At 45.2% G+C, this 69,406-nt stretch overlaps 5 protein-coding genes and 1 long non-coding RNA gene across 9 annotated transcripts; 5 read left to right on the plus strand and 1 right to left on the minus strand.

The window, feature by feature from the left end:
• The first annotated feature begins 4,154 nt into the window (after nt 1-4,154).
• On the plus strand, nt 4,155-6,925 carry LOC123728158 (ictacalcin). Its single transcript, XM_045698905.2, has 3 exons — nt 4,155-4,326; nt 6,084-6,226; nt 6,483-6,925. Exons 2-3 carry the CDS (start codon nt 6,089-6,091, stop codon nt 6,621-6,623), a joined length of 279 nt encoding a protein of 92 aa, XP_045554861.2. The 5' UTR covers nt 4,155-4,326; nt 6,084-6,088; the 3' UTR covers nt 6,624-6,925.
• A 29,014-nt stretch (nt 6,926-35,939) lies between these two features.
• LOC106594007 (ictacalcin) lies at nt 35,940-38,736 on the plus strand. The gene is made up of 3 exons (XM_045698901.2): nt 35,940-36,109; nt 37,895-38,037; nt 38,294-38,736. The coding sequence occupies exons 2-3, from the start codon at nt 37,900-37,902 to the stop codon at nt 38,432-38,434; spliced, it is 279 nt and encodes a 92-aa protein (XP_045554857.2). The 5' UTR covers nt 35,940-36,109; nt 37,895-37,899; the 3' UTR covers nt 38,435-38,736.
• Nucleotides 38,737-42,856: 4,120 nt separating this feature from the next.
• LOC123728159 (uncharacterized) lies at nt 42,857-44,764 on the plus strand. Its single transcript, XM_082968605.1, has 4 exons — nt 42,857-42,863; nt 42,986-43,879; nt 43,995-44,046; nt 44,183-44,764. Exons 1-2 carry the CDS (start codon nt 42,857-42,859, stop codon nt 43,813-43,815), a joined length of 837 nt encoding a protein of 278 aa, XP_082824731.1. The 3' UTR covers nt 43,816-43,879; nt 43,995-44,046; nt 44,183-44,764.
• Nucleotides 44,765-44,840: 76 nt separating this feature from the next.
• On the plus strand, nt 44,841-47,393 carry cg047 (CG047 protein). Of its 4 annotated transcripts, none has more exons than XM_014185518.3 (6): nt 44,841-44,929; nt 45,509-45,759; nt 45,910-46,030; nt 46,264-46,488; nt 46,766-46,899; nt 47,067-47,393. In XM_014185518.3, the coding sequence occupies exons 2-6, from the start codon at nt 45,556-45,558 to the stop codon at nt 47,235-47,237; spliced, it is 855 nt and encodes a 284-aa protein (XP_014040993.1). In that variant the 5' UTR covers nt 44,841-44,929; nt 45,509-45,555; the 3' UTR covers nt 47,238-47,393. The 4 variants fall into 4 exon arrangements, with proteins under 4 accessions (XP_014040993.1, XP_014040994.1, XP_014040992.1 ...); XM_014185519.3 differs by having other exon boundaries at nt 44,869-44,999; XM_014185517.3 differs by having other exon boundaries at nt 44,870-45,350.
• Nucleotides 47,394-47,512: 119 nt separating this feature from the next.
• On the plus strand, nt 47,513-50,161 carry LOC106594151 (growth hormone secretagogue receptor type 1-like). Its single transcript, XM_014185521.3, has 3 exons — nt 47,513-48,984; nt 49,173-49,638; nt 49,812-50,161. Exons 1-3 carry the CDS (start codon nt 48,670-48,672, stop codon nt 50,159-50,161), a joined length of 1,131 nt encoding a protein of 376 aa, XP_014040996.3. The 5' UTR covers nt 47,513-48,669.
• Nucleotides 50,162-61,475: 11,314 nt separating this feature from the next.
• LOC106594010 (uncharacterized) lies at nt 61,476-64,308 on the minus strand. Its single transcript, XR_001326015.3, has 3 exons — nt 64,155-64,308; nt 63,991-64,071; nt 61,476-62,644 (listed from the first exon to the last, which is right to left on the minus strand). It is a non-coding gene; the product is annotated as an uncharacterized LOC106594010 (long non-coding RNA).
• Nucleotides 64,309-69,406: the final 5,098 nt, after the last annotated feature.

A 69,406-nucleotide genomic window follows, 5' to 3' on the forward strand; every position in this document is an offset into this window, starting at 1 on the left:
GCCACCCAAAACGAGTACCGGAACCAATTTCAGTCCAAGTCAAGCACTGTAAATAAGTCACACCACCGTGTGTGATGCCTCTGTTCACAGGGTGTTGTGTGTGATGCCTCTGTTCACAGGGTGTTGTGTGTGATGCCTCTGTTCACAGGGTGTTGTGTGTGATGCCTTTGTTCACAGGGTGTTGTGTGTGATGACTCTGTTCAAAGGGTGTTGTGTGTGATGCCTCTGTTCACAGGGTGTTGTGTGTGATGCCTCTGTTCACAGGGTGTTGTGTTTGATGCCTCTGTTCACAGGGTGTTGTGTGATGCCTCTGTTCACAGGGTGCTGTGTGTGATGCCTCTGTTCACAGGGTGTTGTGTGTGATGCCTCTGTTCACAGGGTGTTGTGTGATGCCTCTGTTCACAGGGTGTTGTGTGTGATGCCTCTGTTCAAAGGGTGTTGTGTGTGATGCCTCTGTTCACAGGGTGTTGTGTGTGATGCCTCTGTTCACAGGGTGTTGTGTGATGCCTCTGTTCACAGGGTGTTGTGTGTGATGCCTCTGTTCACAGGGTGTTGTGTGATTACTCTGTTCACAGGGTGTTGTGTGTGATGCCTCTGCTCACAGGGTGTTGTGTGATGCCTCTGTTCACAGGGTGTTGTGTGATGACTCTGTTCACAGGGTGTTGTGTGATGCCTCTGTTCACAGGGTGTTGTGTTTGATGCCTCTGTTCACAGGGTGTTGTGTGTGATGCCTCTGGTTACAGGGTGTTGTGTGATGCCTCTGCTCACAGGGTGTTGTGTGTGTGATGCCTCTGTTGACAGGGTGTTGTGTGATGCCTCTGTTCACAGGGTGTTGTGTGTGATGCCTCTGTTCACAGGGTGTTGTGTGATGCCTCTGTTCACAGGGTGTTGTGTGTGATGCCTCTGTTCACAGGGTGTTGTGTGATGCCTCTGCTCACAGGGTGTTGTGTGTGATGCCTCTGTTCACAGGGTGTTGTGTGATGACTCTGTTCACAGGGTGTTGTGTGTGATGCCTCTGTTCACAGGGTGTTGTGGGATGCCTCTGTTCACAGGGTGTTGTGTGTGATGCCTCTGCTCACAGGGTGTTGTGTGATGCCTCTGTTCACAGGGTGTTGTGTGTGATGCCTCTGCTCACAGGGTATTGTGTGATGCCTCTGTTCACAGGGTGTTGTGTGTGATGCCTCTGTTCACAGGGTGTTGTGTGTGATGCCTCTGTTCACAGGGTGTTGTGTGTGATGCCTCTGTTCACAGGGTGTTGTGTGTGATGCCTCTGTTCACAGGGTGTTGTGTGTGATGCCTCTGTTCACAGGGTATTGTGTGATGCCTCTGTTCACAGGGTGTTGTGTGTGATGCCTCTGTTCACAGGGTGTTGTGTGTGATGCCTCTGTTCACAGGGTGTTGTGTGTGATGACTCTGTTCACAGGGTGTTGTGTGATGCCTCTGTTCACAGGGTGTTGTGTGTGATGCCTCTGTTCACAGGGTGTTGTGTTTGATGCCTCTGTTCACAGGGTGTTGTGTTTGATGCCTCTGTTCACAGGGTGTTGTGTGATGCCTCTGTTCACAGGGTGTTGTGTGTGATGCCTCTGTTCACAGGGTGTTGTGTGTGACGACTCTGTTCACAGGGTGTTGTGTGATACCTCTGTTCACAGGGTGTTGTGTGTGATGCCTCTGCTCACAGGGTGTTGTGTGATGCCTCTGTTCACAGGGTGTTGTGTGATGCCTCTGTTCACAGGGTGTTGTGTGTGATGCCTCTGTTCACAGGGTGTTGTGTGTGATGCCTCTGTTCACAGGGTGTTGTGTGTGATGCCTCTGTTCACAGGGTGTTGTGTGATGACTCTGTTCACAGGGTGTTGTGTGTGATGCCTCTGTTCACAGGGTGTTGTGTGTGATGCCTCTGCTCACAGGGTGTTGTGTGTGATGCCTCTGTTCACAGGGTGTTGTGTGATGCCTCTGTTCACAGGGTGTTGTGTGTGATGCCTCTGTTCACAGGGTGTTGTGTGTGATGCCTCTGTTCACAGGGTGTTGTGTGATGCCTCTGTTCACAGGGTGTTGTGTGTGATGCCTTTGTTCACAGGGTGTTGTGTGTGATGCCTCTGTTCACAGGGTGTTGTGTGATGCCTCTGCTTACAGGGTGTTGTGTTTGATTCCTCTGCTCACAGGGTGTTGTGTGATGCCTCTGTTCACAGGGTGCTGTGTGATGACTCTGTTCACAGGGTGTTGTGTGTGATGCCTCTGTTCACAGGGTGTTGTGTGATGCCTCTGTTCACAGGGTGTTTTGTGTGTAATGCCTCTGTTCACAGGGTGTTGTGTGATGCCTCTGCTCACAGGTTGTTGTGCGATGCCTCTGTTCACAGGGTGTTTTGTGTGATGCCACTGCTCACAGGGTGTTGTGTGTGATGCCTCTGTTCACAGGGTGTTGTGTGCGATGCCTCTGGTCACAGGGTGTTGTGTGTGATGCCTCTGTTCACAGGGTGTTGTGTTTGATGCCTCTGTTCACAGGGTGTTGTGTGATGCCTCTTTTCACAGGGTGTTGTGTGATGCCTCTGTTCACAGGGTGTTGTGTGTGATGTCTCTGTTCACAGGGTGTTGTGTTTGATGCCTCTGTTCACAGGGTGTTGTGTTTGATGCCTCTGCTCACAGGGTGTTGTGTGATGCCTCTGTTCACAGGGTGTTGTGTGTGATGCCTCTGTTCACAGGGTGGTGTGTGTGATGCCTCTGTTCTCATGGTTTTGTGTGTGATGCCTCTGTTCACAGGGTGTTGTGTGATGCCTCTGTTCACAGGGTGTTGTGTGATGCCACTGTTCACAGGGTGTTGTGTGATGCCTCTGTTCACAGGGTGTTGTGTGATGCCTCTGTTCACAGGGTGTTGTGTGATGCCTCTGGTCACAGGGTGTTGTGTGTGATGCCTCTGTTCACAGGGTGTTGTGTGTGATGCCACTGTTCACAGGGTGTTGTCTGTGATGCCTCTGTTCACAGGGTGTTGTGTTTGATGCCTCTGCTCACAGGGTGTTGTGTGATGCCTCTGTTCACAGGGTGTTGTGTGTGATGCCTCTGTTCACAGGGTGTTGTGTGTGTGATGCCTCTGTTCACATTGTGTTGTGTGTGACGCCTCTGTTGACAGGGTGTTGTGTGATGCCTCTGCTCACAGGGTGTTGTTTGATGCCTCTGTTCACAGGGCATGTCACCTGTAGTCCCTAGATGACCATGCTAAACAGGAGAGAAGTGTGAGAATGTATATAGAATAGCACTTTAACTATTTGTTCGTCCGGTCATCCTCAGATTTGATGTTGTTTATATATATATATTTAATCAAAACCTCAATAAAAAAATAAAAAGTCTGATTTTCTACTTTAGAATAGTATTGTTCAGAATAACCCTGAGGGGTCTATGGAGCCAGTCAGTGTTACGGCTTTGGAGGGGACCAAAGCGCAGCGTGGTGAGTGTTCATCATATTTATTTCGACAATGAAAACATCATAACAAAGAAAGAAACCGAAAACAGCCAAACAGTTCCCTCAGGTCAAAGAATAACAAAACAGAAAATAACTACCCACAAAAAAACAGGTGGGAAAAGGCTGCCTAAGTATGGCTCCCAATCAGAGACAACAATAGACAGCTGCCTCTGATTGGAAACCAAACCCGGCCAAAACATATAAATAAAATACATAGAATGCCCACCCCATATCACACCCTGACCTACCTAAACAGAGAAAAACGGCTCTCTCAGGTCAGGGCGTGACAGTCAGCAAGTAAGGTATCCATACAGGTTAGTTTGGGCAGTTTGGAGAAGCTTGGCCGGTTTGGAGAAGCTTGGCCGGTTTGGAGAAGCTTGGCCGGTTTGGAGAAGTTTGGCCAGTTTGGAGAAGTTTTGCCGGTTTGGAGAAGCTTGGCCAGTTTGGAGAAGCTTGGCCGGTTTGGAGAATGCTGCATTGTTACTACATTCTTCTAAACTGAAAAGTTGTTGGATGAATAAACACAGTCAGAATAAGAGGTATTTACTCTCATTCAAAAGACATTCGACATATGCAGGGATTTCTCCTCTCTGTTTTCTGTTGTTATTTGGTTACTATGGTGATACAGTCATGTGAAGAATTTATTAACTTCAGAAAATATATATGCCTAGTATAATTCGTTCAGTCACTAGTTCACATGAAGAAGGGAACAGAACATTAGTTTCCATTTCCATCAGATAAAGAGGGAAAAGGAGAGGAAAGGGGAGGGGAGAGTGGGGTGTGGTAATCAATGTTTAAAACCAACAGCCCATCCCTCTCTTCCTCACTCCCTCGCTCTCTCTTTCTCTGACTGTCCAACTCCTCGCACAACTTCGGTGAGTGAAAACTAAACCTAGTAAAACGTGTACCTGAGTGCCTCACTGCTAAAATGCTTCAGTTTGTTTTATCTGCGTGTGTCTCTGATATGTTAGATGTGCCAAATTATACATTTTCATTGGGTGGTTTACCACATTTATTTGCAATTGTGTGTAGTTTAAAGTTTTATAGTGATTAATACTTGACTGCAAAAGTTTGAATGACTTCAGGGTGTGCTTTGCAACAGTTAGTAAGCGCCTGTCTGCATTGTTTGTGATCTTGAGTCAAGCTCTACGGAGGGCGTAACTCTGTCTGCCTGTCCATTCAAACATGTGTGGGTGCTACTCAGAGCACTACGCAGTTCAGATGAAAGAATCTCTCTTCTCTTCCGCCTCCTCCCCTCTCTCTCTTCCTCCCTCAATCCTTCCATAGTGCAGAACACTACTACCTTCTATCCTCAAACCCCCCTCTCTCTCGCTCTCTCTTTCCTTCACTATGTCCTTACCATAAGCTCTCTCTCCCCTCGCTCTGACCATTCTGTGAGTAGTGTGTTTCTAGTTATCAGATGGGCAGTCAGAGGGGTGGTAAGAAGGTGTGTCTGGTTGGAAGCCTGCCGGTCCTGGGGCAGCTGACAGTGACTCAGAGAGAGATCAGTGGAGTCCACCACAGTGACTGGGATTGTTCCTTACAACTATAATGTTGTGCTTACCATGTTCATACTGTATGGTTGCGTCAGCGTCCTTATTTGACCACACTTACTGCAAGTCACTCTGGAGAGGAGGGTCAGCTAAATGAGGGATTTACATTACAGATGCTTCCTTAAACTCAGAAACTAGACTACGGGTAGGCAGAGAAAGAGAGAATAGAGAGAGCAACCTCCCTACATAGTGGCGAGGTATGTGAAGGGACAGAGTGAAGAGACACACCTTAACCAAACTAGATAGAAAGAGGGTGGAGACAGGTGAGGGGTGGGGGAGGTGCTGGGATTTCTGTTATTGTTTGCCTGAAATTACCAACGCGCCTTTCTGCCAATCCACCAATTTCCTCCCATCTGTCCTCCTGTCTATGTGTCTGTCCCTGTCTCTCTCTATACAGTATATATTATTTCTCTATTTCTCCTTAAAATCCCCCAGAGTTAATGAGAGAGACATGCAAGGGCGTTGGCTAGAGCCATGTCTGTTTGTGTTTAAACAACTCAGCCCCCTCTTCTCTTCCTTTTTCCCCTCCATATCCGCCTCTCTCCCTACGTCTCCATCTCTAACCTCTCTCCGCCTCTCTCCCTCTCTAATTACCTCTGTTGCGTTGCGCTCCATCTCTCCTCCCCCTCTCTTTCTCTTCCTCCCTTTGTGGTAGAGATGTAGAACTTGTTTGCAGTAGTGGGGCTTGGTGTGTGTGTAGTTTAGTCTTTGCTTCGTGTGCAACAACCGTTAATACTCTTTAAACCCTCTATTGAACCTGAACCTTGTGTTTAAACACGATTAAACCAGTGCCAACATGACTATTTCCCAGACATGTATGGAATGGTAACCCGGATGTAAGATAAAAATAGACTTGAATTGAATATGTCCCTTTAACTACGTTTCTGGGATTTCACATTTCAAAAAGTCAAATAAATAGATCAAATAATTCATATAATGTTGATAATATTAGATGTATTATACTGTGAATACAGAGTAACCAAACATTCCCCTCTCAAGGCGTGGACATCATGTCCACTAGCATCCTGCTATCATTAATAAAACCTTTTTTTTTCTCTCTCTCTCTCTCTCTCTCTCAGTCACCATGTCACAGGTCCAGCAGGCTATGGCATTGCTCATCGCAGCCTTCCACAAGTACTCTGGCAAGGAGGGCGACAAGACGACCCTGAGCAAGGGAGAACTCAAAGATCTGCTCAACGCTGAGCTTGGAGAGATCATGGGGGTGAGTGGATCCTAGGAACAGTTCAGTTTAATCATGCTTTATTAGTAGCACGACCAAATACAATACTGCTAAAGACAGACACTATTGAAATATTGAATTTCTTGGAATATCACAAACACATGACCAGCCTCATCCAATAGAATAACTTAATCTCTCACACCTTTATAAACAAATACCAACTGTGTGGATTCCAGTTTTAACTGCTGAAATCAAAGTCTCACCCATTACCTCTCTCTCTCTCTGATCATTATAACAGAAAAACACTGACCAGGCAAAGGTTGACAAGATCTTCAAAGATCTGGACGCTAACTCAGATGGCAGTGTGGACTTCCAGGAGTACGTCACACTGGTGGCCTGCCTCACCATGATGTGCAATGATTTCTTCAAAAAGAAGTGAAACAGCTCCCCCTGCCCACTCTCCACAGAACAGCAGCTCTTGCTCCATGTGTGAATTCATGATAAGATTAGCCAGATCCTGAATGCAGGTTCAGAGGGACAGAGATGCAGGTTTACACACATACACAGAAAAAGGGTTGGGTTGGTTATACACACCACACATAGACAGACAGGTGAAGGACACATACACTGACCTGTACACATACAGACATATAGGCTACAATCTCATTAGATGGAGAGGAAGCTCTTTGGTGTGTTTAAAGTGAAAAATGAAATAAACTATTTTAATATGTTTGGAAGAAAGCTGACGTATCATTTGTGCAGCTGTGTGTGTGTTTGTGCATGTGTGATTGGCTGTGTATGTCCTAAATAGGATACAGCAAGCAACATGAATCAAACATCAAACCTTTGTTTTCAGACACCTGGTGAAATAATACTATTTGTTGATTATGTCAACGTAAACCAAACATACAATGAAATTAGGGTATATGAGGCATCCCCTATATTTGACTACTTAATTACGTCACAATACTGTTATCTACTCCAGTGCCAGTAAGAATACAGGAAGTCAACTGTTACTGTGAAGGTCCAATAGAGCCACATATAGAACCATCTCCAAGATGAAGCTTCCTACCCAGCAACATGAAACAACAAAGATAATATCCTAATAATTATACTGTATCGCAGGTCTCCATATAGAACCATCTCCAAGATGAAGCCTCCTACCCAGCAACATGAAACAACAAAGATAATATCCTAATAATTATACTGTATCGCAGGTCTCCATAGAGAACCATCTCCAAGATGAAGCCTCCTACCCAGCAACATGAAACAACAAAGATAATATCCTAATAATTATACTGTATCGCAGGTCTCCATAGAGAACCATCTCCAAGATGAAGCCTCCTACCCAGCAACATGAAACAACAAAGATAATATCCTAATAATTATACTGTATCGCAGGTCTCCATAGAGAACCATCTCCAAGATGAAGCCTCCTACCCAGCAACATGAAACAACAAAGATAATATCCTAATAATTATACTGTATCGCAGGTCTCCATATAGAACCATCTCCAAGATGAAGCCTCCTACCCAGCAACATGAAACAACAAAGATAATATCCTAATAATTATACTGTATCGCAGGTCTCCATATAGAACCATCTCCAAGATGAAGCCTCCTACCCAGCAACATGAAACAACAAAGATAATATCCTAATAATTATACTGTATCGCAGGTCTCCATATAGAACCATCTCCAAGATGAAGCTTCCTACCCAGCAACATGAAACAACAAAGATAATATCCTAATAATTATACTGTATCGCAGGTCTCCATATAGAACCATCTCCAAGATGAAGCCTCCTACCCAGCAACATGAAACAACAAAGATAATATCCTAATAATTATACTGTATCGCAGGTCTCCATAGAGAACCATCTCCAAGATGAAGCCTCCTACCCAGCAACATGAAACAACAAAGATAATATCCTAATAATTATACTGTATCACAGGTCTCCATATAGAACCATCTCCAAGATGAAGCCTCCTACCCAGCAACATGAAACAACAAAGATAATATCCTAATAATTATACTGTATCGCAGGTCTCCATATAGAACCATCTCCAAGATGAAGCCTCCTACCCAGCAACATGAAACAACAAAGATAATATCCTAATAATTATACTGTATCGCAGGTCTCCATATAGAACCATCTCCAAGATGAAGCTTCCTACCCAGCAACATGAAACAACAAAGATAATATCCTAATAATTATACTGTATCGCAGGTCTCCATATAGAACCATCTCCAAGATGAAGCCTCCTACCCAGCAACATGAAACAACAAAGATAATATCCTAATAATTATACTGTATCGCAGGTCTCCATATAGAACCATCTCCAAGATGAAGCCTCCTACCCAGCAACATGAAACAACAAAGATAATATCCTAATAATTATACTGTATCGCAGGTCTCCATAGAGAACCTATTGGACAATACTGAAGATGAAAATTAAGATTAGCCCTAGTCCAGCAATCGCCTAGTCTTAGATTTAATCTAAGACAAGGCTGCGTAAGGAAGTTTGTACATGTCTATCACCAGATGATCATCGCCGCGGGTCAGAGCAGGAAGGTAGGGGAAAGCAACAGCGGCAACATAAAAATAGTGCGTAAAGTAGCACGCAGTAGAAGGAAAGGTTGTTCAGGTGTCAGGAAGAGGTGTCCTGAGAGTGTGTGGCCATATGTTTCAAGCGTCTCAGATTAGGAGTGCTGATTTAGGATCATTTTTGCCTTTTTAGATCAATATGAATGATATTACTTGGACAGAGGGGGACCTGATCCTAGATCAGCACTCCTCCTCAGAGGCACGATACACACAGCCCCTGGTCACGCAGCCACTCGGTTGAATCTAACACATCTCTATGATGCATTAGTCTTGATCAGGGTTGGGGCCAATTCTACTGACATTCTAGTCTGAACTGAACTCCTATAGAGAACCTCCCTGTCACATTCAACTGATGAGAATTGAAATTGATTGACACAACTCTGGTGTCAATAAAAGTAACATTTAGGCCTACAGTAATCCAGGGTACTTGATATGTGAGAGTGAGACTAGAAGGTGGAGGTTGTTGTGCTCCAGCCCAGTGCAGAGGAGACCGACAGGGCCGAGTGAGGCCAGGAAAGACTGAGGCTGTTCTGAGCTGAGCTCTTGGTTGTTCTCTCAACCATCAAGGTTTCGGCCAGAACATCTCAGCAGAGCCACCAGTGGGTTCTCATTACTGTTTGTGTGTGTGTGTGCTTTGTGTGCTTGTGTGTGTGTGTGTGTGTGTGTGTGTGTGTGTGTGTGTGTGTGTGTGTGTGTGTGTGTGTGTGTGTGTGTGTGTGTGTGTGTGTGTGTGTGTGTGTGTGTGTGTGTGTGTGTGTGTGTGTGTGTGTGTGTGTGTGTGTGTGTGTTCATTTTACAGAGTAGGTTGATTGAGAACACATTGTATTTTATATGGCAACGATTCCTTCTAGGCCTTCACCAGTTCTTGTGATGATTGAAAAGACAGGGGGCATTCAGGGACATTCAAATCAAATCAAATGTATTTATATAGCCCTTCTTACATCAGCTGATATATCAAAGTACTGTACAGAAACCCAGCCTAAAACCCCAAACAGCAAGCAATGCAGGTGTAGAAGGGACATTCACCATCAGACCATAGGAGCTTGTGTTGGGATTCAATACTCTTCACAATCAACAACATACACTGATAGATTGGCTAAACACATACGTCTGAGACATGTGACCATCAGTTGTATTAATTTTGTCAACACTCTGAATAATGTTACAACAAGAACATACTTTGTTGATGAGATTGGAGAACATTAAAAGTGAATGGAACAGCCAGCAGATATATTTTGGGTTGTGGAAGTTGGGGAGAGTACCTCACCTGGACAGTAGACTCCGCCCTGCATAAACCGGAATTATATAGTTTAACCAATCAGACACCTTGTCGGCTGGATGGAATAAGGAAGTAATCTGCATAGGCTAATCCTAATCCACAGACAAAGGCAGTTTTAATCTGAGATCTTCTCGGCAGGCTGGGCTCGTCTGGCTGGGTCTGTGGGATTGATCCACCAAAGACAGTCTATTGGAAGATACCCAGAATCTATTTCTCCAATAGGAATCCCAGATCACGCTTGTGACAGCAGCACATGGATCTAATCTTCCTCTCTCCCATTGACCTCAATACAACCACATGGTGATCTGTTCAACTACCCATGTTCTGTAGTTGTTCATGGAAGTAATTGTTGGTTGTGCCTCTAAATTGAAACCCTCTCTGACTCTCTACCCACTACAGGTAGTGACCAGCTTTTGCACAGAAGGCTGTAGTGAATGGAGGTGGATGGAAGCGCCTTTGATGTGGTTTAGATAATCTAATGTTTGCTTTTGGCTGTCTGGTGACAAGGAGGCTATTTTTGGTCAGTCATGTTCGGCAGTGTGAAGAAAATCATCTCTCTGTTTGAGACTCGACGGCAGCCTCGCCCCCTCTCTCTACCTCCTTCCCTCCCACCATCTCTCTCTCCATCTCTACCTCCTTCCCTCCTTCCATCTCTCTCTCCATCTCTACCTCCTTCCCTCCATCCATCTCTCCCTCCAATCTCTGACTCCTTCCCTTCCTCCATCTTTCTTCATCTCTTCCCCAATCCCTCCCTTCCTCCCAATCCCCTCTCTGTCCCCCTTAAAGAGACACTCTTCTCCTTCTGCCTCCCTCTCCGGCTGCCCTTCCTCCCTCTCCGGCTGCCCTTCCTCCCTCTCTCCCCAGTTGTAGTTTTCAGAGTGAAAGAGAGAGCGAGAGAGAGAGAGAGAGAGAGAGAGAGAGAGAGAGAGAGAGAGAGAGAGAGAGAGAGAGAGAGAGAGAGAGAGAGCGCGAGAGAGAGAGAGAGAGAGAGAGAGAGAGAGTGAGAGAGAGAGAGAGAGAGAGAGAGAGAGAGAGAGAGAGAGAGAGAGAGATAGATAGAGAGAGGAAGCTGACAGAGTCTCAGTCCCTTCACACAAATATTCCCTGGCCTGTTTACCAACAAAAGACACACACCATGACTACCGTGACTCATTCATGACTCATACCAGATGGATGTGGCCGGACATATACTGTTCACCACGGCACATTGCAGGCAGGTATACACACAAACACACTATAATATATGCCATTTAGCAGCACGGAGCACAGACACACACACACCACACACACACACACACGGTCCTGAGGTTGGCACCAAACTGGTTGTAGAGGAACATTTTCCCACAACACATCCCAACTGTAGTGGATGTTTAGTAAACTATGTCCATTGACAGCAATTAACAGAAATGTTACCGTGTTGTATTTTTCTACTGACGAAGCAAAGACCAGTCTAAGATATCTGACTGTCAGTGTTAGTTGGCTGAGAAGGTTGTACAGGGTAACAGCCTGAACAGAGCAGCAGACCAGACTGGTACTGTTTAGAGCATGCCTGTGGTCAGCTGTGTTCCAGTCATACTCTTTTAGTTCATTGTAGTTCTGTGCTGTGGTGGGTGGCAGTTGGATTATTTGCTTTCTGCTTGTTTCCCTTCTGTACAGTTACCATGGCTACCCTACCTGGGTTCTATCTTTGACAGGAAGGATCAATGTTTTCTGTTTGTAACATGTTGCTTTTGTTTTAATGGAACAGAAATGTCACTGATAGTTTCTGAGCACCAGGGCAGCTTACAGTCAAATCATTTCTTGCTCAGCTGAAATATATGTTTTCAAATCATGCATCACTTGAGTTCTCCACTTCATGGGTGATACTGTATTACAGTATTCCACTACTGCTACTGATAAGCTCACTGGCAGCCCAGAAGGGTCCCACCCTGGAATTCAAATCCTCACATGTTTAAACATCAACCAGTCTCAACCCCAAATCACATGAATGTCCTGAATGCATGTGTGTGTGTGTATGTGTGAGAGAGAGAGAGAGAGAGAGTCCGAAAGCTTAAAGTAATATCTCTTCTAAACGTTCCAGAAAACAGGACTCAGTCTCTGTCAGATGTTGCTACTGTTATGTTTGTTGTGTTGTCTTATTCACATCAAAGTCTTTGGGTTTCTGAATGTGAAGTCGTCAAGATATAAAACAATAGCCACCCTGGGGGCACACACACACACACACACATACACACTCACAGATACATTCTATTGCAGTGAGTCACCAACTTTGTTACACAATGACACAAACTTAACTGAGTTTATTCTCCTGACTCCACCCACTGCCCACTTCCCTCTCCCTCTATATATATATATATATATATATATATATATATATATATTATATATATATATATATATATATATATATATACTGTTCAAAAAAATAAAGGGAACACTTAAACAACACATCCTAGATCTGAATGAAAGAAATAATCTTATTAAATGCTTTTTTCTTTACATAGTTGAATGTGCTGACAACAAAATCACACAAAAATAATCAATGGAAATCCAATTTATCAACCCATGGAGGTCTGGATTTGGAGTCACACTCAAAATCAAAGTGGAAAACCACACTACAGGCTGATCCAACTTTGATGTAATGTCCTTAAAACAAGTCAAAATGAGGCTCAGTAGTGTGTGTGGCCTCCACGTGCCTGTATGACCTCCCTACAACACCTGGGCATGCTCCTGATGAGGTGGCGGATGGTCTCCTGAGGGATCTCCTCCCAGACCTGGACTAAAGCATCCGCCAACTCCTGGACAGTCTGTGGTGCAACGTGGCGTTGGTGGATGGAGCGAGACATGATGTCCCAGATGTGCTCAATTGTGTCTGACACCCTCCAGCCACATGCGGTCTAGCATTGTCTTGCATTAGAAGGAACCCAGGGCCAACCGCACCAGCATATGGTCTCACAAAGGGTCTGAGGATCTCATCTCGGTACCTAATGGCAGTCAGGCTACCTCTGGCGAGCACATAGAGGGCTGTGCGGCCCCCCAAAGAAATGCCACCCCACACCATGACTGACCCACCGCCAAACCGGTCATGCTGGAGGATGTTGCAGGCAGCAGAACGTTCTCCACGGCGTCTCCAGACTCTGTCACGTCTGTCACGTGCTCAGTGTGAACCTGCTTTCATCTGTGAAGAGCACAGGGCGCCAGTGGCGAATTTGCCAATATTGGTGTTCTCTGGCAAATGCCAAACGTCCTGCACGGTGTTGGGCTGTAAGCACAACCCCCACCTGTGGACGTCGGGCCCTCATACCACCCTCATGGAGTCTGTTTCTGACCGTTTGAGCAGACACATGCACATTTGTGGCCTGCTGGAGGTCATTTTGCAGGGCTCTGGCAGTGCTTCTCCTGCTCCTCCTTGCACAAAGGCGGAGGTAGCGGTCCTGCTGCTGGGTTGTTGCCCTCCTACGGCCTCCTCCACGTCTCCTGATGTACTGGCCTGTCTCCTGGTAGCGCCTCCATGCTCTGGACACTACGCTGACAGACACAGCAAACCTTCTTGCAACAGCTCGCATTGATGTGCCATCCTGTATGAGCGGCACTACCTGAGCCACTTGTGTGGGTTGTGGACTAGAGTGAAAGCACCGCCAGCATTCAAAAGTGACCAAAACATCAGCCAGGAAGCATAGGAACTGAGAAGTGGTCTGTGGTCCCCACCTGCAGAACCACTCCTTTATTGGGGGTGTCTTGCTAATTGCCTATAATTTCCACCTGTTGTCTATTCCATTTGCACAACAGCATGTGAAATGTATTGTCAATCAGTGTTGCTTCCTAAGTGGACAGTTTGATTTCACAGAAGTGTGATTGACTTGGAGTTACATTGTGTTGTTTAAGTGTTCCCTTTATTTTTTTGAGCAGTGTATATATATATATCTTTCTCTCTCTGTCTTTCTCTCTATATCTCTCTTTCTTTCTCTCTCTCTCTCCTCCCTCCCTCTCTCTCTCTCTCTCTCTCTCTGTCTCTCTATCTGTCTCTCCACCCTCTTTCTCTCTAGAGGGCTAATAACATCGTATCCATAGAAATTATTTATTCAGCCCCTCCCTCATTTAGAACTATAACAACTAGCATAGCGCTGCCACTTCACTGTGACTATAGCAGCTGTACACACACACACACACACACACACGCACACACACACACGCACGCACAGGAGAGGAAAGCAACAAAAGGCAAATATCCCTCTAGTTTACCTTTGCACAAACATACCTGATGTTATGTGCAGCCAGGCATATAGGCATCATTCTAGTGAGGATATTAGTGTGTACAGTACAGGGATATGTTTTAAGGATGGGCTGGAGGACATGAGTATCATTAGGAGTAACCGCGGACCCAGCTTCCGGCAGGGCAGGTGAAGGGGCAGGTGAAGGGTCGAGAGCCAGACCCGATCCCCCGGTGCATAAACCGGGGCCTCACTGCGGTGGCTGTCGGCACTCGCCTTTTGCCGCCTGATGGCTCGTTGTAGTCGTACATGGGCAGCGTTCCATGTCTCCTCTGAGTGCCGAAACCATTCATCCACTGCAGGAGCCTCAATCTGGCTCTGATGGAATGGTGCCAGGACCAGCTGATAACCCAGCACACACTGAAAAGGGGTTAGATTAGTAGAAGAGTGGCGGAGGGAGTTTTGGGCCATCTCCGCCCAGGGGATAAACGATGCCCACTCCCCCAGCCGGTCCTGGCAATAGAACTGCAGAAACCTACCCACCTCTTGGTTGACTCTTTCCACCTGCCCGTTGCTCTCGGGGTGGAAACCTGAGGTAAGACTGACCGAGACCCCCAGGCATTCCATAAACGCCCTCCAGACTCTAGACGTAAATTGGGGACCCCGATCAGACACTATGTCCTCAGGCACCCCGTAGTGCCGGAATACATGGGTAAACAGGGCCTCCGCAGTTTGTAGAGCCGTAGGGAGACCGGGCAAAGGAAGGAGATGGCAGGACTTAGAAAACCGATCCACAACGACAAGGATCGTGGTCTTACCCCGTGACGGGGGAAGATCCGTCACGAAATCCACCGATAGGTGTGACCACGGTCGTTGCGGAACGGGAAGGGGTTGTAATTTCCCTCTGGGCAGATGTCTAGGTGCCTTGCACTGTGCGCATACCGCACAGGAGGAGACATAAACCCTCACGTCCTTAGCTAACGTGGGCCACCAGTACTTCCCCGCAAGGCAGCGCACCGTCCGACCGATACCAGGATGACTAGAGGAGGGTGATGTGTGGGCCCAACAGATCAAACGATCGCGAACATTAAACGGAATGTACACGCGCCCAACGGGACACTGGGGGGGAGTGGGTTCTGCACGTGACGCCCGTTCGATGTCCACGTCCATCTCCCATACCACCGGTGCCACCAGGCAAGAAGCTGGAATTATGGGAGTGGGCTCCGTGGACCGCTCCTCTGTATCATACAGCCGGGACAGTGCGTTTGCCTTCACGTTCTGGGAACCTGGTTTGTAGGAAAGGGTGAAAACAAAGCCTGTGAAAAACATAGCCCACCTAGCCTGGCGAGGGTTCAGTCTCCTCGCTGCCCGAATGTACTCCAGATTTCGGTGGTCAGTCCAAATGAGGAAAGGGTGTCTAGACCCCTCAAGCCAATGTCTCAATGCTTTCAGAGCCCCGACAACAGCCAACAACTCCCCATCCCCCACATCATATTTTCGCTCCGCCGGGCTGAGCTTCTTCGAAAAGAAAGCACAGGGGCAGAGTTTTGGTGGCTTACCCGAGCGCTGAGACAGCACAGCCCCTATTCCAGCCTCGGATGCGTCCACCTCAACTATGAACGCTAAGGAGGGATCAGGATGCGCCAGCACTGGAGCCGTGGTAAACAGAGCCTTCAGGTTACCAAAAGCTCTGTCCGCCTCAGCCGACCACCGCAGTCGCACCGGTCCCCCCTTCAGTAAGGAGGTAATGGGAGCCGCCACCTGGCCAAAACCCTGGATAAACCTCCGGTAGTAATTGGCAAACCCTAAAAACCGCTGCACCTCCTTTACCGTGGTTGGAGTCGGCCAATTATGCACGGCTGAAATGCGGTCAGTCTCCATCTCCACCCCTGACGCGGACAAACGGTACACAAGGAAGGAGATGGACTGTTGAAAGAACAGACATTTCTCCGCCTTGACGTAAAGGACATGCTCCAACAGTCGACCAAGCACCATGCGTACAAGGGACACATGCTCAGCGTGGGTAGTGGAGTATATTAGAATGTCATCTATATACACCACTAGACCCCGCCCGTGCAGGTCCCTGAAGATCTCATCCACAAATGATTGGAAGACGGATGGAACATTCATTAACCTATACGGCATGACGAGGTACTCATAGTGCCCAGAAGTGGTGCTAAATGCCGTCTTCCACTCATCCCATCCCTTGATACGCACCAGGTTGTACACGCTCCTGAGGTCCAATTTTGTGAAAAAGCGCACCCCGTGCAATGACTCTGTCATACTAGCGATAAGAGGCAGCGGGTAACTGTATTTGACCGTAATCTGGTTAAAACCTTGATAGTCAATGCACGGGCGTAAACCTCCATCCTTCTTCTTCACAAAAAAGAAACTCGAGGAGACAGATGAGATGGAGGGCCGAATGTATCCTTGTCCCAGAGATTCGGTGACATACAGTGGGGGGAAAAAAGTATTTGATCCCCTGCTGATTTTGTACGTTTGCCCACTTACAAAGAAATGATCAGTCTATCATTTTAATGGTAGGTTTATATGAACAGTGAGAGACAGAATAACAACAAAAAAATCCAGAAAAACGCATGTCAAAAATGTTATAAAATGATTTGCATTTTATTATGGGAGTGGGCTCCGGAAGTCCTCGGTGGGAGAAGTCCTTGTAGTCATCCAGAGTTGGACCTTCCCTTCACCATATGGCGTTGGCCCACTTCAGGGCTTTTCCAGTCAGGCAGGAGATGAGGGCGCTCACTCTCTCGTGTCCCGAAGGGGCCGGCTGAACAGCTGCCAGGTAAAGCTCCAGCTGGAGTAGGAACCCCTGGCACCCGGCAGCTGTTCCGTCATACGCTCCTGGGAGCGAGAGCCGAATCCCACTGGATCCTGACGACGGATGGGTAGGCATGGGTGTAGGTAGAGGTGCGGGTGGAGGTAGTGTGGCTGGGTCGACGGGAAATCCTTTTCTCTCCCATCTCTCCATGGTCTGCAGCACGCGATCCATGGCTGTCCCGAGACTATGTAACATGGTCGCGTGCTGCTGGACGCGCTCCTCTACTGGGAGAGGAGGGCTGGCTGCGCCTGCTGACTCCATAAAAATGGTCCGTGATTCTGTAACGCTTTTGGTTTGGAGACGTAGCTGAGTCAGGCGCAGGACACAGGTTGAGTTCAAAACAGTCTTGTTTACTCAAAAAACAAAGTCAAAATCTCCAACAGCAAAATAACAGGGTGAGGAGAAACACCTCCAACAACCAGTTATTTGGATTTTTACTTATTATCTTTGAAAGACAGGGTCCTGAAAAAGGGATGTTTCTTTTTTTGCTGAGTTTAGAACCCTTGGAACCAATTTTGGTTCTTAATTTATTTATTTGTATTTATATTTTACCTTTATTTAACCAGGTAAGCCAGTTGAGAACAAGTTCTCATTTACAACTGCGACCTGGCCAAGATAAAGCCAAGCAGTGCAACCTAAACAACAACACAGAGTTACACTTGGGATAAACAAACGTACAGTCAATAACACAACAGAAAAATCTATGTACAGTGTGTGCAAATGTAGTAAGATTAAGGAGGTAAGGCAATAAATAGGCCATAGTGGTGAAATAATTACAAATTAGCATTAACACTGGAATGGTAGATGTGCAGATGATGATGTGCAAGCAGAGATACTGGGGTGCAAAATAGCAACAAACAAAAAAATAACAATTTTGTGATGAGGTGTGCTATTTACAGATGGGCTGCGTACAGGTACAGTGATCAGTAAGCTGCTCTGACTGCTGATGCTTAAAGTTAGAGAGGGAGATATAAGTCTCCAGCTTCAGTGATTTTTGCAATTCGTTCCAGTCATTGGCAGCAGAGAACTGTAAGGAAAGGTGGCCAAAGGAGGTGTTGGCTTTGGGGATGACCAGTGATATATACCTGCTTTATAGAACCTTAAGTGGTGTCATAAACAGTATGAACCAAGCAAAGAACCCTTTTTGGTTCTATCCAGGGTTTTCTTTTTCTAAGTGTAGATTCATCTTTCCCTAGCACTTTCATGCGTGAGTTCCAAATAGCTCCAAATATTTCTATCAAAGTAAGTGCCTTATTACATTATAATAGTTTCTGCATGTCGTGTTATGTCGTTTCTACTGTAGCGCGGACATGCGAGGTAACGTTACTCATTTCATAACCTTTATGGTGTTTTACTCAATGCTTAGGTAGCTAGCTACATTCTTCTATTAGCTCTGGAAAACAATGCTAATTGTGTCAGAGAAGTATTAGCATTTGTTGTATTTTGAAGCTTCCTGGGCCTTATGATTCCCAAGTGGCGCAGCTGTCTAAGGCACAGCATCTCAGTGCTAGAGGCATCACTACAGACACCCAGGTTCAAATCCAGACTGCGTTTCTATCAAAGTAAGTGCCTTATTACGTTATTATAGTTTCTGTATGTCGTGTTATACTGTAGATCACTGTGTGTATGGAGCATAATATATTTGTGTATATTCCTTATAACAGCGGACACGTGAGGTAACGTTACTCATTTCATAACCTTTATAGTGTTATATTCAATCGTGCTTAGGTAGCTAGTTACATTCTTCTATTAGCTCTGTAAAACAATGCTAATTGAGTCAGAGAAGTATTGGTTTGTTGTATTTTGAAGCTACCCAGTCCTTACGACTCCCAAGTGGCGCAGCGGCCTACGGCAGAGTGTGTTAGTGCTAGAGGCATCACTACAGACACCGTGGTTCAAATCTAGACTGTGTCTCTATCAAAGTAAGTGCCTTATTATGTTAATAGTTTCTGTATGTGATTTGCATGTGAACTGTATGTAAATTTACAAAAAATCCCTTGTTCAGTAATCATCTCACCTGTTAGTTGGCGGTGAACTATGTGGCCATTGAGGGCTGCGTCGATCAGATGGAAAAATGGTACGGCAATTGCTCGGCCTCTGACCGCAAGGCACTACAGAGGGTAGTGCGTACGGCCCTGTACATCACTGGGGCTAAGCTGCCTGCCATCCAGGACCTCTACACCAGGTGGTGTCAGAGGAAGGCCCTAAAAATTGTCAAAGACCCCAGCCACCCCAGTCATAGACTGTTCTCTCTACTACCACATGGCAAGCAGTACCGGAGTGCCAAGTCTAGGTCCAAAAGGCTTCTCAACAGTTTTTACCCCCAAGCCATAAGACTCCTGAACAGGTAATCAAATGGCTACCCGGACTATTTGCATTGTGTGCCCCCCCCCCCCCCCCCAACCCCCCCAACCCCTCTTTTTATGCTGCTGCTACTCTCTGTTTTTTTGTCTTTTTACTGTTGTTTTATTTCTTTACTTACCTATTGTTCTCCTAACACCTTTTTTGCACTATTGGTTAGAGCCTGTAAGTAAGCATTTCACTGTAAGGTCTACACCTGTTGTATTCGGCGCACGTGACAAATAAACTTTGATTTGATTTGAAATATTTTCTAATACCACTTGGTCGTTTTCTGAGTGCATTCCACAAAGCTGTTTATCATGTCCACCTTATCCACTGCCCCCATTTTGAGGTTATTGTCAGGAGGTCTATGTGTAGCTGGTGTATAGGAGTCAGGCGCAGGACAGCAGATAAGAGTAAATACACGTATTTTACTCAACATATAATAAATGTAATACAAAAACAGAGCCCACAATAACGGACCTACCTACATAGAAACAATCACTCACAAACAAACATGGGGGAACTGAGGGTTAAATAAGGAACAGGTAATTGGGGGATTGAAACCAGGTGTGTAAGACAAAGACAAAACAAATGGAAAATGAAAAGTGGATCGGCGATGGCTAGAAGGCCGGTGACGTCGACCACCGAACACCGCCCGAACAAGGAAAGGGACCGACTTCGGTGGAAGTCGTGACAGTTATAGTCAAGCACACAGTCTGGTTTGATGTTTCTCTCTCCCGTCAGGTGGTCCACCTTCCCTGTGGCCGACATGGTTGCTGTATGGACAGTAGAGAGGACATGGATGTCTCGTTTGTCATGCCACTTTACTGCCAGCTGTTGACTGTTCTCCTTGAACTCCGCCTCCCCTCTCTGCATCTTCCTGCATCCGAATGCCGGCATCCTCTTCCTGTTTGACCTGACTGTGACATAGGCACCTGTGCTGTTGGAGAGCAGATGCTGGAAGAGTCTGGGACTGCTGTAACAATTGTCCACATATAAAGTGTGTCCCTTGCTGCAACCAAATGCTATTGTCAGGCTGGTAAGAACGTTTCTTATTTTGTATAACGGGTCAATTAGGATGGCAGTAGCATTGTTGATGAAATGCAGTCATCGCAGCAGAACTAGGAAGCAGTCTTGGGAAAAGAAGGTGGCAAAGTAGGGAGTTGCAAACATAGGATCTATGCTCCAGTATTCTCTTAGGGAGTTCTTCTTTACTATCCCCATGAGAAGGACTGTCACCAGGAAGGTATACATTTCACTAATTGTGGTCCCCCCCCCCCCCCCCCCCACTCCTGGCTTTCTCTTCTCCTGTAGCTCCAAGGCATAGCGATTGGTCTCTACTATGTCTCCCACCAGCTCCTCTGTCAGAAACAATATTAAGCACTCTGCCTCAGATGGAAATGGCAAGGGGTGTTGCACTCCAGACTGGGACTCATCAAAGCAAACAGCAGGGCCAGGAGGGGTGAAATGGCTGGCATCCTTCCAGCTACCACAGAGCTCCTGTACTTCATCCACTGTCGGTCTGCCTCCATCACCACCAGCATCTTCAAAGGGAACTGGGACTTTGTCAGTGGACAAGGGGTCCTCAGATTCAGGGTTCTCAATGGCTGGGGGGCAGCTCCTCACTGTCACTGTCAGAATCTGATTCCTGACTTTTATACTCAGACTCATTGTCAGAATTGTAAAAAATATCCTGAATTTCTGCATTTGTGAGTTGTCTCCTTTTGAAAGACATTGCTAATGCTACAGCATAGCTCACTAGCTACATACATAAACAACATTGAATGGCTCAGAGAGGGAGTGAGAAGTTACGTGATTGACTGCCGACATGTGCCATTTGTATCAATAAATCACTATCAGAAAATGATTTGTGTGGTAATTATTGATATATATTTACTGTTTTATTCACATGTTTTCAAGTAAATCATGCATTCCGATTCTAGCATAGATTGTAATCGGCACATATTATGTGTAAGCTCATTCCAGCTATGTGTGTGGAGCCATGTTTGTTGACATACAATGCATTCTGGGTTTCACGTAATCGTCTGTCGAACCAAATATGCTATAACAAAATGAGGTGAGTAAGGGTTCACACATTTTTGGAGAACGTCAGGAAGTGAATGGTGGGATGTGAACGATGGTAGACGACACACCCCTTCAACATGCATACTATACACAGACCAATCTCATCTTGTGTTCTCTTATTATCTTTGGTTTCTGTGAGGAAAAAAAGCATCCTCGGGTTGCTTTCGATTTCTAGAAAGTGTTTTACGCAATTATTTAGATCAATGGTGAGCTTACCCGTGATGTACTTAATTATAAATATGAATTGCTATTAGCTAATTCATATTGTAGTTTATGTCAGCTGAGTTATAAAAATATGACCGCTTGTGTTGCGTCAATCTTTCCTCAGTTAGCGCTAGGACAAATGTAGCCTACATTTTTCCGGTTTGGATGATTGTGCTATGCTATAGATACTTCTGTGAATATCTGAACATTGCATCCAAAAATAAACTGCTCACATTCTGGACATAACTTTGTAAGGACTGTGTTTGTGTAAATAGTTTCTGAAAAAAGTGTGGCCAGCTCAAATGCTTATTGTTGCGTCATTCGAAACTGGCCATTCTAAATAAGCGTTCTAATCACACAGGTGTGATCGTAGGCTTCAGGGACCACTGTAGAATGATCACACCCGTGTAATGGTACATGTGAAAGGGCTAGAGCAGAGATGGGTTCCAGGAAGTTGTGATAGTTGTGAATCAAATCAAACTTTATTTGTCACATGCGCCGAATACAACAAGTGTAGACTTTTCCGTGAAATGCTTACTTACAAGCCCTTAACCAACAGTGCAGTTCAAGAAGACTAAATCATTTATCAAGTAGACTAAAATAAAAAGTAATAATAAAAAGTAACACAATAAGAATAACATGACAAGGCTATATACAGGGGGCACCGGTACCAAGTCAGTGTGCGTGGGTACAGGCTAATTGAGGTAATCTGTACATGTAGGTGGGGGCGAAGAGTAGCAGCAGTGTACAAAAGGGAGGGGGAGGTCAATGTAAATTGTCCGAATTTTTCAGCAGTCTTATGGCTTGGGGGTAGAAACTGTTGAGGAGCCTTTTGGTCCTAGACTTGGCGCTCCAGTACCGCTTGCCGTGCGGTAGCAGAGAAAACAGTCTATAACTTGGGTGACTGGAGTCTCTAACAATGTTATGGGCTTTCCTCTGACACCGCTTATTATATAGGTCCTGGATGGCAGGAAGCTTGGCCCCAGTGATGAACTGGGCCATTCGCACAAACCCTCTGTAGCGTCTTACGGTCAGATGCTGAGTAGTTGCCATACCAGGCAGTGATGCAACCAGTCAGGATGCTCTCGATGGTGCAGCTGTAGAAACTTTTGAGGATCTGGGGACCCATGCCAAATCTTTTCAGTCTCCTGAGGGAGAAAAGGTTTTGTCGTGCCTGCTTCACAACTTTCTTGGTATGTTTGGACCATGATAGTTTGTTGGTTATGTAGACACCAAGGAACTTCTAACCCGCTCCACTACAGCCACGTCGATGAAATCTCGCGTCTTGTGACTGGCCGGCCGCCCAACAACCTGCCCATTTGACCCTATCCCCTCCTCTCTTCTCCAGACCATTTCCGGAGACCTTCTCCCCTACCTCACCTCGCTCATCAACTCATCCTTGACCGCTGGCTACGTCCCTTCCGTCTTCAAGAGAGCGAGAGTTGCACCCCTTCTGAAAAAACCTACACTCGATCCCTCCGATGTCAACAACTACAGACCAGTATCCCTTCTTTCTTTTCTCTCCAAAACTCTTGAACGTGCCGTCCTTGGCCAGCTCTCTTGCTATCTCTCTCAGAATTACCTTCTTGATCCTAATCAGTCAGGTTTCAAGACTGGGCATTCAACTGAGACTGCTCTTCTCTGTGTCACGGAGGCTCTCCGCACTGCTAAAGCTAACTCTCTCTCCTCTGCTCTCATCCTTCTAGACCTATCTGCTGCCTTTGATACTGTGAACCATCAGATCCTCCTCTCCACCCTCTCCGAGCTGGGCATCACCGGAACGGCCCACGTTTGGATTGCGTCCTACCTGACGGGTCGCTCCTACCAGGTGGCGTGGCGAGAATCTGTCTCCGCACCACGTGCTCTCACCACTGGTGTCCCCCAGGGCTCTGTTTTAGGCCCTCTCCTATTCTCGCTATACACCAAGTCTCTTGGCTCTGTCATATCCTCACATGGTCTCTCCTATCATTGCTATGCAGACGACACACAATTAATCTTCTCCTTTCCCCCTTCTGACAACCAGGTGGCGAATCGCATCTCTGCATGTCTGGCAGACATATCAGTGTGGATGACGGATCACCACCTCAAGCTGAACCTCGGCAAGACGGAGCTGCTCTTCCTCCCCGGGAAGGACTGCCCGTTCCATGATCTCGCCATCACGGTTGACAACTCCCTTGTGTCCTCCTCCCAGAGTGCTAAGAACCTTGGAGTGACCCTGGACAACACCCTGTCGTTCTCCACTAACATCAAGGCGGTGACCCGATCCTGTAGGTTCATGCTCTACAACATTCGCAGAGTACGACCCTGCTTCACACAGGAAGCGGCGCAGGTCCTAATCCAGGCACTTGTCATCTCCCGCCTGGATTACTGCAACTCGCTGTTGGCTGGGCTCCCTGCCTGTGCCATTAAACCCCTACAACTAATCCAGAATGCCGCAGCCCGTCTGGTGTTCAACCTTCCCAAGTTCTCTCACGTCACCCCGCTCTTCCGCTCTCTCCACTGGCTTCCAGTTGAAGCTCGCATCCACTACAAGACCATGGTGCTTGCCTACGGAGCTGTGAGGGGAACGGCACCTCCGTACCTTCAGGCTCTGATCAGGCCCTACACCCAAACAAGGGCACTGCGTTCATCCACCTCTGGCCTGCTCGCCTCCCTACCTCTGAGGAAGCACAGTTCCCGCTCAGCCCAGTCAAAACTATTCGCTGCTCTGGCACCCCAATGGTGGAACAAGCTCCCTCACGACGCCAGGACAGCGGAGTCAATCACCACCTTCCGGAGACACCTGAAACCCCACCTCTTCAAGGAATACCTGGGATAGGATAAAGTTATCCTTCTAACCCCCCCCCCCCCCCCCTTCCCTTAAAAGATTATAAGGTGAATGCACCAATTTGTAAGTCGCTCTGGATAAGAGCGTCTGCTAAATGACTTAAATGTAAATGTAAATGTTAATGGGGGCCTGTTCAGCCCGCCTTTTCCTGTAGTCCACGATCAGCTCCTTTGTCTTGCTTACATTGAGGGAGAGGTTGTTGTCCAGGCACCACACTGCCAGTTCTCTGACCTCCTCCCTATAGACCGTCTCATCGTTGTCGGGGATCAGGCTGTTGTGTCGTCTGCAAACTTAATGATGTGTTGGAGTCGAAATTGGCCATGCAGTCATGGGTGAACAGGGAATAAAGCAGGGGACTAAGTACACACCCCTGAGGGGCCCCAGTGTTAAGAATCAGCGTGGCAGACATGTTGTTGCCTACTCTTACCACCTGGAGGCGGCCAGTCAGGAAGTCCAGGATCCAGTTGCAGAGGGAGGTGGTTAGTCCCAGAGTCCTTAGCTTAGTGATGAGCTTCGTGGGCACTATAGTGTTGAACGCTGAGCTGTAGTCAATGAACAGCATTCTCACATAGGTGTTCCATTTGTCCAGGTGAGAAAGGGCAGTGTGGAGTGCAATTGAGATTGCATCGTCTGTGGATCTGTTGGGGCTGTATGCGAATTGGAGTGGGTCTAGGGTGTCCGGGAGGATGCTGTTAATGTGAGCCATGACCAGCCTTTCAAAGCACTTCATGGCTACCGACGTGAGTGCCACGGGGCGGTAATAATTCAGGCAGGTTACCTTCGCTTCCTTGGGCACTGGGACTATGGTGGTCTGCTTGAAACGTAGGTATTACAGACTCGGTCAGGGAGCGGTTGAAAATGTCAGTGAAGACACTTGACAGTTGGTCCACGCATGATTTGAGTACACGTCCTGATAATCCGTCTGGCCCAGCGGCTTTGTGAATGTTAACCTGTTCAAAGGTTTTGTTCACATCAGCTAGCGAGAGCGTTATCACACTGTCATCCAGAACAGCTGGTGCTCTCGTGCATGCTTCAGTGTTGCTTGCCTCGAAGCAAGCATAAAAGGTGTTTAGCTCATCTGGTAGGCTCGAGTCACTGGGCAGCTCGTGTCTGGGTTTCCCTTTGTAGTCCGTAATAGTTTTCAAGCCCTGCCACATCCGACGAGCGTCAGAGCCAATGTAGTAGGATTCAATCTTAATCCTGTATTGACGCTTTGCTTGTTTAATGGTTCCTCTGAGGGCATAGCAGAATTTCTTATCCTGTTAGGGCTAGGGGGCAGCATTGACACGGCTGGATAAAAAACATACCCGATTTAATCTGGTTACCACTCCTACTCAGTAACTAGAATATGCATATACTTATTACATATGGATAGAAAACACCCTAAATTTTCTAAAACTGTTTGAATGGTGTCTGTGAGTATAACAGAACTCAAATGGCAGGTCAAAACCTGAGAGATTCCTTTACAGGAAGTGGCCTGTCTGACCATTTGTTGAACTTCTTTTCCATCTCTATCATTTACTAAGGATCTCTGCTCTAACGTGACACTTCCCACGTCGTCCATAGGCGCTCAGAGCCCGGGAAAAAACAGAATGTCGTCATTCCAGCCCCAGGCTGAAACACATTATCGCCTTTCTCAAGTGGCCGATCAAGAGACACTAGCTTATGCGCGTGACCCCGACCTCCCCCGCCTTTGGGATTTTTTCCTCTGTTTGTCGAAAAGGAGATTCCCTGTCGGAATATTATCGCTTTTCTACGAGAAAAATGTCGTAAAAATTGATTTTAAACAGCGGTTGACATGCTTCGAAGTACGGTAATGGAATACTTAGAATTTTATTGTCACGAATTGCGCCAAGCGCGTGACACTTCTTTACTATTTCGGATAGTGTCTGGAACGCACGAACAAAACGCCGCTATTCGGATATAACGATGGATTATTTTGGACCAAACCAACATTTGTTATTGAAGTAGCTGTCCTGGGTGTGTATTCTGACGAAGACAACAAAAGGTAATGAAATTTTTATAATAGTAAATATGATTATGGTGAGTGCTAAACTTGCCGGGTGTCTAAATAGCGAGCCCGTGATGCCTGGGCTATGTACTTAGAATATTGCAAAATGTGGTTTCACCAAAAAGCTATTTTAAAATCAGACATATCGAGTGCATAGAGGAGGTCTGTATCTATAATTCTTAAAATAATTGTTATGCTTTTTGTGAACGTTTATCGTGAGTAATTTAGTAAAATGTTAGCGAATTCCCCGGAAGTTTGCGGGGGGTATGCTAGTTCTGAACGTCACATGCTAATGTAAAAAGCTGGTTTTTGATATAAATATGAACTTGATTGAACAAAACATGCATGTATTGTATAACATAATGTCCTAGGGTTGTCATCTGATGAAGATCATCAAAGGTGAGTGCTGCATTTAGCTGTCTTCTGGGTTTTGGTGACATTATATGCTGGCTTGAAAAATGGGTGTCTGATTATTTCTGGCTTGGTACTCTGCTGACATAATCTAATGTTTTGCTTTCGTTGTAAAGCCTTTTTGAAATCGGACAGTGTGGTTAGATTAACGAGAGTCTTATCTTTAAATGGCTGTAAAATAGTCATATGTTTGAGAAATTGAAGTAATAGGATTTTTAAGGTTTTGAAAATCGCGCCACAGGATAGCAGTGGCTGTTACGTAGGTGGGACGAATTCGTCCCGCCTAGCCTAGAGAGGTTATAAGCGTCCGGATTAGTCTCCCGCTCCTTGAAAGCAGCAGCTCTAGCCTTTAGCTCGATGCAGCTGTTGCCTGTAATCCATGGCTTCTGGTTGGGATATGTACGTACAGTCATTGTGGGGACGACGTAATCATTGCACTTATTGATGAAGCTGATGACTGAGGTGGTGTACTCCTCAATGCCATTGGATGAATCCCGGAACATAATCTAGTCTGAGCTAGCAAAACATTCCTGTAGTGTAGCATCCGCGTCATCTGACCACTTTCGTATTGAGCAAGTCACTGGTACTTCCTGCTTTAGTTTTTGCTTGTAAGCAGGAATCAGGAGGATATAATTATGGTCAGATTTGCCAAATGGAGGGCGGGGGAGAGCTTTGTATGCATCTCTGTGTGTGGAGTAAAGGTGGTCTAGGATTCTTTTCCCCCTGGTTGCACATGTGACATGCCGGGAAAAAAATGGGTTAAACGGATTTAAGTTTGCCTGCATTTAGTCCCCGGCCACTAAGAGCACTGTTTTTGGGTGAGCATTTTCTTCTTTGCTTATGGCCTTATAGAGTTGGTTGTGAGCAGTCTTAGTGCCAGCTTCGCTTGTGGTGATAAATAGACGGCTACGAATAATACAGATGAGAACTCGCTTGGTAGATAGTGTGGTCTACAGCTTATCTTAATACCTCAGGCGAGCAATACCTCGAGACTTCTTTAAAATGAGACATTGTGCACCAGCTGTTATTGACAAAAAGACACTCACACATCCACCCCTCGTCTTACCAGAGGTAGCATCTCTGTTCTGCCGGTGCATGGAAAATCCCGCTAGCTCTATATTGTCCGTATCTTCGTTCAGCCACGTCTCAGTGAAACATAAGATGTTACCGTTTTTAATGTCCCGTTGGTAGGATAATCTTAATCGTAGGTCATCAATTTTATTTTCCAATGATTGCACGTTAGCAAGAAGGATGGAAGGCAATGGGAGTTTACTTGTTCGCCTCCGGATTCTCAGAAGGATGCCTGATCTGCAGCCCTTTTTCCGGCGTCTTTTCTTCACGCAAAAGGTGTGGATCCGGGCCTGTTCCAGTGAAAACAAGATATCCTTCTCATCGGACTCGTTAAAGGAAAAGGTTTCTTCCAGTCCGCGGTGAGTAATCGCTTTTCTGATGTCCAGAAGTTATTTACGGTCACAAGAGACGGTAGCAGCAACATTATGTACCCAATAAGTTAAAAAATAAGTTACACAAAACACAAAAAAATAAAAAATAGCACAATTGGTTGGGAGAATGTAAAACGTCAGCCATGTTCTTCGGCGCCATCTTAGGCGGCATGAACGAGTCTTTGTGGTGCTTGTTGCTGTAATCAGGCTCACACAACACCACACACCCCTCAGAGAAGCATGTGATACTAGTCTGACTGCTATTACACACATGTTGACATGCGTACACACACACACACACACACACACACACACACACACACACACACACACACACACACCCACACACACACACACACACACACACACACACACACACACACACACACACACACACACACACACACACACACACACACACACGACTGATAGATGTAGAACTACAGTGGTGCTAAATGACCAGCACCATCTTGCGTTGTTTCCTCTCTAATATAAAGTATTGTGTGTGGTGTGTTTCCCATGAGATAAAGGATAAATAAGCAGTGCTTGACTTGGGCAGGAGCTCACTGGAGCTGAGTACCGGCACCTCAAGTTCTTTACTGCTTGAGCACCTGTTCCTCTTATAGGATATTAGCTCAAAAGTATTGTGGAGCTCCTGAACCTAAATATAAACAGTACCGCCACCCAAAACGAGTACCGGAACCAATTTCAGTCCAAGTCAAGCACTGTCAATAAGTCACACCACCGTGTGTGATGCCGCTGTTCACAGGGTGTTGTGTGATGCCTCTGTTCACAGGGTGTTGTGTGTGATGACTCTGTTCACAGGGTGTTGTGTGTGATGACTCTGTTCACAGGGTGTTGTGTGTGATGCCTCTGTTCACAGGGTGTTGTGTGATGCCTCTGTTCACAGGGTGTTGTGTTTGATGCCTCAACTCACAGGGTGTTGTGTGATGCCTCTGTTCACAGGGTGTTGTGTGTGATGCCTCTGTTCACAGGGTGTTGTGTGTGATGCCTCTGTTCACAGGGTGTTGTGTGTGATGCCTCTGTTCACAGGGTGTTGTGTGTGATGCCTCTGTTCACAGGGTGTTGTGTGTGATGCCTCTGTTCACAGGGTGTTGTGTGTGATGCCTCTGTTCACAGGGTGTTGTGTGATGCCTCTGTTCACAGGGTGTTGTGTGATGCCTCTGTTCACAGGGTGTTGTGTGTGATGCAACTGTTCACAGGGTGTTGTGTGTGATGCCTCTGTTCACAGGGTGTTGTGTGATGCCTCTGTTCACAGGGTGTTGTGTGATGCCTCTGTTCACAGGGTGTTGTGTGATGCCTCTGTTCACAGGGTGTTGTGTGATGCCTCTGTTCACAGGGTGTTGTGTGATGCCTCTGTTCACAGGGTGTTGTGTGATGCCTCTGTTCACAGGGTGTTGTGTGATGCCTCTGTTCACAGGGTGTTGTGTGATGCCTCTGTTCACAGGGTGTTGTGTGATGCCTCTGTTCACAGGGTGTTGTGTGATGCCTCTGTTCACAGGGTGTTGTGTTTGATGCCTCTGCTCACAGGGTGTTGTGTGTGATGCCTCTGTTCACAGGGTGTTGTGTGATGCCTCTGCTCACAGGGTGTTGTGTGTGATGCCTCTGTTCACAGGGTGTTGTGTGTGATGACTCTGTTCACAGGGTGTTGTGTGATGCCTCTGCTCACAGGGTGTTGTGTGTGATGCCTGTGTTCACAGGGTGTTGTGTGTGTGATGCCTCTGTTCACAGGGTGTTGTGTGTGTGATGCCTCTGTTCACAGGGTGTTGTGTGTGTGATGCCTCTGTTCACAGGGTGTTGTGTGTGTGATGCCTCTGTTCACAGGGTGTTGTGTTTGATGCCTCTGCTCACAGGGTGTTGTGTGTGATGCCTGTTCACAGGGTGTTGTGTGATGCCTCTGCTCACAGGGTGTTGTGTGTGATGCCTCTGTTCACAGGGTGTTGTGTGTGATGACTCTGTTCACAGGGTGTTGTGTGTGATGACTCTGTTCACAGGGTGTTGTGTGTGATGCCTCTGTTCACAGGGTGTTGTGTGTGATGCCTCTGTTCACAGGGTGTTGTGTGATGCCTCTGCTCACAGGGTGTTGTGTGTGATGCCTGTGTTCACAGGGTGTTGTGTGTGTGATGCCTCTGTTCACAGGGTGTTGTGTGTGTGATGCCTCTGTTCACAGGGTGTTGTGTGTGTGTGATGCCTCTGTTCACAGGGTGTTGTTTGTGATGCCTCTGTTCACAGGGTGTTGTGTGATGCCTCTGCTCACAGGGTGTTGTGTGTGATGCCTGTGTTCACAGGGTGTTGTGTGTGTGATGCCTCTGTTCACAGGGTGTTGTGTGTGTGATGCCTCTGTTCACAGGGTGTTGTGTGTGTGTGATGCCTCTGTTCACAGGGTGTTGTTTGTGATGCCTCTGTTCACAGGGTGTTGTGTGTGACGCCTCTGTTCACAGGGTGTTGTGTGATGCCTCTGCTCACAGGGTGTTGTTTGATGCCTCTGTTCACAGGGCATGTCACCTGTAGTCACTAGATGACCATGCTAAAGAGGACAAAAGTGTGAAAATGTATATAGAAAAGCACTTTAACTATTTGTTCGCCCAGTCTTCCTCAGATTTGATATGGCCAGAAGAAATGGCAGCAGTTTTATGGGCTCCTAACGAACTGTGCTATTATGTGGTTTTTCACATTATTTGTAACTTATTTTGTACATAATGTTTCTGCCACCGTGTCTTAATGCAAAAAATAGCTTCTGGATATCAGGACAGCGATCACTCACCTCGGATTAGACAAACGGTCGGTCTGTGCATATTTGTAAACAACAGCTGGTGCACGAAATCTGAGGAAGTCTCTAGATTTTGCTCACCTGAAGTAGAGTATATTGTGATAAATTGCTGGCCACACTACTTGCCTAGAGAGTTTTAGCTTTACTTTTCGTGGCTGTTTATTTACCACCAGACAAAAAAGTGGTCAGATGAAGCAGATGCTAATCTACAGGACTGTTTTGCTATCACAGACTGGAACGTGTTCCGGGATTCTTCCGATGGCATTGAGGAGTACACCACATCAGTCACTGGCTTTATCAATAAGTGCATCGAGGACGTCGTCCCAACAGTGACTCTACGTACATACCCCAACCAGAAGCCATGGATTACAGGCAACATTCGCACTGAGCTAAAGGGCAGAGCTGCCACTTTCAAGGTGCGGGACTCTAAACTGGAAGCTAACAAGAAATCCTGCTATTCCCTGCGACGAACCATCAAACAGGCAAAGTGTCAATACAGAGCTAAGAATTAATCATACTACACCGGCTCCGACGCTCGTCTTATGTGGCAGGGCTTGTAAACTATTACAGACTACAAAGGGAAGCACAGCCGCGAGCTTCCCAGTGACACAAGCCTACCATACGAGCTAAATCACTTCTATGCTCGCTTCGAGGCAAGCAACACTGAGGCATGCATGAGAGCATCAACTGTTCCGGACGACTGTGTGATCACGCTCTCCGTAGCCGACGTGAGTAAGACCTCACAAGACTGCGGGGCCAGACAGATTACCAGGACGTGTGCTCCGGGCATGTGCTGACCAAACTGGCAGGTGTCTTCACTGATATTTTCAACATGTCCCTGATTGAGTCTGTAATACCAACATGTTTCAAGCAGACCACCATAGTCCCTGTGCCCAAGAACACAAAGGCAACCTGCCTAAATGATTACAGACCCGTAGCACTCACGTCCGTAGCCATGAGGTGCTTTGAAAGGCTGGTCATGGCTCACATCAATACCATTATCCCAGAAACCCTAGACCCACTCCAATTTGCATACCGCCCAAACAGATCCACAGATGATGCAATCTCTATTGCACTCCTCACTGCCCTTTCCCACCTGGACAAAAGGAATGCTTATGTGAGAATGCTATTCATTGACTACAGCTCAGCGTTCAATACCATAGTACCCTCAAAGCTCATCACTAAGCTAAGGATCCTGGGACTAAACACCTCCCTCTGCATCTGGATCCTGGACTTCCTGACGGGCCGCCCAAAGTTGGTGAGGATAAGTAGCAACACATCTGGCACGCTGATCCTCGACACTGGAGCCCCCCAGGGGTGCGTTCTCAGTCCCCTCCTGTACTCCCTGTTCACCCACGACTGCATGGCCAGGCACGACTCCAACACCATCATTAAGTTTGCAGACGACACAACAGTGGCCTGATCACCGACAATGACGAGACAGCCTATAGGGAAGAGGTCAGAGACCTGGCCTGCTGGTGCCAGAATAACAACCTATCCCTCAACATAATCAAGACTAAGGAGATGATTGTGGACTACAGGAAAAGGATGACCGAGTACACCCCCATTCTCATCGACGGGGCTGTAGTGGAGCAGGTTGAGAGCTTCAAGTTCCTTGGTGTCCACATCACCAACAAACTAGAATGGTCCAAACACACCAACACAATCGTGAAGAGGGCACGACAAAGCCTATTCCCCCTCAGGAAACTAAAAAGATTTGGCATGGGTCCTGAGATCCTCAAAAGGTTCTACAGCTGCAAAATCGAGAGCATCCTGACTGGTTGCATCACTGCCTGGTACGGCAATTGCTCGGCCTCTGACCGCAAGGCACTACAGAGGGTTGTGCGTACGGCCCAGTACATCACTGGGGCTAAGCTGCCTGCCATTCAGGACCTCTACACCAGGAGTGTCAGAGGAAGGCCCTAAAAATTTTCAAAGACCCCAGCCACCCCAGTCATAGACTGTTCTCTCTACTACCGCTTTGCAACCAGTACCGAAGTGCCAAGTCTAGGACAAAAAGGCTTCTCAACAGTTTTTACCCCAAGCCATAAGACTTCTGAACAGGTAATCAAATGGCTACCCGGACTATTTGCATTGTGTGCCCCCCCAACCCCTCTTTTTACGCTGCTGCTACTCTCTGTTTATCATATATGCATAGTCACTTTAACTATACATTCATGTACATACTAGCTTAATTGGGCCGACCAACCAGTGCTCCCAAACATTGGCTAACCGGGCTATCTGCATTGTGTCCCGCCACCCACCACCCACCACCCGCCAACCCCTCTTTATCCTGTTGGGGATAGGGGGCAGTATTTGCACGGCCGGATAAAAAACGTGCCCGAATTAATCTGGTTATTACTACTGCCCAGAAACTAGAATATGCATATAATTGTTTGATTTGGATAGAAAACGCCCTAAAGTTTCTAAAACTGTTTGAATGGTGTCTGTGAGTATAACAGAACTCATATGGCAGGCAAAAACCTGAGAAGATTCCTTACAGGAAGTGCCCTCTCTGACCATTTCTTGGCCTTCTACACTCTCTTTATTGAAAACTGAGGATCTCTGCTGTAACGTGACACTTCCTACGGCTCCCATAGGCTCTCAGAAGGCGGCAGAACGGTGAATGATGCCTTTGCAGGCCATGGCTGAAAAACAGTAGCGCATTTGGATAGTGGTCGATCAGAGAACAATGAGACTGGGGGCGCGTGCACGAGCCATGTTTTTATTTTTTCGTCTTTGAACGAAAACAGGGTTTCCCGGTCGGAATATTATCGCTTTTTTACGAGAAAAATCACATAAAAATTGATTTTAAACAGCGGTTGACATGCTTCGAAGTACGGTAATGGAATATTTAGAATTTTTTTGTCACGAAACGCGTCGGGCGCGTAACCCTTCGTCACCCTTCGGATAGTGTCTTGAACGCACGAACAAAACAAAGGATATTTAAACTTAACTATGGATTATTTTGAACCAAACCAACATTTGTTATTGAAGTAGAAGTCCTGGGAGTGCATTCTGACGAAGAACAGCAAAGGTAATCCAATTTTTCTTATAGTAAATCGTAGTTTGGTGAGGGCCAAACTTGGTGGGTGTCAAAATAGCTAGCCCGTGATGGGGAGCTATCTACTCAGAATATTGCAAAATGTGCTTTTGCCGAAAAGCTATTTTAAAATCGGACATAGCGATTGCAAAAAGGAGTTCTATATCTATAATTCTTAAAATAATTGTTATGTTTTTTTGTGAACGTTTATCGTGAGTAATTTAGTAAATTCACCGGAAGTTTGCGGTGGGTATGCTAGTTCTGAATGTCACATGCTAATGTAAAAAGCTGGTTTTTGATATAAATATGAACTTGATTGAACAAAACATGCATGTATGGTATAACATAATGTCCTACGAGTGTCATCTGATGAAGATCATCAAAGGTTAGTGCTGCATTTAGCTGTGGTTTGGGTTTATGTGACATTATATGCTAGCTTGAAAAATGGATGTCTGATTATTTCTGGCTGGGTACTCTGCTGACATAATCTAATGTTTTGCTTTCGTTGTAAAGCCTTTTTGAAATCGGACAGTGTGGTTAGATTAACGAGAGTCTTGTCTTTAAAATGGTGTAAAATAGTCATATGTTTGAGAAATTGAAGTAATAGCATTTCTAAGGTATTTGAATATCGCGCCACGGGATTCCACTGGCTGTTGAGTAGGTGGGACGATTTCGTCCCACATACCCTAGAGAGGTTTTAAGCTACTGTTACTCTCTGTTCATCATATATGCATAGTCACTTTAACCATATCTACATGTACATACTACCTCAATCAGCCTGACCAACCGGTGTCTGTATGTAGCCTCACTACTTTTATAGCCTCGCTACTGTATATAGCCTCGCTACTGTTATTTTTCACTGTCTTTTTACTGTTGTTTTTATTTCTTTACTTACCTATTGTTCACCTAATACCTTTTTTGCACTATTGGTTAGAGCATGTAAGTAAGCATTTCACTGTAAGGTCTACACCTGTTGTATTCGGCGCACATGACAAATAAACTTGGATTTGATTTATATATTCAATTAAAACCTCAATAAAAATAACTAAAAAGTCTGATTTTCTACTTTAGAATAGTAATGTTCATAATTTCCCTGAGGGGTATATGGAGCCAGTCAGCCAGTAAGGTAGCCCTACAGGTTAGTCTGGGCAGTTTGGAGAAGTTTGGCCAGTTTGGAGAAGCTTGGCCAGTTTGGAGAAGCTTGGCCAGTTTGGAGAAGCTTGGCCAGTTTGGAGAAGCTTGGCCAGTTTGGAGAAGCTTGGCCAGTTTGGAGAAGCTTGGCCAGTTTGGAAAAGTTTGGCCGGTTTGGAGAAGTTTTGCCGGTTTGGAGAATGCTGCAGTGTTACTACATTCTTCTAAACTGAAAAGTTGTTGGATGAATAAACACAGTCAGAATAAGAGGTATTTACTCTCATTCAAAAGACATTCGACATATGCAGGGATTTCTCCTCTCTGTTTTCTGTTGTTTTTTTTTTATAGGGGAAGTCCAGGAAGAACCAGAGCAAAATGGTGGATTGTTTACAATGGTGATACATTTAGGTGAAGTAAGCATAACTTAGTGAGACTTAGCATGACATATGTAGGGTGGAACTGAGAGATGATGAAAATGACTGATAAGAGTCAAACATTTAGGGATGTTCAGTCACTAGTTCACATGAAGAAGGGAACAGAACATTAGTTTCCATTTCCATCAGATAAAGAGGGAAAAGGAGAGGAAAGGGGAGGGGAGAGTGGGGTGTGGTAATCAATGTTTAAAACCAACAGCCCATCCCCCTCTTCCTCACTCCCTCGCTCTCTCTTTCTCTGACTGTCCAACTCCTCGCACAACTTCGGTGAGTGAAAACTAAACCTAGTAAAACGTGTACCTGAGTGCCTCGCTGCTAAAATGCTTCAGTTTGTTTTATCTGTGTGTGTTTCTGATATGTTAGATGTGGCAAATTATACATTCTCATTGGGTGGTTTACCACATTTATTTGCAATTGTGTGTAGTTTAATGTTTTATAGTGATTAATACTTGACTGCAAAAATTTGAATGACTTCAGGGTGTGCTTTGCAACAGTTAGTAAGCGCCTGTCTGCATTGTTTGTGATCTTGAGTCAAGCTCTGCGGAGGGCGTAACTCTGTCTGCCTGTCCATTCAAACATGTGTGGGTGCTACTCAGAGCACTACGCAGTTCAGATGAAAGAATCTCTCTTCTCTTCCGCCTCCTCCCCTCTCTCTTCCTCCCTCAATCCTTCCATAGTGCAGAACACTACTACCTTCTATCCTCCACACCCCCCTCTCTCTCGCTCTCTCTTTCCTTCACTCTGTCCTTACCATAAGCTCTCTCTCCCCTCGCTCTGACCATTCTGTGAGTAGAGTGTGTTTCTAGTTATCAGATGGGCAGTCAGAGGGGTGGTAAGAAGGTGTGTCTGGTTGGATGCCTGCCGGTCCTGGGGCAGCTGACAGTGACTCAGAGACAGATCAGTGGAGTCCACCACAGTGACTGGAATTGTTCCTTACAACTATAATGTTGTGCTTACCATGTTCATACTATATGGTTGCTTCAGCGTCCTTATTTGACCACACTTACTGCAAGTCACTCTGGAGAGGAGGGTCAGCTAAATGAGGGATTTACATTACAGATGCTTCCTTAAACTCAGAAACTAGACTACGGGTAGGCAGAGAAAGAGAGAATAGAGAGAGCAACCTCCCTACATAGTGGCGAGGTATGTGAAGGGACAGAGTGAAGAGACACACCTTAACCAAACTAGATAGAAAGAGGGTGGAGACAGGTGAGGGGTGGGGGAGGTGCTGGGATTTCTGTTATTGTTTGCCTGAAATTACCAACGCGCCTTTCTGCCAATCCACCAATTTCCTCCCATCTGTCCTCCTGTCTATGTGTCTGTCCCTGTCTCTCTCTATACAGTATATATTATTTCTCTATTTCTCCTTAAAATCCCCCAGAGTTAATGAGAGAGACATGCAAGGGCGTTGGCTAGAGCCATGTCTGTTTGTGTTTAAACAACTCAGCCCCCTCTTCTCTTCCTTTCTCCCCTCCATTTCCGCCTCTCTCTCTCTTTCTCTCACCGCCTCTCTCCCTATGTCTCCATCTCTAACCTCTCTCCGCCTCTCTCCCTCTCTAATTACCTCTGTTGCGTTGCTCTCCATCTCTCCTCCCCCTCTCTTTCTCTTCCTCCCTTTGTGGTAGAGATGTAGAACTTGTTTGCAGTAGTGGGGAGTGGGGAGTGTGTAGTTTAGTCTTTGCTTCGTGTGCAACAACCGTTAATACTCTTTAAACCCTCTATTGAACCTGAACCTTGTGTTTAAACACGATTAAACCAGTGCCAACATGACTATTTCCCAGACATGTATGGAATGGTAACCCGGATGTAAGATAAAAATAGACTTGAATTGAATATGTCCCTTTAACTACGTTTCTGGGATTTCACATTTCAAAAAGTCAAATAAATAGATCAAATAATTCATATAATGTTGATAATATTAGATGTATTATACTGTGAATACAGAGTAACCAAACATTCCCCTCTCAAGGCGTGGACATCATGTCCACTAGCATCCTGCTATCATTAATAAAACTTTTTTTCTCTCTCTCTCTCTCTCTCTCTCTCTCTCAGTCACCATGTCACAGGTCCAGCAGGCTATGGCATTGCTCATCGCAGCCTTCCACAAGTACTCTGGCAAGGAGGGCGACAAGACGACCCTGAGCAAGGGAGAACTCAAAGATCTGCTCAACGCTGAGCTTGGAGAGATCATGGGGGTGAGTGGATCCTAGGAACAGTTCAGTTCAATCATGCTTTATTAGTAGCACGACCAAATACAATACTGCTAAAGACAGACACTATTGAAATATTGAATTTCTTGGAATATCACAAACACATGACCAGCCTCATCCAATAGAATAACTTAATCTCTCACACCTTTATAAACAAATACCAACTGTGTGGATTCTAGTTTTAACTTCTGAAATCAAAGTCTCACCCATTACCTCTCTCTCTCTCTGATCATTATAACAGAAAAACACTGACCAGGCAAAGGTTGACAAGATCTTCAAAGATCTGGACGCTAACTCAGATGGCAGTGTGGACTTCCAGGAGTACGTCACACTGGTGGCCTGCCTCACCATGATGTGCAATGAGTTCTTCAAAAAGAAGTGAAACAGCTCCCCCTGCCCACTCTCCACAGAACAGCAGCTCTTGCTCCATGAGTGAATTCATGATAAGATTAGCCAGATCCTCAATGCAGGTTCAGAGGGACAGAGATGCAGGTTTACACACATACACAGAAAAAGGGTTGGGTTGGTTATACACACCACACATAGACAGACAGGTGAAGGACACATACACTGACCTGTACACATACAGACATATAGGCTACAATCTCATTAGATGGAGAGGAAGCTCTTTGGTGTGTTTAAAGTGAAAAATGAAATAAACTATTTTAATATGTTTGGAAGAAAGCTGACGTATCATTTGTGCAGGTGTGTGTGTGTTTGTGCATGTGTGATTGGCTGTGTATGTCCTAAATAGGATACAGCAAGCAACATGAATCAAACATCAAACCTTTGTTTTCAGACACCTGGTGAAATAATACAATTTGTTGATTATGTCAACGTAAACCAAACATACAATGAAATTAGGGTATATGAGGCATCCCCTATATTTGACTACTTAATTACGTCACAATACTGTTATCTACTCCAGTGCCAGTAAGAATACAGGAAGTCAACTGTTACTGTGAAGGTCCAATAGAGCCACATATAGAACCATCTCCAAGATGAAGCTTCCTACCCAGCAACATGAAACAACAAAGATAATATCCTAATAATTATACTGTATCGCAGGTCTCCATATAGAACCATCTCCAAGATGAAGCTTCCTACCCAGCAACATGAAACAACAAAGATAATATCCTAATAATTATACTGTATCGCAGGTCTCCATATAGAACCATCTCCAAGATGAAGCTTCCTACCCAGCAACATGAAACAACAAAGATAATATCCTAATAATTATACTGTATCGCAGGTCTCCATAGAGAACCATCTCCAAGATGAAGCCTCCTACCCAGCAACATGAAACAACAAAGATAATATCCTAATAATTATACTGTATCGCAGGTCTCCATATAGAACCATCTCCAAGATGAAGCCTCCTACCCAGCAACATGAAACAACAAAGATAATATCCTAATAATTATACTGTATCGCAGGTCTCCATATAGAACCATCTCCAAGATGAAGCCTCCTACCCAGCAACATGAAACAACAAAGATAATATCCTAATAATTATACTGTATCGCAGGTCTCCATATAGAACCATCTCCAAGATGAAGCCTCCTACCCAGCAACATGAAACAACAAAGATAATATCCTAATAATTATACTGTATCGCAGGTCTCCATATAGAACCATCTCCAAGATGAAGCCTCCTACCCAGCAACATGAAACAACAAAGATAATATCCTAATAATTATACTGTATCGCAGGTCTCCATATAGAACCATCTCCAAGATGAAGCCTCCTACCCAGCAACATGAAACAACAAAGATAATATCCTAATAATTATACTGTATCGCAGGTCTCCATATAGAACCATCTCCAAGATGAAGCCTCCTACCCAGCAACATGAAACAACAAAGATAATATCCTAATAATTATACTGTATCGCAGGTCTCCATATAGAACCATCTCCAAGATGAAGCCTCCTACCCAGCAACATGAAACAACAAAGATAATATCCTAATAATTATACTGTATCACAGGTCTCCATATAGAACCATCTCCAAGATGAAGCTTCCTACCCAGCAACATGAAACAACAAAGATAATATCCTAATAATTATACTGTATCGCAGGTCTCCATATAGAACCATCTCCAAGATGAAGCCTCCTACCCAGCAACATGAAACAACAAAGATAATATCCTAATAATTATACTGTATCGCAGGTCTCCATAGAGAACCTATTGGACAGTACTGAAGATGAAAATTAAGATTAGCCATAGTCCAGCAATCGCCTAGTCTTAGATTTAATCTAAGACAAGGCTGCGTAAGGAAGTTTGTACATGTCTATCACCAGATGATCATCGCCGCGGGTCAGAGCAGGAAGGTAGGGGAAAGCAACAGCAGCAACATAAAAATAGTGCGTAAAGTAGCACGCAGTAGAAGGAAAGGTTGTTCAGGTGTCAGGAAGAGGTGTTCTGAGAGTGTGTGGCCATATGTTTCAAGCGTCTAAGATTAGGAGTGCTGATTTAGGATCATTTTTGCCTTTTTAGATCAATATGAATGATATTACTTGGACAGAGGGGGACCTGATCCTAGATCAGCACTCCTCCTCAGAGGCACGATACACACAGCCCCTGGTCACGCAGCCACTCGGTTGAATCTAACACATCTCTATGATGCATTAGTCTTGATCAGGGTTGGGGTCAATTCTACTGACATTCTAGTCTGAACTGAACTCCTATAGAGAGCCTCCCTGTCACATTCAACTGATGAGAATTGAAATTGATTGACACAACTCTGGTGTCAATAAAAGTAACATTTAGGCCTACAGTAATCCAGGGTACTTGATATGTGAGAGTGAGACTAGAAGGTGGAGGTTGTTGTGCTCCAGCCCAGTGCAGAGGAGACCGACAGGGCCGAGTGAGGCCAGGAAAGAGTGAGGCTGTTCTGAGCTGAGCTCTTGGTTGTTCTCTCAACCATCAAGGTTTCGGCCAGAACATCTCAGCAGAGCCACCAGTGGGTTCTCATTACTGTTGTGTGTGTGTGTGTGTGTGTGTGTGTGTGTGTGTGTGTGTGTGTGTGTGTGTGTGTGTGTGTGTGTGTGTGTGTGTGTGTGTGTGTGTGTGTGTGTGTGTGTGTGTGTGTGTGTGTGTGTGTGTGTGTGTGTGTGTGTTCATTTTACAGAGTAGGTTGATTGAGAACACACTGTATTTTATATGGCAACGATTCCTTCTAGGCCTTCACCAGTTCTTGTGATGATTGAAAAGACAGGGGGCATTCAGGGACATTCAAATCAAATCAAATGTATTTATATAGCCCTTCTTACATCAGCTGATATATCAAAGTACTGTACAGAAACCCAGCCTAAAACCCCAAACAGCAAGCAATGCAGGTGTAGAAGGGACATTCACCATCAGACCATAGGAGCTTGTGTTGGGATTCAATACTCTTCACAATCAACAACATACACAGATAGATTGGCCAAACACATACGTCTGAGACATGTGACCATCAGTTTTATTAATTTATTAATGTGGTCTGTCCAGAGGAAGGAGGACATAGGCAGTGGACATATTTTCATGGAGGTCAATACTTGTCATACTGGGAAACGAATTAGCATACGCTCCGTGGCAGTGGGCAGGCAAAGAATGCCACGAACTTTTCCATTGGCTGAGGCAGTGAGTAGGCGGAGGTTGGAATGAGAGGGTTCCTGTAAGAGCCTATCAGAGTGCAAGACAGTGGGGTGTGTGTGGGGGAGAAGTAGAACAGTCTCTCATCATGTGAGAGCCCAAAGGCACACACACACACATGCTCCTCACCATGGAAACGCTTCTCACCTCTGGGTCGTCGTGGAGACACTCATCACCTGGACAGTAGACTCCGCCCTGCATAAACCGGAATTATATAGTTTAACCAATCAGACACCTTGTCGGCTGGATGGAATAAGGAAGTAATCTGCATAGGTTAATCCTAATCCACAGACAAAGGCAGTTTTTCGGCAGGCTGGGCTCGTCTGGCTGGGTCTGTGGGATTGATCCACCAAAGACAGTCTATTGGAAGATACCCAGAATCTATTTCTCCAATAGGAATCCCAGATCACGCTTGTGACAGCAGCACATGGATCTAATCTTCCTCTCTCCCATTGACCTCAATACAACCACATGGTGATCTGTTCAACTACCCATGTTCTGTAGTTGTTCATGGAAGTAATTGTTGGTTGTGCCTCTAAATTGAAACCCTCTCTGACTCTCTACCCACTACAGGTAGTGACCAGCTTTTGCACAGAAGGCTGTAGTGAATGGAGGTGGATGGAAGCGCCTTTGATGTGGTTTAGATAATCTAATGTTTGCTTTTGGCTGTCTGGTGACAAGGAGGCTATTTTTGGTCAGTCATGTTCGGCAGTGTGAAGAAAATCATCTCTCTGTTTGAGACTCGACGGCAGCCTCGCCCCCTCTCTCTACCTCCTTCCCTCCCACCATCTCTCTCTCCATCTCTACCTCCTTCCCTCCTTCCATCTCTCTCTCCATCTCTACCTCCTTCCCTGCCTCCATCTCTATCTCCATCTCTACCTCCTTCCCTCCTTCCATCTCTCTCTCCATCTCTACCTCCTTCCCTGCCTCCATCTCTCTCTTCATCTCTTCCCCTATCCCTCCCTTCCTCCCTATCCCCTCTCAGGTCCAATAAAAAAGCCCCCCAGTCCCGCTTAAAGAGACACTCTTCTCCTTCTGCCTCCCTCTCCGGCTGCCCTTCCCCTTCCTCCTTCTCCGGCTGCCCTTCCTCTCTCTACCCCCAGACCAAAGCCAGACCCCCCCTTACCCCCCCACCTGTCCACCAACCACTACAACTTCCTGCTAGATGGAGAGTAGGAGAAGAAGGCAGGAAGGGAGTGAGTGATACGGGTTGGGGTCATGGAGGGCTGAGAGGTCGTGGGGGGGTCAGGGTTAGGGACTCATGGCCGAGCGGACGTCAGGAGCTTCAGATGAGGAACCAAACATCTGTCACCATGGAGATTCCACAACACTTTAGGACCGCAACTAAACCTCAACAACAGACCACTACTCAACCCCAACCTCAACTCCAGACCACTATTCAACCCCAACCCCAGACCACTACTCAACCCCAGACCACTACTCAACCCCAACCCCAGACCACTACTCAACCCCAACCCCAGACCACTACTCAACCCCAACCCCAGACCACTACTCAACCCCAACGTCAACCCCAGACCACTGTTCAACCCCAACCTCAACCACAGACCACTACTCAACCCCAATATCAACAGCAGACCACTATTCAACCCCAATGTCAACCCCAGACCACTACTCAACCCCAACCGCAGACCACTATTCAACCCCAGACCACTACTCAACCTGAACATCAACCACAGACCACTACTAAACTCCAGACCACTACTCAACCCCAACCTCAACCGCAGACCACTACTCAACCCCAGACCAATACTCAACCCCAACCTCAACCGCAGACCACTATTCAACCCCAGACCACTACTCAACCCGAACATCAACCGCAGACCACTACTCAACCCCAGACCAATACTCAACCCCAGATCACTACTCAACCCCAGACCACTACTCAACCCCAACATCAACCGCAGACCACTACTAAACTCCAGACCACTACTCAACCCCAACCTCAACCGCAGACCACTACTCAACCCCAGACCAATACTCAACCAAAACCTCAACAGCAGACTACTTCTAAGTCTCAACCTCAACCCCAGACCCAGACCACTACTCAACCCCAACCTCAACACCAGACCCTGGCCCCGCTCCCATCCTGGCCGCTGTGTCTGAAGGGTACACCTTCTGTCCGGAACGCTGAGGCAGCCTTCCTGTCCCTGCTGCTCTTCTGCCACAGGTAACCATGGAAATGGCCTGGCCATTTGTTGTCGGGAGGTGACTGTGTTCAGGAATAGACATCAATGTGAACCATGTGCACTAAGACACAATCTCCTTTGTTTTTGTTGTTGCAGTGGCTCCAGTAGCAGTAAGATTGCAATTGACAACAAGATTGAGCAAGCCATGGTAGGACAGTGTGTTTACGGTTATAGTGTCTGTAATGTGTTGTATTGAAGGACTTGGTGAAGACCCATCTGTTGCTGGAAGAATTGTGACATACATTTGATGATATGCTATAATGACATGTTGTATATTGCTGTAGGACTTGGTGAAGAGCCACCTGATGCTGGCTGTGAGAGAGGAGATGGAGCTACTGAGGAAGCGGATCAACCAGCTGTCAGAGAGGAACGCCCAGCTGGAGAGAGCGAACTACATACTGAGAGCACTGAGAGACAGACAGAGACACTAACGCACACATCCACGCACACACCCACGTACACACTCGCATACACAGAGAGAAGCTAACAGTATTAGTACATGCCTTTCATGTTCTATTTAAATGGGTGTTTTGAATAATCCTGTAAAATGTGTATTTATATTTAACCTTTATGTACCCAGGCGAGTCAAGAACAAATTCTTATTTACAATGACAGCATGGCTATGATGATGATGGTGATGATGATGTAGTCTCGTGTAATGATGATGCTGTAGTCTATAACGTTCCACTTAGCCTATTCCATGTCGTGTGCCAATGGTAGTTAATGAGTGGAATGTTAGCTAAACGGAGACTGGTAACCAGGCTAATGAAGAGGGGTTCTGAAAGAGAACGTGTGAAATGTGCATATTCTGTAATTCTGCAACAACAAAAAATATGAGTCAAATAAATAACTGTTACTAAAGAAGAGTTTGACTTGTGCCGTAGAGTCCACCACTTACACAAGCACACACAATGTAACATGCACGCCAAGGGGCGCCATTGTATAATTTCCTACTAACGAAGAAACCGGAAGTGTGATTGTTTCGTTCTGTAGAAGGTGTTATGGCGGCGCCAGTGGAGGGAATTTCAAAAGTGAGCAGATCCTGCTAAATAGAGTCAATCTATCCTCATGTATTAACAGTGAAAAAACTACAAGAAACGCGTGAGCTCAGCTGTCATTCGTGGCATTTCCTCATAACAGTAAACTGAGAATAAACGACATGATTGAATTTGCATAGCTTTAGTTAACGTTAGCTAGCTAATTAGCCAAACAAACCCTATACCGTTAGCTGGCTAATAGTACAACAAGTAAAGTTAGCTGGCTAACTGACTGGTGAACTTTCTAGCATGTCTGCTGTCGTCGTTAGCTAGCTAGCTGGCTGTGTGCTGAAAGTTCCCACAGTGAATGGAATCTAGCTAGAGATCTAACGTTAGCTAGATAACGTCACATCGTCATATCTGGTTGGAAGTGTAAAGTTAACGTTATTCAACCTACGCTACAGATCCAACAATGGTAAGGGACTGGGTTGGGCATAGGACTCAATGTGTTAAGTTTGCTCCATCGGTTAGGTTAGGGGGTGTTAAAGTTAGGCAAAGTGATAATGTAACTGACATTCAGAACCATACAAAATATTCTGGTCGTTGACTGCCTTGTATCTTACCTAACATCAGTAACAGAGCCGTCACCCAAAGATAAAGACCCAGACTGGTGACCTAAGATGACCAGAGTAGGTCCCCTGCAGCAGCGTCCTCTAGCAGGGTGCAGTGACCCAGACATCCAGCTGGTCCCCCTGCCTGCCCCGGTGCCCCTGGTCCCCGCTAGCCTCCTGCGGTGCCCGGAACTGGACCTGTCTCTCCCCCTCAGCCCAGACCCGCCACGGCTCAACCCGGCTAGCCTGCTGAGAGGACGCAGGCACCGGCAGGTCAGTCTGACACATACACACACTGACGGACAGTCACAGATGGTGCTTTTCTCAGTTGTCAAGACAGCTGTAGAAATGATGAGAGATCTGTGTGTGTCGGTCTGTGTTTTTGGAGAGACATCACTGAAGTGTGTGTCCCTGACTCTACAGGTGCGATTTGCCTCCGAGGAGCCTGTGGTTGTCACGTTGATAGCAGAGCCTAGCAAAGACCCTCCACCTTGGCAATGCCCTGGACACTCCAGCAGTTACTCAAAGGGGAAAAGACTCCATGGTAACTAACCCTCCTGGTCTGGAGTCTGATGTACTCATGTTCCCCTGCACAGGAGTTGCATGCATCAACCAATGGTTGTGTGCCATGTCATCGACTGTGCCGTCGCACCAGATTGCTATAACATGTGATGTGGTTAGGCTGATTCGTAAAATACCTATCCAGGTGTTATAAGATCTGGCATGAGTCAGCGATGTCTGAGCTGGTCAATATCTCTTCCTGTATTCCTCCCATAGGTGGAGATCTGCGTTGGAGGGCAAGGTCAACAACCAATGAGGAGGCTCCCTGTGAGGAGAGGGGTGGCAGCCTCCCTGAAGGGGCGGAGTTAAATACTACTCTGGCTCTGATGGCTGAGCTAGTTAACGTGGCAGGGGCAGAGTTTAACTCCCAGAAGGCCGTGCAGGAGCAACTACAGAAGTCAGACAGAACCAAGAACAGCATCAGCGCCCGGGCTACAGAGGGTAGCACATTAAACACACACATGCAGACATAAATACAAACACACACACACACACACACAGAAACACACACATGCAGACATAAACACACACAGAAACACACACATGCAGACATAAACACACACAAAAACACACATATGCAGACATAAACACACACACAGAAACACACCCATGCAGACACAGAAACACACATGCAGACATAAACACACACATAAACATACACATGTAGACATAAATACACACCACACACTAACTGCGAGTATGTCCTGTCTGTCTATAGGGGTGAACGTCCCTCCATCCCAGCACCTCTACAGGGCATTGGTCAGTGTGAATGTGGAGGAGGAGGAGCTTATCAGCCAGGCTCTACGTGACAGGCTTCAGCTGGTCTCGCCCACATGCAGCCATGGCAACAAGGCAGGTCCCTCTCACTGACCCCATCAGATTGTGTGTGTGTGTGTGTGTGTGTGTGTGTGTGTGTGTGTGTGTGTGTAAGTAATATGTAAATAAAGGTGTGTGTAGAGCGAAAACACTCATGACCTGCAACTAGTCCATAACTGTATTTGTAATCCGTGTGTGAGCAGAACGAGGACAGTCCTGACCTGCAGGTTTTCTTCAGGGGGGATCTGCTGAGAGAGAAGCCCCTCCTACCAGGGGAGGAGATTACCATACCACGCCCCCAGCCCATCCCACGCCCCGCAGACACAACCTTCGACCTCTACCGCAGACACACATGCTGGGAGGCTGGACCCTGACACACACACACACTTACTCTGAACCTCTAGACTGAAAGGCCCTGTCCCAAAACTTAAGAAAAGCATTACCCCTTCTTTCCCTCCCTACCTCTGTCATTCTTGGATGTAAATATTGTATTTGAAACTAATTGAAGATATTAAAGGAATGAACCTGTATCATGTTGATGAGCGATCTTTACTACTTGCGTGTGTGCTTGAGCCTTGGTTTGTGTTTGCTTGCATGTGTGTATGAGTTGTGGGCTTTGGAGAGCGAGGGAGGAGGTAGTGGTGGTAGAAGGATGAAGAGGTGAGGGAGAGATTGTCCAGGGATCGAAGACGGCTGCGAGGTGAGTACACAGCTTCAATTCACACTGCTGGGTGTGTTGTGTTTGTAACGGGGGTATAGAGAGTAATAGTAATGGTGTCTCTTGTAGGCACTACGGAAGCTAACTCTGCCATGGCTTGTTGGCCAAAGCCTATGGGGACATGTATGGGTTTTCTGGAGGGTTTGGGGATAAATGCCGAACCATTTATGTAATTAAAACAAGCACGATTGCATTATCAAATCAAAGTTTGCTTGTCACGTGCGCCGAATACAACAGTGAAATGCTTACTTGCCGGCCCTAACCAACAGTGCCATTTTTAAGTAAAAAATAGGTATTAGGTGAACAATAAATAAGTAAAAAAACAAACATTTTTAAACAGTAAAAGGACAGTGAAATAACAGTAGCGAGGCTATATACAGTAGCGAGGCTATAACTCATACATGTAATGTTAACTGACTGATATTCTATGTATGAGATCCCCTGAGCCTGTGTTAACCTCAGACCTTATTTTCTGCATTTATCCCAAAACGCTATTCTTTCCCCATTCATTTCCCCCATGGGAATGGCTGAACGAATCAGAGGTCAGAGTGTGTTTATTATGTACTGTTGGTGTGTGTAACACATTGGTGTAACAGGGAGTTTTGTGTTGGTGTGTGATTGCTAACATCGAGCAAGTCCTTTCCCTACCACAGGATAGACATGTTTCAGTGGTGGGAACAATTCTATAATTTTGTGGAAATGGTACTCCATCTCCCAGATTAACTCAATTGAAATGGAATTGATCCCAAATCCCCTAGATATGTTGTTTTATATCTCCTAGATGTGTGGTGTTTTATATCTTCTAGATGTGTGGTTCAGGACCATCTCCAGTTAGAATCCATCAGCCTACGTCACCCTGTGCTGTAACCTGGGTGATATAGACCATCCACACTTTCTCTCTCACACGCACACACAGGCACACTTGTACCATCTCAGCTCATCTCTCTCTCTCTCACACACCTCCCAGTCTCTGAGACCTGGACATCTCTCTCTCGCTCACACTCCCCCCAGTCTCTGAGACCCGGGCATCTCTTTCTCTCTCACACCCCCACCCCCAGTCTCTGAGACCCGGGCATCTCTCTCTGACCATGGACGTGTCAGCGCTGGGCAGTGGGAGCAGCTGTTCAGAGGATTGTGTGGTAGGGTCTGGCTGTCTGGAGGACTGTGGGAACCAGAGTGACCGGACTGACTGGGAATGGGAGGACTTCAGTGGGGCTGAGCTGGTGTGTGTGACAGCTGTGTGTGTGCTGCTGCTGGCCATGGGCATCACAGGAAATATGTTAACCATCCTGGTAGTTTGGCTCCGGCCACACCTGAGAAGCACCACCTACCTCTACCTGAGTAGTATGGCCGTCTCCGACCTCCTCATACTGCTTCTGATGCCTTTAGATCTGTACTACAAGGTAAGGGGGAGTCTCTCTCTGGCTGTGGAGGTTCCCTCCCTGGGGGTTAGCTAGCTGATACTGCGTGTGTGTTATTTCTGTTTCTCTCTCCCTAGCTGTGGAGGTTCTGGCCCTGGGGGTTAGACGATATAGTGTCTGAGCTGGGTTGTGTGTGTGTGTGTAACCTATCTGTGTGTCCGTCCCTCTAGCTGTGGAGGTTCCGGCCCTGGGATCTGGGTGATACAGTGTGTAAGCTGAGTGTGTTCGTCAGTGAGAGTTGTACCTACTCCTCCATCCTCCACATCACCGCCCTTTCTCTGGAGCGCTACCTCGCTGTCTGTCGACCACTCACAGCCAAGACCCTGGTCACACGGACCCGCGTCCGCACTCTCATTGGCTGCCTGTGGGTTGTGGCCGTAATCAGCGCCGGGCCGGTGTTTGCTATGGTAGGGGTAGAGGAGCTGGGGGGAGGAGAGGGGGAGAGCGAGTGTCGCTGTACGGACTACGCCGTCTCCTCAGGCCTGCTGGGGGCCATGATGTGGCTCTCCAACCTCTACTTCCTGGTGCCGCTGGGCATTCTGGGAGTTGTGTATGGCCTGATCGGCAGGAAGCTATGGCTCCGCCCACAACGCAGCAGCCGAGACCGCGCCCAGCGACACACCATCAAGATGCTAGGTGAGGCTGTGAGAGAGGCTCTGTATTTTAAAGTTACTTTGATTTACTGGTTTGGGCCTCAGCAATACTACAGCTAAGCAGCTATTGTGAACCAACTATATCACACATACAGTAATAATGAGTTGTAATTTCAACTCTCTGTCGCTCCATCCCATATTCTCCTCTCTCTCTAGGGATGATCGTGCTGGCGTTTGTTCTGTGTTGGCTGCCATTCCACGTTGGTCGGACGTTGTTCTCTGTGACGCTGGGCTCCAGCGCTGATATGTACTACATCTCTCAGTACTTTAACCTGGTCTCCTTTGTGTTGTTCTACCTCAGTGCTGCTGTCAACCCTATCCTCTACAACACCATGTCAGCACGCTACCGCCACGCTGTCCGCAGCCTGCTGCGCTCACACACACCCCGCTCCCCGCTCCCCCGCCACCCCCCCACCCTCACGCCACAACACTCTACCACCCACCCTGTAACTCACACACACCCCGCTCCCTCCACCCCCCACAACACTCTCACCACCACCCTGTAACTCACACACACACCCGCTCCCTCCACCCCCCACAACTCTACCACCACCCTGTAACTCACACACACACCACTCCCTCCACCCCCCACAACTCTACCACCACCCTGTAACTCACACACACACCACTCCCTCCACCCCCCACAACACTCTACCACCACCCTGTAACTCACACACACACACCGCTCCCTCCACCCCCCACAACACTCTACCACCACCCTGTAACTCACACACACACACCCGCTCCCTCCACCCCCCACAACACTCTACCACCACCCTGTAACTCACACACACACCACTCCCTCCACCCCCCACAACACACACACACACACCACTCCCTCCACCCCCCACAACACTCTACCACCACCCTGTAACTCACACACACCCCTCCCTCCACAACACTCTACCACCACCCTGTAACTCACACACACACACACCGCTCCCTCCACCCCCCACAACACTCTACCACCACCCTGTAACTCACACACACACCACTCCCTCCACCCCCCACAACACTCTACCACCACCCTTTAACTCACACACACAACACTCCCTCCACCCCCCACAACGCTCTACCACCACCCTGTAACTCACACACCACTCCCTCCACCCCCCACTCACGCCACAACACTCTACCACCACCCTGTAACTCACGGACACACACACAGAAAACCTTGGAGATGGATGGAGGAATAAACTTTGTTTAGAGGCACATTGTCTTTAGTGAGACATATTGTCAGAATTATTGTATAATATTTGATTCATATTTGCCATTTTGATGACTGTTGGTTCTAAACCCCTGAAGGTGTGTGTGTTCTCAGAGTGATGTGTAATAAACTAATTCCAGCCTTTTGTCTTTGTGGTACTTTAGCTCTGGTCTGTGTGTGTTTGTGTGTCACCATGGTGACTGGTGAAGGTAAGAATGGCCCCTGGGGAGTATTGGCGGGTTGGGAGATTGATTAGAGGGGGTTACTGGGATTATTGGTTAATGTGAGGGAGGGAGGGATGTAAGGTGTGTGTGTAGCAGTAGGAGGTTGCAGCCTTTGAGTTGACAGCGTGCTCAGAGTTATACTCTGTCTCATCACAGACTGACTGATTTAGCAGACTTGACACCTGCAAGCCCACCCACCCCACTCTCACACTCACACAGCTCCTGGGAAGCTCTTGGGAGCCCCCCATTCTAGGAAATCAGTGACATCAATTAACAAGGGAGACAAGGACACCAGTGGCTACTGCAAATCTCCAGGCTCAGATCTGAATATCACAGTAAAGTTTTTAATAAAGGCCCTTTTTTCACATCACAGTACAACATATTCAGTCCTCTACTGTGCATTTGAGTATTTTGTATTAATGTACATTTTTGAATTTGTGTTACATCTAATCTAAATAAAACATTTGACTGATAATAAACCCTGCACTCTTCATTTGATTCACTTTCTTTCATGACCGACTCACTCAACCTGTCATGATGGAGAGAGAATGAAAGAGAAAGAATCTGAAATGTGTCTTTATATTGTGTGTATCTTGGGCTCTGTGTTTCAGAGTAGAGTTCATATTCAGCCCATCCATCCCCCTCTACCTGCCTAGCACCATCATGGCACACTTGTCTTCTAGCCTCTGCTATCCTTCATGCTTCCATTCTACTATACCTCTCAGGAGGAGAGCTGATAGATCTGGTATCAGGCCAATGGAACTTGACCCAAACAATGGAAATACATTGTCCCCCAGCAAAATTAGTTGACATTTTGGCTATTGTTTATATATGTATTTTACACCATGTTGTGGTAAAAATCAGAACATAATACTTGTATGGATGTCAACCCCAAGACGTGTCCATATCATCATCACCAATCAACTGCATTGCAGTTAAAAAACAACTTTGGCTACCACCACTGACTTTCGTGTGCTAACTATACTACCAGCTTATACGAACAGGAGTTGGAATTTAAGTCACTTTTTCTAAACCTGAAAAGGAACAATTTCTAAATGTTATGCAGCGAAAACAACCAAATATATCCAAATTGGACATTCGTAAGCCTGTTGAGGGCCTGTTACAGTACATCAATCATGACCAGTGGCGACCCGTCATTCAGGGCAGGTGGGGCTTAGCATTTTTTGCAAAAGAAATGGGCGAGCTTGCCTGTTTTGCATGTTATTTTGGCATTAATACGTGTCACATATCAGTTTGCAAACAATGTAAAAATAAATATACATATAATTGAGTTAATAAAGCCGCATACAAACAGGTAGCTCCAAAATGCAGGTGTTTCAGCCTAGCTCAGTCCTTTCTGTAGTGGTGGGGCAGGCCAGCAGAAAATAGGAGCATTGCACCGTGATTGGCTCAGCATTGCACAGTGATTGGCTCAGTGTTCTGTCACTCATGGAGATACAAAAGGTGGGTGACAGTAAGGGTAGACATCAATAATGTGAGCCCTTTGGGTGCTGCATAGAGTTACATTAGATGTGCCCTTCCAAGAAGGCTCACGGTCATTGGCCACAGAAATTACGTCAAATCACGTTATATGTACAGTAGCTTTGATTGGACTGATCATGTCAACGTCTTACTTTCACAATCTTAGCTTGCAGTCATCATCATGAATCAAGTCTACTGGCAAATCCTTTTTAATCCTTGTCATATGAAGATAAATAATGAAGAGAAAATATACAGTGCCTTGCGAAAGTATTCGGCCCCCTTGAACTTTTCGACCTTTTGCCACATTTCAGGCTTCAAACATAAAGATATAAAACTGTAGTTTTTTGTGAAGAATCAACAACAAGTGGGACACAATCATGAAGTGGGACGACATTTATTGGATATTTCAAACTTTTTTAACAAATAAAAAACTGAAAAATTGGGCGTGCAAAATTATTCAGCCCCTTTACTTTCAGTGCAGCAAACTCTCTCCAGAAGTTCAGTGAGGATCTCTGAATGATCCAATGTTGACCTAAATGACTAATGATGATAAATAGAATTCGCCTGTGTGTAATCAAGTCTCCGTATAAATGCACCTGCTCTGTGATAATCTCAGAGGTCCGTTTAAAGCGCAGAGAGCATCATGAAGAACAAGGAACACACCAGGCAGGTCCGAGATACTGTTGTGGAGAAGTTTAAAGCCGGATTTGGATACAAAAAGATTTCCCAAGCTTTAAACATCCCAAGGAGCACTGTGCAAGCGATAATATTGAAATGGAAGGAGTATCAGACCACTGCAAATCTACGAAGACCCGGCCGTCCCTCTAAACTTTCAGCTCATACAAGGAGAAGACTGATCAGAGATGCAGCCAAGAGGCCCATGATCACTCTGGATGAATTGCAGAGATCTACAGCTGAGGTGGGAGACTCTGTCCATAGGACAACAATCAGTCGTATACTGCACAAATCTGGCCTTTATGGAAGAGTGGCAAGAAGAAAGCCATTTCTTAAAGATATCCATAAAAAGTGTCGTTTAAAGTTTGCCACTAGCCACCTGGGAGACACACCAAACATGTGGAAGAAGGTGCTCTGGTCAGATGAAACCAAAATTGAACCTTTTGACAACAATGCAAAACGTTATGTTTGGCGTAAAAGCAACACAGCTCATCACCCTGAACACATCATCCCCACTGTCAAACATGGTGGTGGCAGCATCATGGTTTGGGCCTGCTTTTCTTCAGCAGGGGCAGGGAAGATGGTTAAAATTGATGGGAAGATGGATGGAGCCAAATACAGGACCATTCTGGAAGAAAACCTGATGGAGTCTGCAAAAGACCTGAGACTGGGACGGAGATTTGTCTTCCAACAAGACAATGATCCAAAACATAAAGCAAAATCTACAATGGAATGGTTCACAAATAAACATATCCAGGTGTTAGAATGGCCATGTCAAAGTCCATACCTGAATCCAATCGAGAATCTGTGGAAAGAACTGAAAACTGCTGTTCACAAACACTCTCCATCCAACCTCACTGAGCTCGAGCTGTTTTGCAAGGAGGAATGGGCAAAAATGTCAGTCTCTCGATGTGCAAAACTGATAGAGACATACCCCAAGCGACTTACAGCTGTAATCGCAGCAAAAGGTGGCGCTACAAAGTATTAACTTAAGGGGGCTGAATAATTTTGCACGCCCAATTTTTCCGTTTTTTATTTGTTAAAAAGGTTTGAAATATCCAATAAATTTCGTTCCACTTCATAATTGTGTCCCACTTGTTGTTGATTCTTCACAAAAAAATTACAGTTTTATATCTTTATGTTTGAAGCCTGAAATGTGGCAAAAGGTCGAAAAGTTCAAGGGGGCCGAATACTTTCACAAGGCACTGTAGATAAAACGTATCGGTGCTCATCGGCCATTGGACATAAATATTACACAACAATTTGGAGATCGCAAATTCAACAATGAGTGGTTTGTAAGGTATTGGTGACAGTGACTAACTGCAAGCATTGCAACTGGGAAGTCGGGAATAATACATTTTGAACAGTCATTCAACTCGGAATTGTAAATCCGGCATCTTTCTCTTTGATGACAAAATTTGCCCACGAAGGACCGGTGCGCCACTTTCCTGTTCAAGCACGTCACAACAACGTCAGTCCAGAAATGTCTCATGCTGCTTCATAAATGATGTAAGATGCCAGAGAGAATTGTATACTGTAGCTAAGAAAGTAATACTAGTATACGTAAGTGTATGTTGTGTAGTAAGCTGTTAGTAGCCCATGTGCCTTAATAATTTGGTCTATTTTCACCAACACGGTATTGTAAACACATCGTTCGTGGCCGGTGTGTGCTTGTTTGCAAACTTTTTGTGCATAGCTTGACAGTGCTCCTGATAGTAGTACACTGTAAGAACAGCCCATGTTCTGAATTCTGTTGCTGTTCATTTCAAAAGTGCTGAACAAATAGGTATATTGACCACGTCTGTCCTAGCTCGCTCATTCATGTCTTAATCGAAGTTACGGATTGCCTCATATCCGCTTGTCCTCCCCTTATGCCATAGCTTGTACTGTACATCTCAATTGTCAGTAGAAACCACATTTGTTTAAGCAAGTCAGCCATATCAGCTATGTTTTTTTAAAAGGCAGTAAATGAGAGGGATAGATCCCGATGAGAACACACAGATTCACACACAAGGCTTGCCATACATCAATCATTACTGGAGTGACCACCCTCTTAGAATCTTACCTGTGAAGGCCTCTGTAACCTTGCAACTTCACAGTTTCGTTTCAAGTTTTAATGTCACATGCTCAAGTACAGTGAAATTACTTTCTTGCAAACTGAAAACCCAACAATGCAATAATCAATAACAATGTAATACTAGAAAAAACACATGAGAAATAAGAACACAATAAGTAAGTAAGCATATTATATACAGGGTCAGTTTATACTGTAAGATCAACAGAGTAGCAACAGGTTGTATGTGAGTGCGTGTGGGGGTGTGTAGAGTCAGTATAAATGTATGTGCACATTATGTGTAAGTGAGCAGGTGATGGAGTGAGTGAGTGAGTGTATGTGTGTTGGAGTGACAGTGTGTGAGTGTGTAGGGCCCTGTGAGTGTGCATAGAGACAGTGCAAAAATAAGCGCTCAATAAAGATACAAGGTTAACTCAGATAGTCCATGTAGCTATTTTGTTATCTATTTATCAGTCATATTGCTTGGGGATAGAAGCTGTTCAGGAACCTGTTGGTGTCAGACTTGATGCACTGGTACCTCTTGCAGTGCGGAAGCAGAGAGAATAGTCTATGGCTTGGGTGACTGGAGTCTTTAATGATTTTCCAGGCCTTCCTTCCACACCTGATATAGATGTCCTGGATGGCAGGAAGCTCGGCCCCAGTAATGTACTCGGCTGTCCGCACCACCCACTGTTGCGCCATGCAATCGAGGGCGGTGCTATTGCCATACTAGGCAGTGATGCAGCCAGTCAAGATGCTATCAATGGTACAGCAGTAGAACTGTTTAAGGATTTGAGGGCCCATGCAAAACTTTTTTAACCTCCTGAGGGGGAAGAGGCGCGTTGCATCTTCTTCATGACTGTGCGTGTGTGTTTGGACCATTTTAAGTCTAGTGATTAGGACACCGAGAAACTTGAAGCTCTTGACCTGCCCCACTGCAGCCCCGTCGATGTGGATAGGGGCTCCACTGCAGCCCCGTCGATGTGGATAGGGGCTCCACTGCAGCCCCGTCGATGTGGATAGGGGCTCCACTGCAGCCCCGTCGATGTGGATAGGGGCTCCACTGCAGCCCCGTCGATGTGGATAGGGGCTCCACTGCAGCCCCGTCGATGTGGATAGGGGCTCCACTGCAGCCCCGTCGATGTGGATAGGGGCTCCACTGCAGCCCTTTCGATGTGGATAGGGGCCCCACTGCAGCCCCGTCGATGTGGATAGGGGCTCCACTGCAGCCCTTTCGATGTGGATAGGGGCTCCACTGCAGCCCTTTCGATGTGGATAGGGGCCCCACTGCAGCCCCGTCGATGTGGATAGGGGCTCCACTGCAGCCCTTTCGATGTGGATAGGGGCTCCACTGCAGCCCCGTCGATGTGGATAGGGGCTCCACTGCAGCCCCGTCGATGTGGATAGGGGCTCCACTGCAGCCCCGTCGATGTGGATAGGGGCTCCACTGCAGCCCCGTCGATGTGGATAGGGGCTCCACTGCAGCCCTTTCGATGTGGATAGGGGCTCCACTGCAGCCCCGTCGATGTGGATAGGGGCTCCACTGCAGCCCCGTCGATGTGGATAGGGGCTCCACTGCAGCCCCGTCGATGTGGATAGGGGCTCCACTGCAGCCCTTTAGATGTGGATAGGGGCGGACGCTAATGTGGATAGAGTCGGACACTGATGTGGTTTCCCAACAGCAAGGCTCAGTGCAACATGGCAGTGTTGCCATCGTTTATATACTTTTTTTGTTGTTGTAATGTCTAAATTATTTCCAACCCCCGTATCGCACACTCACAAACTTTCAATGTATTGAATTATTTATTTTGTATATTGCGCTGAGTGGCTAATAAGAAGAAAAGATTAAGATGGGCAAAATAACACAGACACTGGACAGAGGAATTCTGCCTAGAAGGCCAGACTCCCGGAGTTGCATCTTCACTGTTGAAGTTGAGACTGGTGTTTTGTGGGTTCAATTTAATGAAGCTGCCAGTTGAGGACTTGTGAGGCGTCTGTTTCTCAAACTAGACACTCTAGTGAACTTGTCCTCTTCCTCAGTTGTGCACCGGGGCCTCCCACTCCTCTTTCTATTCTTGTTAGAGCCAGTTTGCGCTGTTCTGTGAAGGGAGCATTGTACGAGATCTTCAGTTTATTGTCAATTTCTGGCATGGAATAGCCTTCGTTTCTCAGAACAAATATAGACTGACGAGTTTCAGAAGAAAGGTCTTTGATTCTGGCCATTTGTAGCCTGTAATCGAACCCACAAATGCTGATGCTCCAGATACCGAACTAGTCTAAAGAAGGCCAGTTTTATTGCTTCTTTAATCAGAACTAGTCTAAAGAAGGCCAGTTTTATTGCTTCTTTAATCAGAACAACAGTTTTCAGCTTTGCTAACATAATTGCAAAAGGGTTTTCTAATGATCAATTATCTTTTTAAAATGATAAACTTTCTTCAGCGTCTCATCCCGTCAGCGGGATCAAAATCCAGCGAAAAATCATATCGCCAATTAGCATTAAAAAAAAATCATAATTTAAAAAAAAAAAATGTAATATATATATATATTTTTTTTTTTATAGATACACATCTCCTGAATCGACCCACGTCGTCCGATTTCAAAAAGGTTTTACAGGAAAAGCAAATCATTAGATTATGTTAGATGAGTCCATCGTAAAAAGCAGCTTCATAGCCATTTTCCGACCAACCACTTGCATCACATATAATCAAAAAACAGCTAAATGCAGCACTAACCTTTTACAAACTTCATCAGATGGCACCCCTAGGACATCATGTTATACAATGCATGCATTCTTTTGTTCAATAAAGGTCATATTTAAATATAAAAACAGCATTTTACATCGGCGCGTAACGTTGACTAAATAATTTCCCCTCAAATGCGTCCCGGTAAACAATGCTACATTTCTCTAAATTACTATCCGATAACGATTTTTTAAATTTATATTGTCAATCTAACATTTATAGATGAATATCTCTTGAGAACACCTGTCATACCAGATTTTAAATTAACTTTACTGGGTAATCACACTTTGCGATAAAAGGAGATGCGATACTCAGAAAATGAGCTAATATACAGAGCTCGGCGCCATCTTGGAAACAATCGCATGTCACATCTCATCTTGTATAATATTGTCAATAATCGCCTACCTTTAGTTGTCTTCATCAGAAAGCATCCCAGGTCCACAACAGATGTATTTTCGGTCAAAAAGTCCATACTTCACGTTCCATTAGCCTGCTGTTGGTAGCGCGTCCTATGGCTCTCTCCAAGCGCAGGGCTGAAGTTCTGGATAAAATGAGATTCTCCCGCCTGTAGGTTCGTTCAAACATGTCAAACGTTGTAAAACATTAATCTTCAGGGCCTGTAACACCAAGAGAGCCAATAAGATTCGAGGGGGATGATTTCATGGCCTTTAAAACCGTTTCCAAAGGTGGGGGTAGACATGGCCGCCGGCGTCATAATGGTGATGGCCCATCCCCTGTGACCAATTTCCAACTCGTCTCATTCACTGAGTTTCGACTGTATAAGGCTCAAACCACTGTGAAAAAGACTGGCGACATCTAGTGGAAGCAATAGGAAGTGCTCACTGAACCATTGTTAACGGTGTGATTAATAAGGAAAGATGAGAAGTCGAGTCCACAATTCAGAATTCCACTTCCTGTTTCAATCGGTCTCGGGGTTTTGACTGCCATTTGAGTTCTGTTATACTCACAGACACCATTCAAACAGTTTTAGAAACTTTAGAGTGTTTTCTATCCATATATAATAAGTATATGCATGCCCTAGCTTCTGAGTTTGATTAGTAGGCCGTTGAAAATGGGAACGATTTTTTTTCAAAATGCGCTGTGGCGCCCCCTATCCTAGGGTATCCTCAAGAGGCTAACACAACGTACCATTAGAACACAGGAGTGATGGTTGCTGATAATGGGCCTTTACGCCTATGTAGATATTCCACAGAAAATCTGCCGTTTCCAGCTACAATAGTCATTTACAACATTAATGTCTACTCTGTATTTCTGATCAATTTGATGTTATTTTAAAAACAATGACATTTCTAAGTGACCCCAAACTTTTGAACGGTAGCGTATATTGAACATTTTAATTTACTGTTCCATATTTTATTGAACTAGTACTTGTTGTCTTAATTATGCATTTGGTCTTGTCTTGGCCAGAATACAATCCTAGTAGCAGTCATATTTACAATGGACCATGAATACTAGGCTAGTTTTCTGCAAATAAGTTAGCTAGCTACCTACCTACAGTGAGGGAAAAAAGTATTTGATCCCCTGCTGATTTTGTACGTTTGCCCACTGACAAAGAAATGATCAGTCTATAATTTTAATGGTAGGTTTATTTGAACAGTGAGAGACAGAATAACAACAAAAAATCCAGAAAAACGCATGTCAAAAATGTTATAAATTGATTTGCATTTTAATGAGGGAAATAAGTATTTGACCCCCTCTCAATCAGAAAGATTTCTGGCTCCCAGGTGTCTTTTATACAGGTAACGAGCTGAGATTAGGAGCACACTCTTAAAGGGAGTGCTCCTAATCTCAGTTTGTTACCTGTATAAAAGACACCTGTCCACAGAAGCAATCAATCAATCAGATTCCAAACTCTCCACCATGGCCAAGACCAAAAACCTCTCCAAGGATGTCAGGGACAAGATTCTAGACCTACACAAGGCTGGAATTGGCTACAAGACTATCGCCAAGCAGCTTGGTGAGAAGGTGACAACAGATGGTGCGATTATTCGCAAATGGAAGAAACACAAAAGAACTGTCAATCACCCTCAGCCTGGGGCTCCATGCAAGATCTCACCTCGTGGAGTTGCAATGATCACGAGAACGGTGAGGAATCAGCCCAGAACTACACGGGAGGATCTTGTCAATGATCTCAAGGCAGCTGGAACCATAGTCACCAAGAAAACAATTGGTAACACACTACGCCGCGAAGGACTGAAATCCTGCAGCGCCCACAAGGTCCCCCTGCTCAAGAAAGCACATATACATGCCCGTCTGAAGTTTGCCAATGAACATTTGAATGATTCAGAGGACAACCGGGTGAAAGTGTTGTGGTCAGATGAGACCAAAATGGAGCTCTTTGGCATCAACTCAACTCGCTGTGTTTGGAGGAGGAGGAATGCAGCCTATGACCGCAAGAACACCATCCCCACCGTCAAACATGGAGGTGGAAACATTATGCTTTGGGGGTGTTTTTCTGCTAAGGGGACAGGACAACTTCACCGCATCAAAGGGACGATGGACGGGGCCATGTACCATCAAATCTTGGATGAGAACCTCCTTCCCTCAGCCAGGACATTGAAAATGGGTCGTGGATGGGTATTCCAGCATGACAATGACCCAAAACACACAGCCAAGGCAACAAAGGAGTGGTTTAAGAAGAAGCACATTAAGGTCCTGGAGTGGCCTAGCCAGTGTCCAGACCTTAATCCCATAGAAAATCTGTGGAGGGAGCTGAAGGTTCGTGTTGCCAAACGTCAGCCTCGAAACCTTAATGACTTGGAGAAGATCTGCAAAGTGGAGTGGGACAAAATCCCTCCTGAGATGTGTGCAAACCTGGTGGCCAACTACAAGAAACGTCTGACCTCTGTGATTGCCAACAAGGGTTTTGCCACCAAGTACTAAGTCATTTTGCAGAGGGGTCAAATACTTATTTCCCTCATTAAAATGCAAATCATTTTATAACATTTTTGACATGCGTTTTTATGGATTTTTTTGTTGTTATTCTGTATCTCACTGTTCAAATAAACCTACTATTAAAATTATAGACTGATCATTTCTTTGTCAGTGGGCAAACGTACAAATTCAGCAGGGGATCAAATACCTTTTTCCCTCACTGTACCAAGATTACATTACTAGCAACCTGATCCTCTTCTCCTTCAGCCAGTGGAGATCTATATTTAATCCCTTATCATTTCTGACAACTATATGAATGAGGTGAAATCTATTTCAGTTCATGGTGTCAGTATGCACTGCTGTATTCAAGCAATTCAGAATGAATTTGTTGACATGTTCTGTTGCAGATTGAAAGCCAGATTAACTCATTGCAGAATGTATCCATAATCATGAATGAATAAGCATATTAATTTGACAAGAATGCACCTAGTCACCCATCAATCATGTCAAACACCTTAACTCCAACAATTAAATTGTTTTAATGAAATTTAAATAGTAAACAATGTATGAATATGCCTTGTATACATAACATATACACATCTGAATGTAAGTAAAGATGAAATTATTTCTTCATCAACACCACAAACCTGGGACATTGAAGAGCACCATATGAACTAGTATTACTATCAGAGAGCACACAGATTCTTCTGATTTTCCATTGTAGGAATTAGACCAGCACAAATAACGCCATGTAAAACAGTATATTGTCATTTTTGGTTGGTGTGTTACAAATGTAGAAACAACTGAATGTGTAAGGTAGCTTTTATATAAAATACTACTCCAGCAGAATGAGAAACACACTTAACAGACTCAAAACAAGGAAGCCATGCCTAAACACAGCTATATCAACACCCTTCTGGTAAATGTAACAGGTCCATGAAGCCATGCCTAAACACAGCTATATCAACACCCTTCTGGTAAATGTAACAGGTCCATGAAGCCATGCCTAAACACAGCTATATCAACACCCTTCTGGTAAATGTAACAGGTCCATGAAGCCATGCCTAAACACAGCTATATCAACACCCTTCTGGTAAATGTAACAGGTCCATGAAGCCATGCCTAAACACAGCTATATCAACACCCTTCTGGTAAATGTAACAGGACCATGAAGCCATGCCTAAGCACAGCTATATCAACATCCTTCTGGTAAATGTAAAAGGTCCATGTTGCTGCTATCAATTGTGAGCAGCACATTTACCACTGCATTCAGTCTGAACCCCAGAATAAGCAGAAGGAGGAAAGCATTACATAGGTGAAAGAAAAGTACACCACAACTCAGTCTAGATGTTATCCAATCAGGAGAACAACAAGTGAACATAGGGTGGGTTTACAGCGATAAGATGGAGAGTTCCAAAAGATCAGAAGTTGAGGGACCATGGGGCTTGAAAGGCATAGTGTAGAATAAGGGGTAGCTAGAGGGATGGTTGGCCATGGAATAAACATAAAATGGGGTGTTGAGGATACAGCACACAAGCTCTAACAGGATAACTGATACATCCTAACAGGACTTTGTCTGACTCTTCTGTTTCACCACGCTCACCACCAGGTCGACGTAGTACCAAACGGAGGGCGTCACAAACACCCGGAATCTTCAACTTTGTTTGCTCCACGCTACCCCAGAAAACACTCATTTTGATGGTGCCCTGTTCCTAAGAGCAAAGAAAGAAACAGATCTTGACACAAGTTGCATGACACGGGGCGCCCGCTCCCCCTGGTCAGAAGAGACACAAACAAACATCACAAGTCCACTACAGGTAACCTTCACTGATTCAACTGCACCCAACTCCTTTCCCACCCACCCTGAAACAACAAATGTCACTCCGACTGGACCAGATTCTTCTTTATCATGACCATCGATGCCATACTCGGGCTCAGAGCTCTTCACCACACCTTCCACCTCATTTAACTTGCCCTCATTCACTTCCATTTCACCTCAAGTACTCGGTCTGGCGCACGGCTCACTCTGTTTGCACTTGACACCACTCTCCTCCAGGTATCACTCTGTTTGCACTTGACACCAATCTTCTTCAACACCCCATGTCCATTTTTATCACCATCATCCTCAAATTCAAATCCAACCTCTGCTTTCCTCATTTTCTTCAATCTCTTCTTCCTCTTTTTCTCCCCTCCATTATTCCTCAGAAATCCACCTTTGTGTCCCAAACATGTGAATACCAATTAATGTAAAACCCACAATAGCAAAGAGGACTAAATAAGATTACATAGCCTTGCCTACTAGCTATACTAATAATCTGCTGTCCAGAGCGCAACAGCAATCATTGTCTTCCCGCAGTAAATTAAATTGAAAGGAAGTCACGCTTCTTGCTTAGCTAGTACCACTTCCTCCCGATTCGGCCCATACCTGGAGCGAACTCGAGACCTCTGCCTTGCTAGCACACATGACCGCCCTCCTGAAGCGTCTTACCAGTCAGTGCCACGCGAAAAGCTAGCTATTCACTGGCGAAAGTGGGGACACCTCTGTCTGAGGAGTAAGTTTTACACATCCCCATGTGCTACATAAGCTCACTGTTGATTCAAGATATACTAATCAGTCAGTCTCTGAAACTTCTCAAAAATCCAGCCCAAAATAATACAGCTAGCTAGGGTAGCTACAAGTCAAGTCGGCTACTTGAAGTAGACTACTCACCCACAGACAAACAAGCATTATCAAGAATTCCTAGCTTCACCATCTAAATTAGTTAGCTAGTTAACTAGCGAGCTAGACTGTTGGTTTATAAAAGTCAAAAAAGCTTAATTTGTTTTTATAAATTTCTCATGCATTTAAATGGCTAGACAAATGGACCACTAATGTAGCCATGTAGCCATCTAGCCAGGCTAATGTTGCTAACTAGCTAGCTAAACGTGAGCTAGCTAGATAACAGGTATTGTGTCAATTTAAAACTTGCCCAAGACTGTTCACAGAAATGTCAATTTAAACACATTTATTAATTACTAAATTTTGCTAACATTAGATAGTTAATCCAGAGATTCTTACCTTTGCCTCGTTTCTGCAGTCTAGTCCAATTCATCATGGCCCTGGTGGGTGATGCTAAGCTTGAGACAGGCATTTGTAGTTCTGTATGATAGCCACAATAGCAGATAATTAGCAATACATTTTTGGGGGGGGTAAATACAGGCAATTATATTTATAAAAGTCACCTTGTTCGAGAGAGATTTACACAGTTATCAAAACGTCCCGCCAGGGTAAGCCTACACGAAACACAGCCATTATTTGAAGTGTTTCTAAAATCCCCTATGAGAATAATGTATGGTAAAAAGACTATTGGAACCATTTCTGTGTTTGACCACTAGGTTTTATAGGTATTATGACTCATACAATGGTACTCTATCGCCACATTCACATGCTAGTTGGAACTAGGAAATGTTGAAATTTCCAACTTGCTGATTCGTTGAACGCGGCAAGTGTATAACTACAACAGTTAGCAAGTCGGAAATGTCCGTTTCCAAGTTCTGACAAGGACATGAAAGCGGCATATGCAACACACTTTTGAAGGCGTGACCCTATGGTGTCAATATCATGCCAAATGTATTTGTGAACTCACAGCATTAATTTTGTATTTATGTATCATGATCTATACAAATAAGTACCAATCCACAAATGTAAATCACCAATCCACAAATGTAAATCACCAATCCACAAATGTAAATCACCAATCCACAAATATAAATCACCAATCCACAAATGTAAATCCCCAAAACATAAATGTAAATCCCCAATCCACAAATGTAAATCCCTTTCCACAAATGTAAATCACTATCCATAAACAAACACATTTTGATTTGTATTTGTAAATCGATATATTGCATTAGATTTTTTTTTATACCTGCAGATATGCAGGTCATTTCCAAGGGCCTTAAGTAAAATGACTGCCATAATAACAAAAAGTGATTTGTAGCGATTTGTAGTCGTAGAAAAAAAGTTTTCACACTTAGAAAGCGATTTGTAGTCATAGAAAAAAACTCTATATTTGCAACACTTGCGGTGTACACCCGTTCATCACCCAAATAGTTGAATTAGCTGGCCAGTGTGATAGCACCACTAAATGTGAAGGATATGTATGGGATCAATATCATGCCAAAAGTATTGGTGCAATCACACTGGCCAGCTAATTCAACTATTTTGTTGATGCACAGGTGTACACTACAATAGTGTTGCAAATATAGAGTAATCTAGGGCTAGGGTTTCAATTATTTACGTTGGACATACTATGGCTACACATATGGTTAACATATTAAGGTTACCATACTATAATTTCTGCAGCCTTGAAAGGCAGGCATCAACATGGCCAAACGAGAGCCTGCCAGCGATTTATAGAAATCGCTTTCTATGTTTACAAACCTTTTTTCTACGACTACACATCGCTTTCTACGTGTGCTAACTTTTTTCTATGACTACAAATCACCTTTTATGCTTGACAACTTTTTTTCTACGACTACAAATCTCTTTCTACATGTGAGAACTTTTTTCATACACATGGGAACTTTTTTTGTTTGTTTGTGGATAGTAAACTGCATTTGTGGATAGTGATTTACATTTGTGGAAAGTGATTTAGATTTGTGGAAATCATTTACATTTGTGGAAAGTCATTTACATTTGTGGATTGGGGATTTACATTTGTGGATTGGTGATTTATATTTGTGGATTGGTGATTTACATTTGTGGATTGGTGATTTTGTTGCAACCCCTATTACTAGTCTGTTCAACCTCTCTTTCGTATCGTCTGAGATTGCTAAAGATTGGAAAGCGGTCGCGGTTGACACTCTTGACCCAAACTGTTACAGACCTATATCCATCCTGCCCTGCCTTTCTAAAGTCTTCAAAAGCCAAGTGAACTAACAGATCACCGACCATTTTGAATCCCACCATACCTCCTCCGCTATGCAATCTGGTTTCCGAGCTGGTCACGGGTGCCCCTCAGCTACGCTCAAGGTCCTAAACGATATCATAACCGCCATCGATAAAAGACAGTACTGTGCAACCGTCTTCATCGACCTGGCCAAGGCTTTCGACTCTGTCAATCACCGTATTCTTATCAGCAGACTCAACAGCCTTGGTTTCTCTAATGACTGCCTCGCCTGGTTCACCAACTACTTCTCAGATAGAGTTCAGTGTGTCAAATCAGAGGGCCTGTTGTCCGGACCACTGGCAGTCTCTATGGGGGTGCCACAGGGTTCAATTGTCGGGCCGACTCTTTTCTCTCTATATATCTGTCGTGTCTTTGGCTATGCAGGATTAAGTGATATGACATGCTATTCTATTAAATCCTTTCTCTGTAATTAATATTACCTGATTAAGCTAATCATGTAAATGTAATTAACTAGAAAGTCGGGGCACCACGGAAGAACGTTTATAGAGCCGTTATCTTCCGAATAAACTCTTAAAAGACTTAGTAATATTTTACATCGATAGCCGTCATCTCAATCCTCACTTTATTTCAGTCTCATAATGAAAGTTGTAAATTCTTGGTTATCTTCACGAACCCTGGCTAACAAGTTGAATCAGCAATTCAAAATTGGGTTTAATTATTTATTTACTAAATACCTAACTAATCACACAGAATTACATATACACAGAATACAAATGATGTCATACAGAAAACGTCCCTGGTGGACGGAGCCGACATGGCGGCTTGTTACACAAAGAAAGGGGGTTGGGCTTGAATGAAAGAGCGGGAAGACTTAGGAACAAAGAAACAGCAGCTATGCTATCGTAAATACAGAATCTTATGCATTCTAAATGACCGCCCATTTGGAAAAGGAAAATGCAGTAAATATTTACTCTGAGCTGCGCTTCGGTAGACTGGTCGTAGATGCTGGCTGGGTTGGCCAACAGATCTTCCTGTCCTCGGAAGAATGTCAATGGTGGTAAAGTGGATACGTTGTGGTATCTTCGTCTGACTGGATCCGTCGTCCGTCCTTTCCTAGCCCACGTCTACAGCGGCCGCTGCTAACTGAACAGCTAGGAAGTATCACTTCTGTAGTGAATAAGTTCAAAGTTCATACCATTCACAACCAAAGCTCACGCCGAGGTTGGCTTAGTTCTGTACTTGACACGTGTGTCCTTGTAACGCAGATGCTGCAGACCTCACGTAGTGGAACTCGGTTACATTGTGTCATTGTCTTATATAGTGGTGAGGGGAGAAGGGTGTGTCATCGTTTATAACCCCTGTCTCTTCACAGGGGCGGGCCACTGATAAAGCAGGGCACTTTCCTTATGAAAACCCAATTCTCTCAATTGGAAGCTAAAATTACATTTAATCTCCTAACAAACAATTTCAATATCAAACATTTCAATTGCATAACAATTCCATGTGACTCTGATAACTGTATACTTTCCCAGATACAGTTTATGTCGTCCTGTCATCAGTCATAATGTCTCAGATGACAACCGAACTGACATCCATACTCATTAAGTTCCAAAGCATATTTCCAACTGGTTTTATTACCAAAATATGGTTCCTTTTCCCCATTTGTTTGATGTTCCCAGACTCTCTATATTTAACAAAGGCTATTCAACAGTCCTTCAGTAGGGTCAGAAAGAGAGGGGAAGGGAGAAAGGTATTTATGGGGGGGGTTCATAAACCTTACTCACAGGCCAACGTCATGACATATCAATGATGTCGCTCTTGCTGCGGGTGATTCTTTGATCCACCTCTACACAGATGACACCATTCTGTATACATCTGGCCCTTCTTTAGAAACTGTTAACAAACATCCAAACGAGCTTCAACGCCATACAACACTCCTTCCATGGCCTCCAACTGCTTTTAAATGCTAGTAAAACGAAATGCATGCTCTTCAACCGATCGCTGCCCGCACCCGCCCGCCCGCCTAGCATCACAACTCTGGACGGTTCTGACTTAGAATATGTGGACAACTATAAATACCTAGGTGTCTGGCTAGACTGTAAGCTCTCCTTCCTGACTCACATTAAGCATCTCCAATCCAAAGTTAAATCTAGAATTGGCTTCCTATTTCGCAACAAAGCCTCCTGCACTCATGCTGCCAAACATACCCTCGTAAAACTGACCATCCTACCGATCCTTGACTTCGGCGATGTCATTTACAAAATAGCCTCCAACACTCTACTCAGCAAATTTGATGCAGTCTATCACAGTGTCATCCGTTTTGTCACCACGCCCCATATACTACCCACCACTGCGACCTGTATGCTCTTGTTGGCTGGTCCAAACCCACTGGCTCCAGGTCATCTATAAGTCTTTGCTAGATAAAGCTCAGCCTTATCTCAGCTCACTGGTCACCATAACAACACCCACCCGTAGCACGCGCTCCAGCAGGTATATCTCACTGGTCATCCCCAAAGCCAACACCTCTTTGGCCGCCTTTCCTTCCAGTTCTCTGCTGCCAATGACTGGAACGAATTGCAAAAATCACTGAAGTTGGAGACTTATATCTCCCTCACTAACTTTAAGCGTCAGCTGTCAGAGCAGCTTACCAATCGCTGCAGCTGTACACAGCCCGTCTGTAAATAGCCCATCCAACCAACTACCTACCTCATCCCCATATTTGTTTTCGTTTTCTGCTCTTTTGCACACCAGTATTTCTATTTGCACATCCTCATCTGCACGTAAATTGCTAAATTGTAATTACTTCGCCACTATTGGCCTATTTATTGCCTTACCTCCTTACTTCATTTGCACACACTGTATACAGATTTTTCTATTGTGTTATTGACTGTAGTTTGTTTATCCCATGTGTAACTCTGTGTTGTTTTTAATCGCACTGCTTTGCTTTATCTTGACCAGGTCGCAGTTGTAAATGAGAACTTGTTCTCAACTGGCCTACCTGGTTAGCTAAAGGTGAAATAAAAAATAAAATAAAAAATTACATTTGTGGATTGGTGATTTACGTATGTGGATTGGTACTTATTTGTACAGATCATGATACATAAATACAAAATGCATGCTGTGAGTTCACAATACTTTTGGCATGATATTGATCCCATACATATCCTTCACATATAGTGGTGCAATCACACTGGCCAGCTAATTCAACTATTTGGGCGATGAACTGGTGTACACCGCAGTAGTGTTGCATATATAGAGTAATCTAGGGTTAGGGTTTCGATTATTTACGTTGGACATACTATGGTTACACATATGGTTAACATATTACGGTTACCATACTATAATTTCTGCTGCATTGAAAGGCAGGCATCAACATGACCGAATGAGATGCTGCCAGCGATTTATAGAAATCGCTTATTACGGGTACAAACCTTTTTCTATGACAACAAATCGCTTTCTACATGTGAGAACTTTTTTTCAACGCGTGAGAACTTTTTTTCTACGACTACAAATCGCTTTCTACGCATGATAATTTTTTATAAAAAAAATTCTATGCAATATATCGATTTACAAATACAAATC

This window comes from Salmo salar, chromosome 02 (assembly GCF_965601325.2).
Source record: "Salmo salar chromosome 02, fSalSal1, whole genome shotgun sequence".
NCBI lineage: Eukaryota > Metazoa > Chordata > Actinopteri > Salmoniformes > Salmonidae > Salmo > Salmo salar.

What these genes read in the sequence shown, in the direction of transcription:
- LOC123728158 (XM_045698905.2), top strand. Translation starts at nt 6,089, where the DNA reads ATGTCACAGGTCCAGCAGGCTATGGCATTGCTCATCGCAGCCTTCCAC. An exon ending in AGCTTGGAGAGATCATGGGG is followed by an intron (nt 6,227 to 6,482) that starts GTGAGTGGATCC and finishes TCATTATAACAG; the next exon opens with AAAAACACTGACCAGGCAAA.
- LOC106594007 (XM_045698901.2), top strand. Translation starts at nt 37,900, where the DNA reads ATGTCACAGGTCCAGCAGGCTATGGCATTGCTCATCGCAGCCTTCCAC. An exon ending in AGCTTGGAGAGATCATGGGG is followed by an intron (nt 38,038 to 38,293) that starts GTGAGTGGATCC and finishes TCATTATAACAG; the next exon opens with AAAAACACTGACCAGGCAAA.
- cg047 (XM_014185518.3), top strand. Translation starts at nt 45,556, where the DNA reads ATGACCAGAGTAGGTCCCCTGCAGCAGCGTCCTCTAGCAGGGTGCAGT. An exon ending in CAGCGCCCGGGCTACAGAGG is followed by an intron (nt 46,489 to 46,765) that starts GTAGCACATTAA and finishes GTCTGTCTATAG; the next exon opens with GGGTGAACGTCCCTCCATCC. An exon ending in CATGCAGCCATGGCAACAAG is followed by an intron (nt 46,900 to 47,066) that starts GCAGGTCCCTCT and finishes GTGTGTGAGCAG; the next exon opens with AACGAGGACAGTCCTGACCT.
- LOC106594151 (XM_014185521.3), top strand. Translation starts at nt 48,670, where the DNA reads ATGGACGTGTCAGCGCTGGGCAGTGGGAGCAGCTGTTCAGAGGATTGT. An exon ending in CTTTAGATCTGTACTACAAG is followed by an intron (nt 48,985 to 49,172) that starts GTAAGGGGGAGT and finishes CCGTCCCTCTAG; the next exon opens with CTGTGGAGGTTCCGGCCCTG. An exon ending in ACACACCATCAAGATGCTAG is followed by an intron (nt 49,639 to 49,811) that starts GTGAGGCTGTGA and finishes CTCTCTCTCTAG; the next exon opens with GGATGATCGTGCTGGCGTTT.